At 34.1% G+C, this 72,089-nt stretch overlaps 5 protein-coding genes across 6 annotated transcripts; 4 read left to right on the forward strand and 1 right to left on the reverse strand.

The window, feature by feature from the left end:
* Window positions 1–2,478: 2,478 nt before the first annotated feature.
* Window positions 2,479–7,172, forward strand: LOC122274256 (aldehyde dehydrogenase family 3 member F1). Its single transcript, XM_043083277.1, has 10 exons — window positions 2,479–2,833; window positions 2,967–3,035; window positions 4,098–4,194; window positions 4,911–5,117; window positions 5,293–5,417; window positions 5,504–5,608; window positions 5,707–5,879; window positions 6,169–6,259; window positions 6,388–6,537; window positions 6,638–7,172. The coding sequence occupies exons 1-10, from the start codon at window positions 2,645–2,647 to the stop codon at window positions 6,872–6,874; spliced, it is 1,443 nt and encodes a 480-aa protein (XP_042939211.1). The 5' UTR covers window positions 2,479–2,644; the 3' UTR covers window positions 6,875–7,172.
* Window positions 7,173–13,955: 6,783 nt separating this feature from the next.
* On the forward strand, window positions 13,956–14,551 carry LOC122319039. The gene has a single exon (XM_043136904.1). It carries the CDS (start codon window positions 13,986–13,988, stop codon window positions 14,460–14,462), a length of 477 nt encoding a protein of 158 aa, XP_042992838.1. The 5' UTR covers window positions 13,956–13,985; the 3' UTR covers window positions 14,463–14,551.
* A 1,909-nt stretch (window positions 14,552–16,460) lies between these two features.
* LOC122318555 (glutaredoxin-C3) lies at window positions 16,461–29,400 on the forward strand. The gene is made up of 5 exons (XM_043136017.1): window positions 16,461–16,739; window positions 27,150–27,362; window positions 28,699–28,772; window positions 28,864–28,962; window positions 29,078–29,400. The coding sequence occupies exons 2-5, from the start codon at window positions 27,202–27,204 to the stop codon at window positions 29,131–29,133; spliced, it is 390 nt and encodes a 129-aa protein (XP_042991951.1). The 5' UTR covers window positions 16,461–16,739; window positions 27,150–27,201; the 3' UTR covers window positions 29,134–29,400.
* A 397-nt stretch (window positions 29,401–29,797) lies between these two features.
* On the reverse strand, window positions 29,798–34,536 carry LOC122318554 (probable methyltransferase PMT27). The gene is made up of 8 exons (XM_043136016.1): window positions 33,027–34,536; window positions 32,203–32,352; window positions 31,651–31,921; window positions 31,299–31,409; window positions 31,043–31,217; window positions 30,658–30,930; window positions 30,365–30,559; window positions 29,798–30,278 (listed from the first exon to the last, which is right to left on the reverse strand). Exons 1-8 carry the CDS (start codon window positions 34,242–34,244, stop codon window positions 30,062–30,064), a joined length of 2,610 nt encoding a protein of 869 aa, XP_042991950.1. The 5' UTR covers window positions 34,245–34,536; the 3' UTR covers window positions 29,798–30,061.
* A 28,818-nt stretch (window positions 34,537–63,354) lies between these two features.
* Window positions 63,355–65,877, forward strand: LOC122318359 (protein EXPRESSION OF TERPENOIDS 1-like). 2 transcript variants are annotated; one of them, XM_043135637.1, is made up of 3 exons: window positions 63,355–64,701; window positions 64,798–64,939; window positions 65,209–65,350. In XM_043135637.1, exons 1-2 carry the CDS (start codon window positions 64,065–64,067, stop codon window positions 64,893–64,895), a joined length of 735 nt encoding a protein of 244 aa, XP_042991571.1. In that variant the 5' UTR covers window positions 63,355–64,064; the 3' UTR covers window positions 64,896–64,939; window positions 65,209–65,350. The 2 variants fall into 2 exon arrangements, with proteins under 2 accessions (XP_042991571.1, XP_042991570.1); XM_043135636.1 differs by lacking the exon at window positions 64,798–64,939 and having other exon boundaries at window positions 63,357–64,701; window positions 65,209–65,877.
* Window positions 65,878–72,089: the final 6,212 nt, after the last annotated feature.

Genomic DNA, 72,089 nt, shown 5'->3' on the forward strand with positions numbered 1-72,089 from the left:
CTGTGTTGTTCTTGAATATTACAATATTAATAAAGGGTCTAAACCTATTATAACCTATCCAACAACATTACACAATTTGGTACACATTTACTTAATTTATAATTGTTCTTAATTCTATTCAAAAAGTTCATCCTGATCATTTTGGTTGTCCTCCCTTACACGTTGGAGTTCTTCCTCCATCTTTTTGAGTTCTTTCTCCCACTATTTGAGTTCTTCCCCTCTCTTTTGGAGGCGAGTTCTCTTTCCTAGACAACTTTTCCTGTACTTTATATTTCAGTTTCCTGCATTTATATAATTAAATGAAAATGAAATAACGGGAATATATAATATAGTACATGTTACAAGATTCATTATCAACAAAGGTTTAGTAGAACTTTATCATTGACAGCTTGCACAAAGGTTTATACTTTATATTGCTAAACCCTATAGGTATTATGTCTTGAGCTACAACATTTGTAAGACAAACTGGCAAGGGGAAAGGCTTCTCTCTAAGTGTTATTCTCCAATAAAGAGATGAAAGAGAGATAATTTGGCGTTACCTTTTCGAAAGCAAATTTTCTTTTCTTTTTGTCTATTTCTTAAATTCTTGCTATTAGATTTTTTTTCAACAGTATCAAGGGTTATCATTTCAAGAAAAAGAGTAATTCAGATGTAAAAGTATAAACAACTACAGATACAAATGAGACAGAAACAAGAGAAATCCAACAAAATATATATCTAGTACACGCATGATACCAAATATCCCTGCCATAAATGAAGAACAATGCAAACGACGTAGGCATGTGAACATGGTCACTAAAGACGCCAACTGAAAAGAAGATCCAATAGCATATATAGATAGCAGTGGACCATATTGGCTAAAGCTCGATCTACATGATCTTGCATGCATAATACTAGGAAATAAAGAAAATATATAGTTTAATTGAGGGGTACCCATTTCAAATCAGTTTAATTCCAAATTGATGATCTTAGAAGCTTATAGCATACCCATTCACAAATGTTTACGAATAAGCAGAGTGCATACAAAATTTAAAATAACAAATGAAAAATCTTAGCTAGAAGCCACACTTCAATCCACCATTACTAAGCTAGAAGCCATACTCTATTACTAATTGAAAGAAATTTGGAACCCAACACTAGAAATTCACCATTACTAATTTCAAGAGAGTTCCCAACAAACTAGAAGCCACACTTCAATCCTAAGAATCTAGGTTTTTTTAAAAAAAAAAAAAAATCAAATATCCCAATTTGAAACATTTAACAATGTCAACAAAAGTTCTAACATATATCATATTGTAAAGAAACAAAAATACCTAATACACATAAAAGAAAAACATTTAGAATGGAAGAAATGGATGGGGAGTAGCACACGTGATGGCGACGTTAATGGCGATGGAGAGCAATGCCCGTTCCTGAGATGACGACGACAACGGTGATGGGGCGAGGGCGATGGTTGCTCTGTAGATGGGGCGATGGGGATGGCCAAGAAAGGCATACCCTTTTCACTCACAGATCATGGGATGATGGCTGCTTAGTTGGTGAGACCTAACACGTTGCGTTTCATTTATTAATGAAACGGCGGCATTCCATTTGGCCTGCATTGTAGTCGACAGACACTACATATACAAACAATACATATACAAACACTTTTCAAATTCAAATTTTCAATTATTTTTATCTAATTATTATCTAATTATTACAACTTTCAAATAAAATACAAAATACAATTCAACTTTTTCAAATTTTAAAACAAAAATAATAAATAAAAATTATAATATAATAATATTTTAACTTTATAATATTTTTATTTATTTTTTTCTTTATATCCTAAAATATTTTAATTCAAATTATTTTATTATTATTTATAAAATATTTTATTCTTATTTATAAATCATTAATAGAATGGATGTGATTAATATTTCCCGTACGCAATGAAACGTGATCCATTCAAAAAAAGAAAAATTTTAAATATAAACTTATACACCAGATATCACATATTTTCTTAATTATTTTTTTATTAAATATTTGACATATTAATAATGAGTAAAAAAATTTAATTAATTTAAAAAAAATTTAAAAAATAAAATGTGTAAGATTTATGAATAGCATAGTTATGAAAGAAACTAAACTTTGTCATGATTTTAAAACGCAATGGCCGAAAATTATACCAGTTGCGTCAAGTACCTTTCCAGTTGAGTTGGCGGAAATAGAGTCCCATATTTTACGGTTAATGCAATGAATGGCGGTGCATCTTTCACCAACTTTCCTAAAGTTTTGCATATATATATATATATAGTCATACACTAATCTATATGTAAATATTAATTTATTTATATTTAAAATTTAAATTAATATTATTTTTAATAAAATTTATTTTTTATCAATTATATCTTATTAATACACAAATCAATACTATAGTCAGGGTTATATTTTTCCTTATATCTAACAACTGAAACCTACACCTTCACGCGAATTTAATGAATCAATTAATGCTGGAAATCTTGACGAGCCAACCTCGAGCAGCTGGACAAGTGTGTACAGAGTTGTCAGAGACCTGCACGCAGACTATAGAGAGTCTCAAGTCTCAAGTTGTTTTGAGGCCATTTTTAGAGGAGCGAGAAGAAAACTCTCTACAAACGTAGCCATGGGAGATGTAGAGAAAAGCTTGGCCGAATTAAGACAAACATTTAAAAGTGGAAGAACCCGAAGCGTTGCATGGAGGAAAAACCAGCTCAGAGCCCTCCTTGACCTTATCAGTGACAAAGAAGAGGTGATATTCGAAGCTCTCCATCAGGATCTTGGGAAGCATCCAGTTGAAGCTTACCGTGATGAGGTAAAGGAAGATCTGCTGCGATTATTGTAAACCTTAGCCAATCATACCGATGAAACTGTACTGGAGTTGCAAAAACTGGGTGGTCAAAGATTAAGTTTTTTTAAACTAAATATCACTACTTGCTCTGCTGCAGATTGGGGTGGTAAAAAAATCAGCCAGTTTTTCGTTGAACAATGTGGAGAAATGGATGGCCCCGAAGAAGGTAAATTGCATCAGTTTTTTCTTTTTAATTCCTGAGTGATACCCACCAAAACACAATTTTTCCTTTCCTTTTCTTTATTTTGGGGCTGGAGAAGTTTCCAGTATATGGATCTGCGACGAGGGCTGGACTCGATGGCGGATGCAATTTATTTTGAGGAAAATCAAGAAAGAACACTATCGATATAATAAAATAATAAAAATAAAAAATTGATTCATCATCTCTAGGCACCACATCTATATTTTTTTATTTTTTTCTCTTATCAAATGCTTAATATATAGATGATAAATAAAAGAATTCAATTACTGAATAAAATTAAGAAAAGAAAAAAAAATATGATGTATGAAGAGGATGAGCAGCAAACTTCGAAGATATTGAAAATACTAATAGATAATAAAGAAAAATATCAGTTTTAGAAAATAAATCTTTTCAGCTTTTTAAACTTTTGGGATCAAGCTTTTGAATAAAGAATTTAGAAATTATTAAGGATACGTGATAAATTTCTACGATTTTTTATTTTTTTAATAGATCGTGACTTTTTTTTGATAAGTTTGTTTGGGAGGCAGGAAACTTATTACAGAGCACTTACTAAGTAAAAGGTTGCAGCTAGGACGATGACATGTACAGAAACCATATGAAAGATATACAACCTCATATACAATCTGTAATTGAGGTTTCAAGTTTTTTTGGGCCCTCTGGTTGGATTTGAAGCCTGGCCAAGATTAATATATCATGAGTCGATGCATTTCTTGTAATTTTCAAGTTGAATTGAATTTATATTATTACGATTTCTCTCAGTTCGGTTGTTTCTCAAGTATTTAGACTAGCATAAATAGATTGCTGATATTATGGTTAATTCTCACGCAACACTAAGCTTTTAAGATTTAGAGGTACACTATCACTTTACTGGTTCCTAATTTAATACTGTTTAGAGGCTGATATTCTGTTTTGGAGTTCTCTAGAAGCAACTGAATAAGTTCTGTGATGATCAAACTTGTGTGGACTAAAAAACTGCTGATTTGGGGTTGTGTTCTGTTATAATTGCTGATTATGCATTTTGGGCAGGGACATATACCGCTGCTTTTCTTCCCAGCTAAAGGAGAAGTGCTGCCCGAACCGCTTGGAGTAGTTCTCTTACTTTCATCTTGGAACTTCCCTATTTGTGAGTTCAATCATTTCTTGATCAGCAAAGATATTGTGTTGTTGCATAGACCAACTAATAGGATTTGAGTATCACCTTTCTGCACACATGCTTAGTCCTAGTAGAAAACTTATTAGCTGTTCCCGGGTACCAATAATGAGGCACTCTCATCCTGTCACAAAATGCCATGTAATTGCAGTTAGTTACATTAGCACTAATTTGAATTGACATGACATCTTATGATAGAATGCGAGTATCACGTGTCCGTACTATAAGCACTAGCTAAAAATTACTTGTCTTAGTAGAATTTATATGGTACTCATAATGACTCATAAAAATTCTGATATTATCCTGTTTTGAGAGCTTAGTTTTCTGCTCATTTATATTGGCATAATATATGAATAGTTGATATGCTTGGCACCCCTGGTTTTTCCTCCTCGTCCTTGATACCTAAAGTGAAAAGACTTGTGCATACAGTTTATCTACATCTACTGTACAAACACACCAAAAAGTGAACAAGCAGTGAGCTGTGTATGGAGGTATTTGAGCTTGACCAAAATGTAATCTAATTGGATTCATTCCACATCAGGGATAAGTTGAATATACGCAGACAGCTGACATGGTGCCACATTGCAAGTCGGATTTGTTTACTAATTTGTAGATATAATAAATACAAAATGCATAGTTGGTAAGCACTGCAATTAGCCAAATATAAACCATCTTCTTCTCTGATGCAGCCCTGGCACTGGACCCACTGATAGGAGCCATATCTGCAGGAAATGCAGTGGTTCTAAAACTATCAGAGAATGCTCCGGCATGCTCTTCTTTTCTGGCTAAAACTCTCCCTCTTTACTTGGACAGCAGTGCCATTAAAGTATTTGAGGGTGGAGCAGATGTAGGTAACCAACTACTGCAGCGCAAATGGGACAAGATCTTCTTTACCGGTATCGCTTCTTTTCCATCACTTTGCATGTATAACAAAAGCTGAAGTGCCAGAGTTTCGAGCCAAAATTGATGTTCAACCAGAAATAACAATTGTATAAAGTTGATTCTTTTCACAACAGTGTAATTCATTATAATAGTAGTTCTTTCTTATGTGGTTGAGCAATATGCCTTTAGGAAGCTCACAAGTGGGGCGTCTTGTCATGACTGCTGCTGCAAAGCATTTGACACCTGTTACTCTAGAGCTGGGAGGAAAATGTCCTGCGATCCTTGATTCCCTCTCCAATCCTTCTGATATGAAGGTTGTTTGGCTTGATGTGTTTGAATACTTTTGTCACTGAATTTTAGAGTTTATTTAATTTGTTTTTGTTCATGTTTTGGCTTCTAGGCAGCAGTCAAACGAATTGTAGGAGCAAAGTGGGGGGCATGCAATGGGCAGGCATGTATAGCAGTAGATTACGTACTCGTAGAAGACAATTTCAAATCTACTCTGGTAATGATGATAATCTTTCCCTACTAATTCTCTCTTTATAGTATACTGAACACTACTGGCTTGAAAGTCATTTTACATCATATGCTCTTGTCTTTTAGATAGAATTATTAAAGAAGACAATCAAGAAGTTCTATGGAGAGAACCCAAAAAGCTCAAAGAGCAATGCCCGAATAATAAACAAACACCACTTTGAGAGATTGCGGAATCTGCTCGAGGACCCTCTTGTTGCAGATTCAATTGTCCATGGCGGTTCATCAGATGAGGAAAACCTGTAAGTTGTCTGTATCTTCCTGCATCCCGCTCCTCCCCATCCAGGGCCCTGTGCATATCACATTAATGTACTCTAACCTTCTTCGCAGTTGTTTGGATGATATGACTTTAGTATAATAAGGAAAAATAGTCTGCAATTAACTGCTAGTTAGGGAAGCTGGAAAGTTGTTTGATCTTCCTGAGCTCGGAAATTAAATTCCAGAGTCTCTTATTGTTTTGCTCTTCATGCACAACAACCAACATGATTAGAAATTGTGGAAGTTTGTCTATCTAATCGGTGACTTTTACAGGTTTATTGAGCCCACAATATTATTAAACCCTCCACTTGAGGCTGAAATCATGACTGAAGAAATCTTTGGCCCACTGCTCCCAATAATCACTGTGAGAACAAATAGACTCTTACTTTTTGTTTACTTTTGCTTCAGCAAAATAGAGGAAAAAAAAAAACCCCTCTTGTTTTAAAGTTCCTAAAACAGTTGTTCTCTAAAACATTGCTGCTCCTTACACAGATAGATAAAATTCAAGAAAGCATTGACATAATAAATTCAAGGTCAAAACCGCTTGCCATTTATGCCTTCACAAAAGATGAAACATTGAAGAGAGAGATCTTAGCAGAAACATCATCAGGAAGTGTGGTCTTCAACGATGCCTTGATACAAGTACTGCGTGATTTCTCTTACTGAGTCTACTTTCATATCAATCTATAATAAAGAATAAACAGAAAAACTAAGTCTATGCAATGTCTAACTATGCTTGCAGTTTTTATGTGATGATTTACCGTTTGGAGGTGTTGGTCAGAGTGGCTTTGGAAGGTACCATGGTAAGTACTCTTTTGTTACTTTCAGCCATGAAAAAGCGGTTCTGCAAAAAGGCTTCTTCCCAGAAATTGAGCCTAGGTATCCACCGTGGAACAGTTTTAAGCTGAAATTCATCAGATTGGCATACAATTTTGACTACCTCGGATTACTGCTACTCATCATGGGTCTGAAAAGATAGACATTTTAAGGTCAAACTACGGACATATACATATATATCACTAGTTGTTCTATTGTCAATAAAGTTTTCTAATGTACTTCATGGTGCATCTTTGTGCCTACAATTAGGGCCAATATAAGATTTCTATCGTACTTTATGCCCCGTTGTGTTACACCAAGAAAAGGGAAACTTCTGGTGAAAATGAAAGATTGTCTTTCTATGTTTGTGTTGGTGAACGTTTGATTGAGGTTGCAAGTGAGGCCTTTATATGTACTGCGAGAAAATTATGAATAATGTCTTTCCTTTGTTTGCGGTTTTTCGCCTTGGGTGTATTCACGTAAAATTATTGTCTTTCCTATGTTTTCTATTGTAAATAGAATTTTACCTTTTTATATGGGTCTTGCTACATGGTTACCTGGGCGTTACCGCTTGACGTGGCATGCTATCTAGCGTGCCATCTGGCATACAAAAATATTAAAAGAAGAAGCTGGAAGCTTTCCATTCTATCAGGGTCTATCTTTATGCAACTTCAAATAAAAAATAAATAAAAATTCTATTTACAGTCACAGTTAAATATTTTTTTGTGTACTTTATTGATGTGATTGATTGTGTATTAAAAAAATTGATGCAGCTAATCACATTAGTGGAGTGTATAGAGAATACGTAAAAGTGATTGTATGTAATAAAAATAAAAAAAAAAATCTATATGCTTCTGTCTTCTATTAATTTTTATAGATTAATTCATACCAATTTTTTGTAATTTGAAAAGATAGATAAGTGAAAAGACTATCCATATCAATGTAGCATAGATTGGGTTGTCTCCCACTTGGTCCATGTTGGTTGAACTTGAGCTAGATGGTAAGGCCCATCTCAATTCAAGCCTTACCCCCCAACGAACTCAGTGTTGCACAAAAGATCCAAACCCTTAAGTTGTGTCAGATAAAGAGAGTGTGCAGTGTAGGAAACCAGACTAAGGAAGATAGATGAGATGCACTGACTCTGTTATCCTTTATGACACTTAGCATTAAAGGATATATGTCTGCAAATGAATGATGGATGTGGATTGCCCCCATTCTCTAATGAGGGTTACCAGAAATGACTGTGCCAGTCACCCATTGCCAGGATGCACTCTAGAAGCCATGTCATATTAATGGTTTCATCTCAGAAGCCACGCATTATTGAAAGTCTTATCTCAAGACATCGTGTCACATTAAATACAAAGGTGAAAATAGCTACGGGTAGGACAACCAAACGCTGACACTAGGTTTAGAATGTCCCCTATGAAAACTCATATAAAAACTACATTTTAGGTACAAGGAATTCTCTCTTAACTCAGTTATTCAAGAAACCAATAATCTAAACACATGAGATTGACTTAAGCATAAGGGGTTCCTCATACCAACCTGAGCTCACCTTCGTCATCATATTTGTAGGTGAAGGTCATGATCTAAGTTGCAAGAACCTAAAGATGAAATTCCCAACCACTATAGGAGTAGGCGAGATCCGCGGTGAACAAGTCTTGGCACAGGAATGTTATGTACAAGACTAAAGCTGACAAAGTGTAAGATTTGCATGATAAACCCCTTGAGCAATGGTCATGCCCCATCGCCTCCTCCCGAATTCATCGCAAAAGAAGAAGAAATCAAAGATGAGCAAACTCTCCAACAAGTGGAGCCAAATGAATCACTTGAGTTGGCTCCCCTAGATCCAAGTTGCCCTGCGACCACAATCAGGATCAATAGTAGAATGACACCTAAAATGTGATGGGCTATGGTGCAACTCCTCACGGAACATTGGGATGTCTTCACTTGGAGCCATGAAGACATGCCAGGATTGACCTCAAAGTCATCCAACACCACTTTTGTGTGAATCCTGAAGTTAAGAAGGTCTAGCAGAAAAGATGGAGTTTTAGTGCCAAGGAGTGTACCTCCATTATGGAAGAAGTCGATCGCCTCCTAGCGGCGGGGTTCATACATGAAGTACACTATCCAGACTGGCTATCCAACTTTATGCTAGTGAAAAAGGTCAACGGTAAGTGAAAAATGTGTGTTGATTTCACAAATTTAAATAAAACCTGCCCCAAGGACAATTTCTCTCTTCCTCAGATTGACCTGATAATAGACTCCACCACAAGCCATCGCATGCTTAGTTTTATGAATGCCTACATAGGATACAACCAGATCCAAATGAACCCCGACGAGGACGAGAAAACATCATTCATCATGGATAGAGAATTGTACTCCTACATGCCATGTCCTTTGGTTTGAAAAATATGAGGGCCACGTACTAGCAGTTGGTAAATTGCATGTTTAAGAAACATATAGGACGAAACATAGAGGTTTATGTGGACGACCTACTTGTGAAGAGCAAGACTCCTGAACAGCACCTAGCTGACCTAAGTGAGGCCTTCGCGATACTAAGGTTCTGCTTGGCCACTGAGAATTCTCAGATGAAAATTTTGAATTTTAAGATTAAATGTTAAAATATTATATTTTATATTATTATTATTTTAGGATTTGAAAAAGTTAAGAAAAAATTGAATTGTTTATTATATTTTGTATGGAGATTTGAAAAAGTTGTAATGATGAGATGAGAATTTTGTGTTTGAGATGAAAAATTTTAATGGCCAAACAGTACCTAAGATGCTACCAAATTAAGCTTAATCCATCAAAGTGTGCATTCGGCGTGGAATCTAGGAAGTTCTTGGGTTTCATAATCTTGGAGTGGGGGATAGATGCCAACCCGAAAAGGTGAAGGTCATTCTCAACATGGCCCCAACCCTGAGCATCAACGACGTACAAAGACTAGTTAGTTGGGTGGTAGCTCTTAATCGATTTGTATCCAAGTCAACAGACAAGTGTCTAGCATTCTTCAAGGTGTTGGGGAAGGTGCAGACATGGAATGATGAGTGTGCCCGGGCATTCGAGAACCTCAACGAATACCTTACTCATCCTCTGCTACTCAGTTAAGCCCACCCAGGAGAAGTCTTGAGCTTATATTTATTGGTTTCCCCATACATCATATCCGCAGCTTTAGTACGAGACTCGAAAGGCTCTTAGAAGTCAGTGTACTGCACCAGTCGTACTTTTCGAGGTGCAAAAACAAGATACCTCCTCATGGACCAACTTGCCTTTGCCCTTATAATGACTACCCATTGACTCAAACCGTACTTCCAAGCACACCTAATATGGGTTCTGACTAAAGCCCCTTTGAAGAAGATCTTATAGTAACCATATGTCTTTTGCTGGTTAATGAACTGGGCAGTAAAGCTGAGTGAGTTCGATATCGAGTATGTCCCCAGAAGCTCCATGAAAAGGCAAGTACTACCAAACTTCATTGTAGAGTTCAATGGCTTCTCCAAAGAAATCCGAGATGCACTTCTCGTGAAGCCCTAGCAAATCTTTATCGATGTCTCGTCCTACTAAGCTAGAGGGAGAGTAGGGGTGCATATTATTACCGACACTGGTGAAGAGTATGATAATGTCGTCAGACTAGCATTCAAAACTACCAATAATGAAGCAGAATACATGGTGCTACTGGCTGGCTTGGTAGTTGTAGAGTGTTGGGTGCTTAGGAAATAGAAGTGAAGACCGACTCTCAAATAGTCATCAACCAGGTTAGAGGAGAGTTCACCACTAAAAGCGAGAAAATGAAAAAATACTTAACCCTTGTGGAGTAGAAGCACAGTTGTTTTCAATACTTTCAGATCTAGCAAATACCAAGGGCCAAGAACCAGAAGGCCGATAAGCTAGCACGGGCTACATTTGGCCAAGAAGACTCATCCCTACTAGAACAGATAGTAGTCAGGACAAGAGAGATACTTGCAATTGGGGTTGAGGTCTCAGAGGTAGGGTTGGGAGCTCCAAAATGGGTTGTGGGTATAATTAAATACCTCAATGCCAACAAGTTGCCCGATGATAGATAGGAAATGAAGAAAATCAAGCACATGGCAGCACACTTCATCCTTGTTGGCAGAGTTCTATACAGACAGGATTATTCTATGCCCCTCCTAAGGTACATTTCACTTGAGCAAGCGCAATACGTCTTAGCAGAGAAAAAAGGAGTATGCATTAACCACCCAGGAGGGAAAGTAGTAAGGGCGGGATACTACTGGCCACGTGCCCTTAGAGACGCAGATGAGTTTGTCCAAAAATGTTGGAAGTTCCAAGAGTTCTCCCTTGTACCTCATTGCCCACCCAAGGAACTAACATCAATCACCTTGTAATGGCCCTTTATGCAATGAGGGTGTTAACTTGTAACCCTACAACCAAGCTTTGTCTTAAACAAATGAGGCCAACTTCAATTGTACGTCCATGTGAGGGACCACAACATTCACGTCTATCAAGTCGCTCTTCAAATCCTTGACAAGAACGTTGTTGGTGGCTAGCTTGCGCTCCACCTCAGCCAATTTGGTTATTGCCTCGTCTACCTTGGTCTTCTTTGTGAATGCATCGACATGGGCCAAGGTGACCTCGACCTCCAAGTCCTTCACCTACTACGACTTAGAGTCGGGGGACTTGTTTTTCTTCTTCATAGACTCAAAGGACTCATATTGGTCGTTGAGCCAATTGTACGACTGAGTGTAGGAGTCACGTTGCTTCTTCAATTGTGAATTCTCCTCCTGAAACTCCCAAATAGCCTCCTCCAGTTTCCCCAGCTCTACCGTTTGGTTGTCTGGCTACTTCTACATAGTATCTAGTACCCGCCCTTGAAGCACAGCCTCTAGCCTGTGCTGCCTGGCTTTTTCTCGCGATTTGGCAAGATTAGACTTGAGCATGGCCTTCCATCGATGAATCTAGGCCATCCTCTTTCGTCTTCGTTGACAGTCAAATTCTACCTTGACAAGGGCCTCCTCCAATCTCTCCTTTTCCTCCCTCTCCCACGTGGCGTGTTGCAAGGCTAGGCTAGTCATGGAGCAAAGTGCTCAATTCTCTTCCTCCAAAGCTCCTCGGCCATCAACGATGAAAGTCGCCAATTGCTCAACTACCTATCACAAAACAAAAAGAAGTCAAGATCTGAGCAAGCCAAGAAGAACATAATAATAATAATAATAATAATAAATATACCCTGAAAAAGAGATCTCTAAGGGCCTCGACCATTTCCTGGATGGACTCCTCATTAGACATCCTTGACCTAAACTAATGGGGAGATGGAAGGGAATCCAAGACTGGACTCCCTCTTTCCTCAAGTAGAGGATAGGAGACAGAAGGGGGTTGCTTGCGATCCTAGCACACAGTGGATCGCATAGGGATGGTGCAATCATCAAAGAGGGTATGCGCCGAGGGGGCCAAGTATCTCCTTATGCTAGTTTCATCTAGCAAAGAATCAGAGAAGACATCGTCCAGGTGTGCCTTGACCTAGTCATGAACGGTCTCCAACCGACTTGCCTCCTCCGAGGTCGCCTTCAGCCTGACATCTCTATCCTCAAGGACTAGCCTCCATATAGCTCGCACAAGATACTCCCGTTGGACAATTTGCCCTGTTGGAAACTCCAACCGCGTTGGACAATTTGCCCAACTGGAAACTTCCAATCTTTGACTTGATTGTATCGTGGCTCCAAATAAGCCACTGCCCGCCCTGGATGCGAGTGGAAGCTACAAGTATTCCCCTTGTGTTTCGAAACGTTGTGAGTCAAGAGGAAATCTCATGCAGTGAGATCTTAGTGTTCAGGGTCAACCTCCTCTAGAGCCCTACACCAGACGATGCAACAACACACCAAGATCCTCCCCACGTTGGAGTGAAGCTATGCAGGGCCAACTAAAGGAAGGCCAATACCTCATGTACCGGCCGATAGAAAAGAGCCACAAATGGTTGGTAAACATTTTAGAATACAGTGCTACTTCAAGGCGAAACGCTCAAGATCCACGGCCCCCTCGTGGGCCCTAGGAACCTCCAAGACAGCGGAGTTTGGGAGTCCATAAGAAAATTCCTTTCATAAATCTCATTATATCTCTTTATATATTTTCATCAATTCCTTTAGTAAATCTTCAATTCTTCTATATATATCTATATATACACACATAAATATTTACATGATATACACTTACACAAGTATATATTTATTTTATTAATTATCAGTTTATATGTTTATATATATAGTTTTGAAACGGTACATTGGAACATAGCAATGCTAAAATATTTCATTCCAGTATTTAAACCAAAATAATTATTAAAACTGAATTTAAAATATTGGACAAATTAAACCCAATAGAGAATTATAGAATAACAACTCAAATACAACTTTCGATTAAAAATAATAATTTCCTTTACCTTAGGTCAAAATTATTGGCAACACAACATCTCAAAATAAAAGAAAATTTATTATGTTTTTAATGTTTAGTTGTAATATAGTTGTGGTAACTATATCATTTTCTTCATTGTAGTGATCTAATTAAACCCTTCAGTTATCTTACAATTCTTTTATAATTTATTTCACAATCATTTAATGTAATAATGTTAATTTATTAAAAATAAATTTCAATTTCACAAAATTACCATCCACTTAACTTAATGTAGAGTTTTTAAGAGAGTTACATTAATCATTTTCCTAATGTTACAAACTAATTTTAGGTTGTGTTTGGATGTTGAGTTGAGTTGAATTGAGATGAAATAAAAGTTGAAAGTTAAATAAAATATTGTTAGAATATTATTTTTGTAATATTATTATTATTTTAGAACTTAAAAAAATTGAATTATTTATTATATTTTGTATTAAAATTTAAGAAAATTTTAATAATTAAATGAAATGAGTTTGAGATCTAAACTAGTCCACATATCATACTTTCACATGTGATATTTTTATCGACATTTCAATTTTTTTTTTTATATTTTTAAAAGAAAAATGTATAGATTGACGATTTATGTGATCTATATAATAGGATGAATGTGTAGCATGACATATATTTTTATATATATTTTACGCTTATAAATATTTAAAAAAAAATCACTACATCATTAAAAAATTATTTCTTTAATTATTAAGTAAACAAAAAAATAGTTCTAAATCCCCAACCGAAAAAGGACGATTCTACAGTTACCATCCATTTATTACTGTAGCATATTTGAAAGTTTTATTTTATTTTTTTATAAAATATTCATGTGTGATACTTTAGCATTTTTGTTTGGAATTTTCATGGAATTGGCTGCGCACTGGACAGACGTACCGTGCACGTCACCAGCACCAAGTCATCGCTTGCAAAAGCCAGAGCATGTGCCGAGAATTCGAGCTCGTGTCGGCTTGCCAATGAGCCTTGGAACCTCTCTGACCCTTGGACGAGTCTCGGCCAACACGATCGCCGTCTTCAACCATAGGATTCAAGATCCACCGCGATTCTTCTGCCCCAACGTCCACCGCGACTACATGGCCGATAAAACAAAAATCGAGGCTCAACCAAAACTGGAGAGCATCGGGAAAGACAAGGAATTAGAAGAAAAATTGAAGACGAAGGAGGAGAAATGGACGTCGCCGCCACCGCCGGAGAAGCCACTGCCGGGAGATTGCTGTGGCAGTGGATGCGTGCGGTGCGTGTGGGACGTTTACTATGAGGAGCTTGAGGCATATGACAAGCTTTGCAAAAGCGATTCTGAGTCCAAATCCACGCCCTCCTGATGTTTGTTGTTTTGTTTTTCGCTTTGGTTCACATTCGTGATTTGTTTTGATTATGTTATCGGCTTCTGATCATGGTTGATTGGTGAAAAGGGTCTTTTTTTTTCTTTTATTGTCTTTGGATCTCATTCTTTTCATTTTTCAATTCCACGTGAGAAAATTGAGCACAAAGAAATTTCAACAATTTAACGAATTCCAATTCTATCAATCAACTCAATGAATAAGGCCAGGTTTGGGATAGAGAATTCTAATTTTAAACTTAAAATCTTTATTTTATTATTATAATTTTTTTAAATTTTTATATAAAATATAATAAATAATTTAACTTTTTTAAATCTTAATTCAATTTTTTCAAATTTCAAAACAACTATAATACTAAAAAATAATATTTTAAACTTTAATTTCAAAGTTAAAATTCTTATCTCTACCTCTAAACTTGTCCTAGACATTGAGAATGAAATAATTAGACAATGATTACGATACGGTTTGGAAGTAAGATGAGAATAAAATAATTAGATAGTGATTGCGATATGCAATTAGTTTGGAAGTAAGATAAAAAATTTGAATTTAAAATAAAAGTTTAAAATATTATTTTTTTAATATTATTATTATTTTAGAATTTAAAAAAATTAAATTGAGATTTAAAAAGGTTAAATTGTTTTTTATATTTTATATAAAAATTTAATAAGTTGTAATAATGATATAGATGAGATGAAAATTTTGTATATCATCTTACTTTTCAACCTTCCTCTTCACGTGAAAATTTAAGTAAAAGTACTGTATACAAGCGTTCTTAAATTAGCCAAGACATTTAGAATATAAAATCATTAATTTTATTTAGAATATGTGTATGTCAATTTTATTAGTTATTAATGTTAAGTGGTTGGCCTATAAATTTATTTAGAATATGAGTATGTCAATTATTATAATTAAGGACGTTAAAATCACAATAAAGTATAGCGTCGCATTTTCTAAGCGCTGGCATTAGCACATGTTGTGAAATCGTCTTTCATCTCATCATTATAATTTTTTTTAAATTTTCACACAAAATAATAAATAATTAAACTTTTTCAAATTTTAAAATAATAATAATATTAAAAAATAATATTCTAACAATATTTAATTCAAATTTTAACTTTCATCTAAAACTATCTTGTCTTATCCTATTATCCAAACAACATTGCAAATGGTTGGGTTCTAATATTTTAAGATTTTAAGATGGTTTAGATGGAATTTGAAAACTTTTTTGGGTGAGAAATTCTTTATACTAAACATTTACAAACTTTAAAACAAGTATAATATTTTTAACTTTATAATATATTTATTTAACTTTTTCACTATCTTTTCTCAAAACCGAATAAAATTTCAAATAAACGAATCTCATATAAATCTTTTATAAAAAAAAGTGAATCTCATTAATAAAGAATAGTCTTTTTACATATTTTATAGGTGAGGTTTTTTTTCTTTTACAATGGCTTATATAAAAAGCTTGTCTATTTTAAAATTTGCGTAAATCATTTCTCTAAAATATATTCACTCAAATCATTTCAATACTATTTATAAAAGAAAAATTCTAAACAGCAGCCTACACTTTTTCACATTATTGAAAAATGTAATTTTACTCTTTTACCCTCTTTTATTTTACACTTCAAAAATATTAGTGTATTGGGTGTGAGGCTGTTGTGTAGCATGTCTTTTTATAAAATTCTAAGATATTTCAAGTTAGTTATACTTGTAATTTCTATGACCTGCTAAATTTACATGAAATGCAATGTTCCAGTTCCACTCACCCAAGACAATGTCCTAAGCTAAATACATTATATAATTTAGACTATTTGTTTTCTTTTTCGGAATTGTTCGTAATTATTGAAGAAACAAAAAGGATAAAATATAATAGGAGGAAAAAAAAAAAAAAAAGGCCTTAGAAATTGGGCCATGGGCCCAAGGGGCTTGGGATAGTTTTACTCCATCCCCTCCTCCCCTTTAAACATCCCCGTCCCAAAATTACAAAAAATAAAATAAAAATGCTTTCATTGCCTTGAGCTTACCTTTTCCCTTTAGTAATCAATCTCTCTCCACCGGGGATGATTCGGCAGCCGATCATCTGCCGCTCCCACGTTTTGTCAGTTCCGGTCATATAGAATATCAATCGGTGGCATTCTCTTTACAAAAGGTCATATCAAATCAGCCCCATAGAGAGTACCAGAAATTTATCTCTCATCCCTTCCAGTCCGCTTCTTCTATTTCAAATTTTCAACCCCTTCCACAATCGAATTTGAGGTAAAATTTTAATCCTCTTCGATTATCGAGATTTCGTGGGGGAGATGGAAGTTGTTTTAAGTTTGATAGAAATTGCTGGGAATTAGACGTATAGTTATTGTGATTGGGTTAATTGTTGGAATTGACTATTTGTGGCGTTCGGTGAAGAAGAATTGAAAATTTGGGCTGTTTGAAAATATGGGCTGGCTTAGACTTTTATGTACATATGGTGTTTCTTGAGAATGATTTATAGATGATATATTTTGAGTTTGTAAATGCTTCAATCAGAATAATACTTGAGAATGGTGTTTCAAAAGAAATATTTCCGGTGTTTAGGCTTCATTTCCGATTAAGTCTAAATGTTTTGAGTTTTTATCCACCGTTCTTATTTGTTTGAGTATTCAAGTGAAGTTGTCAATGGATTTGTAGTTTTGTACAAGTGGGCTGCGTTTATAGATTCAGATATATAGTTCATAGACCTTGAGCTTCAACTGTGATAGATGCGATGGACAACATTATTTCACAGCTCACTAATTCTTTGTTTATTTACCATAAATGTTATAGATGATATCTTCTACAGCTTTACTACCATAACTGTCAGGGCATGGAATTGTAATATGCAGTCATAACATTGTTTATTGTATAGAAAATGGTTCTATAAATAATTGTTACATCACAGAAGTGCAATTGCTAAGAAGTGTTGTATTCTTTTGAAGTGAGCACAGATGTTTTAGAATTTTCTTTTCTTTTTTAATATCTTATGAAAGGCTTGAGACCAAGAAACCTTTTGGCTAAGGGTTAAAAGTAATTAAAGGAAAAAACCGATGAGTTGCCTGCCAAGATGCACACATGATGATGGTCTGGTGGTCATGATGTGGTTGATTTTTAGGTGGTGACGTGTTGCATGGCCATGTAGAAATCACATAGTTCTAAGAGTAAAGAATAAGGAAAGACTAGAGAATAACAAAAGATTGAAATAAAAAAGACTAGATGAAGGCAGCAAAGCTTTAAGTAAGCTCCTTCTGACTTGTGTATCCAGTGGTGATAGGGAGTAAGCTTTTTTTTTATAACTAAGAAGTATATTAATAAAAGAATAGGCAAAAGCCACGTTCATTACAAAGAATGTCCTACCTACGTAGGAGCAATAGAAATAAGAAAATCATGAAAATCTTGGCCATTAGAATTAACGGCAATGGCCCAAGTACAAAGAGTTCTAAAAAAGAAAGCCTTCAGCTCCTCCATTGATCTCTCTTTGTCCTCAAACATTCGTTTATTGCGCTCCTGCCACACACACCACATGATGCAAATGGGAATCATTTTCCATAAAGCCTTAATTTAGTTGTTGCCTCTTAGATCTGTCCAACTAGCTAGGGCTACCACTACTGTCTCTGGCATAACCCAACCCAAATCTAGTCTACAAAAAACCTCATTCCATAATCTAGCTACCTCACAATGTAGTAGAAGATGATCTACATATTCACCCCCCTTCCTACACATACAACCCCAATCTACAATGATCACCCTTCATTTTCTCAAATTATCCATTGTGAGGATCTTGCCCAAGGAAGCGGTCCACACAAAAAAAGCTGCCTTGAGATGTGCCCTATGTTTCCAAAGCCTTTTCCATGGAAACTGACAAGAAGGCTCTTGTGCTAGAGACTTATAGAACGAGCAAACCGAGAACATGCATTTACTTATAGGTATCCACCATAGTAAATCTACAAACTAGTTACTTGATTTGATTGAATACAAAAGTGTGAAAAATGCTTCAAAACTATCCATTTCCCAATCTTGTGCCGCCCTGCTAAAATTGATGTTCCACTGGATTTGTTCCCCCCCTATCACCATGACCTCCTCCACTAAGACATCTTTGGCACTTGCAACCCTGAAAAGTGTTGGAAATAGATCCTTAAGTGCATAATTACCACACCAGGTGTCGTACCAGAATTTGATCATGTTCCCCTTTCCTAAACAAAGCCTGGTGTAACGAGAGAAAAACCCCCATCCTTGTCTGATATGTTTCCATAACCCCACTCCATATGCCCCTCCCACTTTCTTAGTACACCATCCACCCCATAATCACTTTCCAAGTAATGCCCGATTAAAAGTTCTCAAATTTCTAATGCCCAATCCACCATTCAAAAGAGGCCTACAAACCTTCTCCCACCTGACTAAGGTATGGTTTGACCCTTCAAAATTTTCATCTCAAACTCAAAATTTTCATCTCATCATTATAACTTTCTCAAATTTTCATATAAAATCTAATAAATAATTCAACTTTTTTCTTAACTTTTTCAAATCCCAAAACAATAATAATATTAAAATAATATTTCATCTTAAAACTCAAAATTCTCATCTTACTACCAAACCATACCTAAATAAAACTTGAACTCCTCGCCTATTCCACCCCACAAGAAGTCCCTTTATAGTTTCTCGATACGAAGCGCCACACTTGCTGGAATAGGAAACAAGGACAAAAAATAGGTCGGTATGTTAGATAATGTACTCTTTATCAATGTAATCCTACCACCTTTTGACAAGTACATTCTCTTCCAACCTGTTAATCAATGCTTTACTTTCTCAACCACTATATCCCAAAGAGAAGTTGTGTGACGCCCCCAAATTCCATTTGGGATCGGACGGACATTTGAAGTGTCGAGACATGCAACACAAGGTTACCTGCCCCCGTTCATGACATATAAGATGCAATGTTCCTAACATGCATATAACATTATGCAATATTCGCAGCGGATAATTTTTTTTCTTTAGCAATACTATGCACCAAATTGAAAATATCCCAAATGTTTAAAACATACTTCATACATAAAGACCCATTGAGTAGATCGCAACACTAGTCCAAAATGGTTATGATCCAAAAAATACTAAAGATGCAACTCCATTGTACAAGTAGTAATTTACGTTAACTACTATATTAACATTGACGTCGCATCGTCGCTTAGTCAACTGTGTCTAGTTGATCAGCTCCTGATTCTCCTTCAGGTCCTGTAACAAGATCTACCATTCGGGGGGAATGGTAGTTGAGACTACCAAAGTGAGATTTGATTACAAATCTCAGTAAGTTAACAAAAAACTTCCACACAAGCTAATGATGCATGGATGACAGTAAAAGCATAAATGCATAATCAAATTCATAAATAATTAAAAAATAACTTAGCGTACAACATAGCATAATTGACATAACTTAAATTGAAACATGAACTGAACTTGACTTGACATGAATTTGATCTGAAACTTGATTTAGCATGAACTTGCTCTGAAACTTGAATTAACATGAAAAATACATGCTCCACAGTTGTTGTGGCCCCATGTATTCTACGTGTAAATACATACTCCACAGTTGTTGTGGCCCCATGTATTCTACACAAACTTGACTTAACATTAAAAATACATACTCCACAGTTGTTGTGGCCCCATGTATTCTACCATCATAATGTACTCAAGATGAAATGTGACTGGAATACGAAAGGACTGAAGTCCTGACGTAACATAACGTGACTTGAACATAACTTAGAATACATGACCAACTTGAGATAGAAACATTTCGTAACATGGCATAACATATAATAGACAACATATTTAACATGACATACTTGCAACAGTGAATATTACATGACTTGACTTACATGTAATAGATGACATACTTAGCATGACGTACTTGTAATGTACAGTAATACATAACAGAATATATTATGTAACAGATAAAAATTGATGACAGAATAAATTCTATATAATAGACAATTACATGATAACTTGACATGGCATGACACATATGATAACATACATACATACACTGTAGTTCTTTTACTTAGCATACATACACAGTAGACTGCTAGTAAGTTAAAAGCTAACTTACCTCGATCTCCGCGTTTCTTATAAAACCTCAAGCGCGATCACGAGGAACTGTAATTAGTGATTCTAAAAGTTAGTACTAAATCACTAATAATTTGAAATATGGAAAAATACTAACTTAAAGAGTAAAATTTCCATTTTACTTTCTACATGTAGGAAAATGACCGTTTTACCCATAACTTAAGAATTTTGCATACTAACTCCAAAAGTCACCAAAATTTACATGCCTCATGTAAATTTTATCCTCAACTCAAATATCAATTTAGAAAAATTTAAAACTAATCACAACTATTAAAACTCCATAGGGCCGAAATTCTCATATGCTATTTCTATTGATTTTTGTTTCCAACTTGTTTTGATCAACCTTTTGATCTATGACTTATAAATATGTGATCTTCAAACCAAACCATCACATGGTTTAAAAAGATGTCCTAAAACATATATAAGCTTCTAATTCAAGATCACATGGTTAAAAATTAACCAAAACATAAATTTAGCCAAGAACATCCACACTTTGGCTTATCTGAATATCTCTTTGCATAAAATTTCATATCTTTGAAACTAACATCAAATATCTTCAAAATAATAATATAACATGTATATAAGATGCTTAGGATCCTTCAATAAAATTATTAAAGTCATTAGAATAGGTTTAGACCACCAAAGAGTTAAACTTTCTCAAAATAGAAACTGTTTTTCTTCTTCCAGTTTCTAAGTTTCTAAATCTAAGCAAATATTTCATCAAAACCTTCAATCATGCAAAAATCCTCAACCAATAGTCATATATACATGTTAACAATACTCCATAAAAATTTCGGACCAATATCTATCCATTAGCTTGGTCAAAAACTCCAAACTATAACATATTCTCTAGTTTATCTCCCAGAATGACCTTTCTATAGTTTACACAATATTCGACTGACCAAATGATCTTCAAATGGGGCAAATAAGATATCCATGTAAACTAGACTCAAAAAGGAACAACTTATATGAAGGAGACTTTATGATAAAATACTTACAACAGCTTCGAAATGGGCATGCAAAAGAACTCCTAAAAGCTGTCCGAGAGAGAATGTTTGATATTCTTTTAAAGAAACGTGTAAATGAAGATAAGTTCGTGGGTGATGGCTGGAGATGCTTATGGAAGAGATAAGGGAGATGATAAGGCTGGAGTTGAGAGTTGAGTGTAGGACTCTCTTATCCGAAGTGAGAGTTAAGTGTAGGACTCTCTTACCGGAGTGAGAGTGGAGTGTAGGACTCTCTTACCTAATAATATCTACAAAAATCAACTCAAAATATTTTTACCCAATAATATCCACAAAATTAACTTAAAATATTTTCTAAATGTGGAGTAGATTTGGAAGAGTAAGGTGGTTAAAATCTTTCCATGTGTATTTTAAATCTATGTTCTTAAGATATTTTCCAAATGTGTATTTTGCTTAGGTGTCATGATCTCACACCTTGATTTCCTTCACAATTCCATCTAATGGTTTCTCTTTGTGTTAAGTATCTAATACTATTCATTATGTGTGGTTAAGATCTTGCCAAGTATCCAAATAAAATTTCGCTAACCTAATTTGGACATTTCACACTGTGATTTTGAAAACACTGCGTTTAGTACGTTTACTGAGATTACTATTCACTCCAAAAATAAACGTAATAAACTTAGTACTGAAAAATTCTAAATATTCAATTAAGCCTAGTGGTGTAGACTATAATGTATTCTGACACTTTTAACTATCTCAAATAATTAAAATCACATTTCTGGCACCATAGTGAGTGATAACACTAACTATGTTGACAGGCTAAAATTTATGCGATTAGTCGATTCGTGTAAACTTACAGAGTTTTCACGAGGTTCCTAAAGTCAATAGAAATTCCTTAATTGAATTTCTAGCGGGCTGTTACAAGTTGCTCTCAAGGGAGCCCCCCAACAGAAGCCCAAGATACGTCATAGGGAGTGAAGTAGTCTTACACCCCAGAGTATTAGCTAGCTGTCTTAAACACTAAAAACCTCCAATAGGCACCATCTCTGATTTGTCCAGGTTCATTTTAAACCCGGAAGCTGCCTCAAAGCAAAGTAAGAGTGCCTTCAATACACGAACTTGATTTTGATCCACCTCACAGAAGATAAGAGTGTCATCTGCAAACTACAAATGGGAAATGTTAATACTTCTCCTACGGTATCCAATCGAGTACCCAGTCACTCGCCCATTTGCAACCAGGGCTGAGATCATTCTGTTCAAAGCCTCCATCACAATGATAGAGTAACGGTGACAACGGATCTCCTTGTCTTAGACCTCATGTGCTAGTGAAAGATCTAGTTGGGCTTCCGTTTATTAGGACTGAAAATTTCACCGTAGATATACACCAACGGATCCATGATCATCATCTCTCCCCAAAACCAAACTTCCCCAGAACGTCAATAAGAAAGTCCCAGTTAACATGGTCATACGCCTTCTCCATGTCTAACTTGCATATAATCCCTGGATTGCCAGCTTTCAGTCTACTGTCCAGACATTCGTTAGCAATAAGCACTGCATCTAAAATCTATCTATCCTTTACAAAAGCATTTTGGGGCTTTGAGAATAAGGAAAATATTATGTAGATATAAGTTATTTCGGTACTCAATTTATGGTAAGACTCACAAGGTGTCCTTTGGACTTTGTTTATAGAAATGAGGTTATGAAGATGTCTGACAAAAGGCTTTTCAAATACAGGTCATCAAAGCACAGAATACAAATTATATTATAGTTGATGGAAAATGTAAGGTAAGCATATGACATGATTTAGTAGTGTATTATTGTAACATACGAACCTAGAATAAGAACCTTAGATTAATTCAGTTAGAAATTATTTATTTATGTTATTATTTTTTATTTATTCATTTTATTATTTACTTATTTATCTTCAGATGCTTATAATTATTTATTTGTTAAATAAGATAATAAACCAGATTAGTTAGAGTTTTAAAGTGGTTTCCTTTATCTTGTTTTTCTTGTTATTATCGGATGGGTTTCAAATTCTTTTTCAAAAAGATTCTGAGATCAGAACAACACTCAAATCAGATCTTATCTAAACTCCTCCTGAAGACCACGTAAATAGGAAACCCTTTCTCCATAAAACCCCACAATATACTCAGACTCTTCACACCCAAAAGATATGCAGAAAAACTCACACGCATAGGCTTCATTTTTTCCCAACAACTTTTGTAGACCACAAAGGATGCCGGACCACCTCCCCACGGAAACAGAAATTGCCGACCAGCCCTACCCCTTCAAACCCACTCCTTTCCGGCAAGCCCACTGCCGTTCACCATCCTCCCCTCCCCCCTTATTCTGTCAGCTTGACAGATTCTCCCTCCAGCTCTCTCACTCCTTCTCTTGGGTTGCACCACCTTTCCAAGAGGCCCAGTGGTGTCGCTGACCACTCCCAGCCACCCAGAGCCACTGTTGCCTCAGCTTCCTCTCAATAAGCATCTCACGGCCATCTGTTTCTATCTTTATTTTGGGTTTCAGACTTCCAGTGTTGCGAATGGGAGCCACTTCCGTAAGTTTAGTGCTTCATTTTAATTGTTTTGTTCCAGACTTCCCAAAAATCCCCTTCATTGCTTCCATAATTACTTGTAAGCCCTTTGACCCTTAGCTTATACCCTCCTGAACATGACCAGATTCTTTTATTACTATGGCCTTTGGGCTTTAAGCCTTTTAACCAAGAGTTTTCCTTTTAAGGGTGTTGGGCCTAGTTTTTTTATAATAAACCTATTAGACTTAGTTTTAATTGGGCTTGTTTAATTTGGCTAGGCTTGTTTTTCTGTTCTGTTTTCAGAAAATATTTATTATTTAAAGCAGATTGTTTTTTTATAAATTAGCATACTGTTTTACTTAAATAAATATATTAGTTAGACTTGTTTTCATGGAAAACATTTAAGTGCTTTTAAGCATACCTTTAAAGTATTCTATTATATTGTTTCAGCTTATTATCATAGTTCATATTCCAATTAACCTTTAACTAGTTTTTATAAAATTATTAAGTTATTTGTTTGCACAAAATATTAAGTATCATTATATGAGTTTTGGAATAATATTAGCTTATGTAATCTTTTTATTTGAATATTTATTAAATTATCTCTATATTAATATTTTAAGTAATTAGATTGCTACGACACATTTTCTAGAAAGTTTAGTAACGTCTAGTGCCTCATATAGGTCACGAGCTACGACGTGAGATTTCGGAAGCAGCGCTAAGAGATAAATAGTATGATCATATAAATGTATATGTAATGTAAATATTATAATTGGGTATGATAATATGATATGGTTTTGATGGTTATCTACGTTGCGCTAAGAGCCAAGTCAAGGTTAGATCAATTTCACGAACTTATATTACGATGATTTACATGAAAGTAAGCCTATGTATGCCATGCTATTAAGGACTGTTGATTGATGGATTGAATGTTACTATAATCACATGGAAGCCATGATATGATCATACAATAATTTAAGATAAGTATGCTATGAATTAAAATAACCAAATCATGCATGCTTCATTCATGTAGTATTTAGACCATGTATGCCATGTATTGCCATGTATTGTTCATGCAATAACTTAAGTCAAGCATGCCATGTAATAAATAGCCAGATCATGTATGTCATGTTCATGTAGTTCTCAGATCATGCATGCCATGAAATGTCATAAAATGATTAAATTATGTTAGGCCATGTCATGCTGTGCTATACCATGTACAAGAATATATCATGTTATGCCATGCCATGTACAAGAATATGCCTTGCTAGAAAAGTCTATGAAGTCCCAGAAAATTTATCATGCATTAAGAAAGATAAACATTTTATGGTAATACGGACCCAAGCGTGTTTACCACAAGTTATGCTAAGACGGTACCACGAACTCAAACGCGGTTACCACAAGTTAAGTGAAATACGGACTCAAGCGTGTTTAACTCCATGTCATGCAAGTTAATCTATGAATGTTATATGAAAGTCATGATAAGGCTTTAAAAATCAAATTTATGTTAGCTAGATAGTATTTTACGGTATGATGTATTATTTACTGAGTATTTGACTCATTTTTGTTGTTTGTCTTTTTGTTTTCTTCTACGTTGATTGCCACAAATGGTGATTATGATGATACAGAGCTAGATGGCCAGGAGTAGTTTTAGAATAAAGACTTAGAGATGAATAAGTGTCTTTTACACAAGGATTAAGTTTTCTTTTATGTCATTTCAATAACTAGTCTTGTTTAAGACTAGCTCATGTTTTGCTTTATTCAGCTTCAAGTTTCAAGACTATTTATATCCTTTCAATTAAGTTTTTTTAATAAATGAGGTATTTCAGATTAATGAATCTCTTTATCGGGCATTTTGTTATGTATGTTAGTAATGTCTCTATCCTATGGGAATGGGGTGTTACAATTATCCTGTCATATTCATGTAACTCATATGTATAGTCATGACTTTAATTCAAGTGACCGCATTAAAGTTTATATTAGCAATTATGTGTTCATTTTCTTGCATGCTATCTACTGTTTATTGATTACCTAGACCAGTCTTTTTTGCTTACCAAGCTGTGGACTTACCTTCCACCTGTAAAATTTTTAAAATTCTTTTAGAAGAGTGTTCTTGGGACCAATCTTAGAGAGTGTCTGGAATTTCTTACTTTTTCGTGGAGGATTAGAGGGTGAGTTAGAAAAGAGTGCAACATGGGGAAATCTTTAGATTAGCATCAGATTATCTATGTTATTACTTGTGTTCCCTTAAAATATTTTGAGAACTCTTTTTTTGGTTTGTTTAATTTAATTTAATTTTTGATAAGTAATCAAAGTGTATTAATGAAAGAATAGGCAAAGCCATATGAAGTACAAAGAATGCCCTAACTACGTAGGGAGTATAGATACAAGGATGTCATGGAAATCTTGGCCATTAAAAATAACAGCTGTGGCCTAAGTACAAAGAGTTCTAAAAAAGAAAGCTGTTAGTTCCTCCCTCGATCTCTCTTTGTCCTCGAAGGTCCGATCATTGCGCACCTGCCACACGCACCACATGATGCATATAGGAATCATCTTCCATACAACCTTGATCCGATGATTGCCTCGTAAATCTGTCCAACTAGCCAAAATTGCCACTACTGTCTTGGGCATAACCCATCCCAAGTCCAGTCTACTAAATACCTCGTCCCATAACCATCTAGCTATGTCACAATGCAGTAGAAGATGGTTCACCTATTCACCCCCATTCCTACACATACAACACCAATCTGCGATGATCACCCTTTGTTTCCTCAAATTGTCCGTTGTGAGGATCTTGCCCAGGGAAGCAGTCCACACAAATAAAGTTGCGTTGAGGGGCGCCTGATAGTTTAGAGCTCTAGTGTTAGTATATTTATTTAGACTTCTTTTTTATTTACCACTCTTTAATTTTGTTTGAAAACCTTGGCAATGTGAAAAGTATCACCTCCTAACCTAAGAGGTATGGTGCATGAAAATTCTAATGCACTGCATGGGTCAAGTTCGTGAGCTCTAAATATCTATAATGTATATTGTCAGATTTGAAATCTCAGAAAACAGCGCCAGCATTGAGTGAAGATCAACCTGGAAGATGGGCAGGGTTCAATTGAGCCTTGTAGTTGCAATGTTCAGTGTGGTGCTGTTAATTGGGCATGTAGCAAAGGAAGCCAAAGCCTCCAGTTCCGTTTCTGCCTTTGTACAGAACGCCATCTACTCCAACAAGATCACCATCTTCTCCAAATCCTACTGCCCGTACGTGATCAATAACTTTTGTCTTTTTTTTTTTTTTTTCCAATTACTATATGGTTGGAACTAGGTTGTAGATTTGTTGCTGTTCCGAATTCTAATACTCTAGATTTTCTATAATTAGCCAAGCTTTTGAAATCCTTGAAAAGTCTAGAGGCATTATTACCACCATTGGAATTATGAGATATGAACACAATCTATTTTTTAATGGTCGGCTTTATTTTAAAATTGGATTTGGGTGTGATTGTTATTTTCCATATAGTAAGATTTCGTGAAATTGATGAGATTCTTAGGCAGATTTCTTGAATTCCGAGACATTTGGGTTCCAATTTCAGGGAACAAAATGTATTATTTCATAAAACTTGAAGATTTTCTTGGTTGTGTCCATGCAGTATGCTTATGAGTACATGCATTCTTCCTAGAACAAAAGCATAAATAGTTGTGGAATTGGTATTTAGGTCTTTAGCAATGTGATATACTGTCAGATTTTCTCTTAAATTTATGTAAATATGTGAAAAATTAAAATTATGGATAAGCAGGTAATGGAATTAGGTTTGCATCATCTGGTGTTCATTGAGTGCTTTGAAGATGTATTTTGCTTGAACTGAGCAATTATTTTTTTCCCCTATTGAACTTGCAAAACAATGAGTACTGGTTGTTCCAAGCAACGCTATTTTAAGGAAACCATTACATATAGTTGAGGTTGCAACATTTGAATTCAAATATTAGTGTGCTTTTGCTTGCCATGTTGAGTATGGGGTGAGAAGGTGCCCTTGCTGCTAAGTTGGAGCTGGGGAAGTTAAAGCAGGATGTCTGGTGTGACGTCGTCCCTATGGACATATTACTTATCCTACTTGGAACACCATGGTAAGGGACAAACATATAAGATGCTCAAGTAGAAGCCAAGCTGTTGATGACATTAAAAAAAAAATCAAGTAATTGCTATTAGCTGTTCCACCTCGTTTGTTTTTGCAGATGAGTTGAGATAAAAGTTGAAAGTTGAATAAAGTATTGTTAGAATATATTTTTTTAATATTATTTTTGTTTTGGGATTTGAAAAAGTTGAAAATTTGTTTATTTTATTTTGTTTGAAAATTTGAGAAAGTTGTAATAATTAGATGAGATGAGAATGGTTGTAAAACAAACAAGGTATCAACTTGGGATGTTAAAATCAATATGCTGTCATTAGTTTCACACTTCGAATTGCAATTGCACATATAAAAGTTAATGACTCCCTTTTCAGTTTCCAGAATTGCAACCAAATCTGTTATATACTCTGTGTGTGTGTGTGTGGAAACAAATAACGTAGCATAAGGAGTACTTTGCTTTACATTGTTACTAGGTATTGCTTGCGTGCCAAGCACATTTTCAGTGAACTCCATGAGCAACCTTTTGTTGTTGAGCTCGATCTCCGAGGTATCTATTACCAGGATTCTTTTTTCTTACCTGCTATTTTTGGATGTGGAAAAGTGTTTTATAAAGGCCATCATCATGAATTGGTGTGCAGACGACGGCGGGCAAATTCAGAATGTTATTTTGGATATGGTTGGCCGAAGCACTGTCCCTCAAGTGTTTGTGAATGGGAAGCATATCGGTGGCTCTGATGGTTACCTCTTAGCTCTTTATTTTTGTTAAAAAATGAAAAATGTTTTTCCTTCTCTTGTAGCCTCAAAATGCTAATCCATTTTACCTCTTTGTTAAACTGTTGTTTTGTAATTCAGATCTCAAAGCTGCAGTCTTGAGTGGTCAATTGCAAAAAGTTCTCGGCACGAGCTGATGCGACACTGGGCTAAAATGGAAGCATATGGTATGTTGCTGGTTTTGAGATGGAAAGCTTCATCTTGGCAAAATGTGCTAAATATTACAGTGAGTGTATGTTAGGTATGTGATAAAAGCAAGTTTTGGACACTTGTTCATCTGTGCTAGAGTACATTGTAGTGCATGTTGAAATCTGGAGTTGTGAATATCATAAAGTCGTGTATTAGACTCTGAGACTTGCATCCCTCATTCATTCTGCAGATTGATTTGCTAGAGCTTTGCATAATTTGGTACCGTTCATTTCTGTGTCATATAGCAATTCCGCTTGTACATTAGATGACTCTTAAAGTGAAGTGTTATAGCCACAAAAAAAATCCCCCAAAAGTAAACTAACAAATTGATGCAGATTTATATGAAATGTAACGCATTAATGTATGTCAATTTGTGAATTTATCTTTATGAGATCTATTTATGGCTAAAGCATTACTCAATCTTAAAACATCGAATTGAGATGTGCAACTAGTATATCACATATCATAATGATTTAAAAATCTCGAGAAAGTGGTTATGTTTCTTAAAAGACTAGAACCTAGAGAAAGTGGTTACATTTCTTAAAAGGCTAGAACCTACCGAGGGAGGACTTAAAAAATAAACTGAAATATGGTTTTAATTGCCCTTGAACCGAGACAAGGAAATATGCTTTCATTTTCGTAGTGACCTAGAAAAATTGCTTTCCATGACATGATTAATGTCCAAAACTATCACATTTCAGGAATAGTAAATCTTTTACCATATTACAAAGAATCGACAACTTCGACAAATTCACTACCTTCCTTATTAGGCCAAAATGTATTACACTCCAAAGGGCTGACAGCCTTTTCAGAATGTCAAAAGGAGCGACATATAAGTAGAAGCAGCAATGCCAGCAAATACTGCTGTGTTGCTGATTAGGAAGGCTCTACATATGTATCCGGTCGCCAATTACCTTTCTGTGCACTGAGCATCCCTTCTTGGTTCTTGGAGAAGGTTAAATGAACCTCCCAGTGCAAAGATTTGAGCAAGTTCTCAACTTCCCCAATTGTACTCGACTCATCACGAACAATCAACTTGCCTCCAGGTCTGACTACTCTATCCACCTCTACCATTACAGGAGCAAGTTTGCACCTGATGAAATTGAAAGCACAAACACCACAACTTTGAGACACAATAATCATGAGATCATGTGCAATAAATAATTCAAAAGTTTCTACCTCTTTTTCAGCTTTGAGAAAAGATGATCCGCATGCAGTAGGTCATAAGTGCGTGGGTACGTACTGAAGGATTCACACCAGTCATGGTATATCCCAAAAAGGCCTCGTTCATAGATTATGGGAAGCGTATCTGGCGAGTCTATGTTCACCACGTTCAACACCCATACTCGAAGATCCTTCAGAGCAGCGGCAAACCTTCACGCAGAATATCCCATAACCTTAGACGTACGATGAGCCATGATACATCATGGACGCATTAAACATATGAAATTTAGATAAAACATCAATATTACCCTCCATAGACAGCTCTCATGTCCATGACATTTCTCACATTGGACCAAGTGATACCCAAACTAGTCACATATGACTTGCTCACCACTTGTTTCCAGTGTTCATGGTCTGCTGCAAAGTCTTGCGGAGCTGGTTTCCCATATATACCCATTTGGGAGCTATTTAACCAGTAAGGAGGTGTTTGCAATCGACGAGGCCAAGCCTCGGGCCATTGGGTTCCTCTCTCAGCCTCGTCAACAGGCACTCGATGCATGCATGGCTGCAGAGGCACATGCCTGGAAATGGTCCGTCAAATAAATAAGTCAAACCAAGTGATTATAACAACAACATATAATATAACATGTCAAACCAAGTCATTGTTAGCTGTTATAAACATTGGAATCGTACCAGGCAGCATTTGGATCATCATCATTTTTGCACATTGGTGGTCGTTTCTGCTTTCTTTGGTCATAGCAATTATTTGAGCTTGGTTTGCGATAGATTGCAGCACTAACTGAATTAAGTTTATCCTTGTTGATGGAGACAAGCTCCCAACACATGGAGGTCGTAAGGGAAGACATTTCTAGATAAATGAATAACATGTCAGCGTAAGGTAAAATCTTAACTGCCTATAGATAAAGAAATTTGATGATCAGTGTCCTACCTTTCCAGATTTCTACATCTTCCTCGAGCTTCTGGTACACGGGAGTAGCTGACCAGACAAAATAACCTCCTGGCCTTAGAACTCGGTTCAACTCCAAAAGAAGCATGCCACCTACACCAAAGTTTGATGTTCTTAACAAACCAAGGGAATTCTTGACTATTTAATCTGTCGAGAAAGTCACTCTGTTTATCATGTCTCTTTTATTCTAGACCAGCCATCCCTAGAATTCAATCAATAACTTTAGGGTATCTATATCCCAAACCACGAGCAACAAGGTAAAACATGCATGCAATTGATAGAAAGGTCAGACTTATGAAGCTTAATAGCAATGCAAGTACTCAGAAGTCAGAACCTTCTGCATGCCAAGGCACTCTGCAGCGTGCACAATGCACAAGATCAAAGACCCTGCTTGGGAACGGAAGCCGCTGGGAACCCATGACAGCAGATATTGCAGGTATTCCCCTTTCCAGGGCAAACTGAACTTGAGCCTCGTGTTCATCTTTGGGTGCAAAAGACATGGTAAGAACATCTCTTTCAAAAAGATAACCGCCAAAGCTAGCAACCCCGCAGCCAACATCCAAAATTACTCGAGTGTGCTTCCCCCATGCAATATTAGGTATCGACTGCAGCAGCCACACCAAATGAAGACCGAGACTGAGGCATGGACACATAACAAAGAAGGAAAAAGCGACAAATCAAGAAGTCGAGTGAAAACAAGCACAATTCAAGCGATCATCATATATGGTTTATAATAGGCCAAGCTAAAAACATGTAAATGAGACAGTTATATACATATATATCATGAATTATATATCCTAGCTAGTTTCGCATTATAATCTATATATATATATATACTTGATACTCAATAGACATGGTCCGTTGGATCACGATCAGCTTAGCCTACCTGTTGAAGAAAATCAATGTAGTGGAGCGCGCCATGTATGAATTGGGTCCCTCCACCAGGGAATGTCAAGAACTCACCCGTCACCTTCACCCAGTTTTGGTGTCCCTTCACCTCTGCGAGCTTCGCATGTGGCACATTGTGATACCATATCTGCCGGATCGCAATGTGAAACTGAGTCACTTATAACCAACCAAAATAAAGGATATGAGAGTAGAATTGAATGTAATTTTACAGAACTGACTCTTCCTCCCTTTTTTTTTTCTCTTAAATGTTTCGTCCCATAAAGAATTGTGAACAATTACTTTGCAAATGTACTTCGTACTTCAATTATAAAACTCTTTTTATTATAATATCTAACCTATCATATAAATGTGTAGAGTTTTTATTTTTTTTAAATTATGTTCGTAATCCTAGTACTTGACTTTTTCTTCTTCTTTTTGCATAGTTACATAACTCAACAATCAACTATCTTTCCTTGAAAAATTATTTGTAGTTATAAAATGTGTAAACGTCATACATTTTTTTTTTTTAAAATAATAAATCGGGATCCACGTGAAAAAATTAATTTTTTAATAATAAATTCTATATTTAAAAAAAAAACACACACACAACACTTACATGTTCCATAATTATATTTAACATTATTTTTTTATTTTATCTATTCCCATTTTGTATATTTCTTTCTCTATTATATTGATTGTACAAAGTCCATTATCGGGATCTTAGGCGCTGTTTAATTACTCGTATTTGACTTTTGGAATCTATAAATCTTACTTAAAAATGGGAAAAAAAAAAAAAATGGAACACCCTAAATTACCACGTACCTTGTCTCGGCTTTTGGGCCACATGATGGGCGTTTTGTACCCCTCTGGAGGTTGGACCAGACACATAGGTCCCTCCTCAGGGCAATGCCTTTCTCGGTGCTCGAAGTGTTTGGTCGTGCGTAATTTTTTCAATGCTTTCTGGTTGTCCAAACAAGGTATGTAATCAGTACCAGCCGTGACGTTACATAGATGCCACGTGTACCCGTAGATGCTCCAAATGGCGTTAGATTCGTCCTTGCGTCTTTCCTTTTCGTTCTCAGATTGAGCTGCTTGAGTCGACCACGACTTCTTTGACTCCTTCGACTCTTTTGGAATCCCCGTGTTCCCCCCACCTGGAAATGCCTCTCCAGCATTTAAATCTACGGACTTACTTTCTGTCTTCTCCTCTTTGTTTTGTTGAGATTCTTGATTCTCGAATACTTCGTGGGATTCTTTGGGTACCTCATTAGTCTCATCTTGAAATTCTTGCTGCGTTTGTTGTTTCTGTGGAACCTCGGGATTTTCTTCTTTGTTTTCAGTGTCTTCTTTCTGTTTTTCTTGTTTTTGACCTTCATCATTCTTAGATTCTTGGGAGCTTTCATGACTTTCATCTTCATCATTCTTAGATTCTTGATCTCCACTTGGTACTTGATTGATCTGAAACTCCGAAAGATTGCTTACAAAAGATTGTTGTTCATTACCCATTTTCTGGCTTTCGACGGCTTCTAATTGGTTTTGAGTAAAAGAGCTTTCTTCAGATATCTGCTTTTCATTTTCCTTTTGCTTTTCTTGCTCTTTAGAAGATTCTTTCCCCCGTAAATCTTGGGAATTTTCTTGTTTTTCATTTATACCATCGACAGCATAATTGACTACGTTCGGGTCCTTCGAATCACCTGGCAATGAATCCAACTTCTGATCCCCTGACTTACTCATGTCGTCCTTAGATTCCTCACGATGATCATCAGAATTAATGGCGTCATCAGGGAGATCACCTGGATTGTCTTGAAAAGCAGAAGGATCCTTTTTAACGTCGGACCTGGTGGCGGATTGATCTTCTGGAGTACTACTAGTGGTGGCAATGTGACTTGCATTTTGTGGGGAAGTTACAGAGTTGGAGGTTAGCATCCATATCGCCCAAACACACAGCCCTAGAAACACCACCATTGTTATTGTGGATCCGTATGAAGATGAAGATGATGAGGAAGACCGCTTGCTATTTCGCGACTTTCCCAACGCCATGCTCTTGATCTGTTAGCTAGAGAGAGAGAGAGAGAGAGAGGTTACGAGGGTTAGGATGATGAAAATGGAAAATGTTTTGGTGGGGGAGAGGATTTGGGTTATGTCTGTGGATCACGAGGAAGATGAACTTGGAATTACTTGGAGATGAGACAGAAGCATTCCAACTTGGAATGTCTCAAGATCCATAGGAGTAGGAGAAGGGAAATTTCTTAAACCGTTTTAAGGCCGCAGTCTAGCTATATATTGCAAGAAAGACGGGATTAATCGGCCTTAGATATGAAGAATGTTAGAATTAATAGCAGGGTCACGAGACGGATCATCGAGAAGCCCAATCACGGTATGATCAGAAACTTGTTCAGTTTCAAGATTTGGTTCAGTTTCAAGATTTGATTGGGTGGAGTTAACTCCAATCACATTTTTAGAATATATATAAAAAAATATATAAAAGTGACTATATAAAATTTTAATTCTATAAATAATTTCGATGTATAGAATACACTATTTACCGTGGCGGAACCATACAATATTTTTGTGGGAATCCCACTTTTCTAATATGTAACATTTATGTAAAATAAAAATAAGTTTGAATATTCAACGATATTTTGGTGACACATTAAGTATATAATGTTACAACCGAGGCTTAAAATAAATTTTTTCTTACTCAGTAAAATCTAAAAGATACAAGTTCTCAACTATTTTTTATACAAAATATCAACATTAAATTATTCTTTTAGTCTTTATTTCTTTTTGAGTTCCAAATTAAAAAACTTAATATCAAATAATCAAGAACTTTGGAGTCTATATTAATAAGTTTATTATTCTCATTAATTTAGTTTTACTTTGAACTTTTTATAGAATTTATCCGTCAAATTGAAAGAATTGTTAGGGGCAAATAAATTAATTTTGAAGAGACCACATCATAGTAAATACTTGATATATAGAAATTAAATAAGATTTTGGGTCATATAGGAAAAATTTGAGAGAGACATTGCTATGTATATATGAATTTTAAAGAAATTTAAAGAGTATGTAAGGGTTACAATTTTTTTAGGGTGGCCATAGCCCATAGTTTTAACTTAGATCCGCTGACCATTCATGACTTATGACAAAATTTAATTTATAAGGTTTAAATTTTAAAATTTATTTTTTAACTTAAATTATATCAAATAAACACTTTGTTAAATGTGTTATCTACATCAACTTTTCGTTACCAAATATAGATTAGTTTCGTCAACTACCATACATATTATGAACTATCATGTACGCTAAATTAAGACGCTGTTTGAATAGTAAAAATATTTTATCTCATCTTATATTATCTTATTTTATTGTATCTCATTTCATTATTATAAATTTTCTAAATTTTCATACAAAATATAATAAACAATTCAACATTTTCAAATTCTAAAACAATAATAATATTAAAAAATAATATTCTAATAGAATTTTATTCAACTTTTATCTCAACTTTTATCTCAACTCATCTTATTTTATCTCAACTCACTATCCAAATGGCACCAAAAATAAAATTTAAGAACTTGAAAAAATACTAATTAGTACAAAATACAAAGTGCTACAAACGAGATTTTCTAAAAAGATCGAAAAAAATGAAGCTGGAAATTTTTGTAGACAAAAACTAAAATATTAAAAAATACAAAACAAGATCAAATGGTACTTAAAAGAGGCTAAGTCCAATCCAAGATTTGCTTCTGCATGCAACGGCCCACTAATGCCTTTTGGACCTGATAGCCCACATATATAGTACTGTCAGCAAACTCAAACTTGGGCTTGGGCAGTTTCTGTTTACCCCTTGTATTGTCCCTAGAATAGTCTGGAGCTTTAAATATTTTGGGGTTTAAATTATTTTTTTGTTTGGAGATTGGATCGAGTAGCATAAAGTTGCTCCCAAATGGATGAACCCATCATCACCATAAGAGTTTGGTCTCTCTACTTTATTACATCATGCGCGCACGACATTTGAAATATTGTCTCTTTAGAACCTACATTTTGGGAGTTAGCTAGATTAGGTTGATCGATTCAAGGCCTTCTATTCCCTGAAAGGCCAATGTAGGCCGGGCGTAGTTTGTACTTCTTGCACTACTTTAGATTTCCGAATCTTATCTGTTGCTAGAGACTTCTAAATGTTGTCCATTACCTTAGTCCAAGTTGCTCAAACTCAGTAACTTTAACGAATATAAGGTCCCAAAATGCAGAAACTACATCATGAAATGTCCTATTAATTACGTACTATGTCGACATTCTCTAGGTATATAACATAACATAACATGTTATATAACATGCCGTGTATATAACTTATTGTTATATATGAGTACTACTTGTTGAGGCAATCCGGACATAAATCATGATTAAAAGAGGTATTTGATTCGTTGATCAGAATTCAGTGTCTTTGTAATATTTTTCGCTAACTTAAGCATCAAAGTCATTTCCTAAAGAATTCCTCCGACGAACTTTGTTACTTATTATATACACCTAATTGTTTGTTTTCCACCATTAAGAGCTCAACGGATTAGCACAAGAAAAATGTTAGTTTCAACAACCCACGTCGTACGTACATCCTATAAGAGGGTATAGAATTAAGTCGACCATCCATAGCCAATTATGATGAACAATTATGGATTTAGGAAGTAGTAACGAAAGGAAAAGGGCTTTTTCTTTATGGTGGCATAATTGCGAGCGAGCATCGAGTAAAATAATCAAAGGAGTGCTTGTAAAAGAGAGAAAAGTCATGTGATGTTGCCATTTTACTATGTTGGGCGGTGCATCGCTTTCACCTTGTTAAGAGACTTTAGTCTATTTGGGTGGTTATTTCTACTTTGCTTGTCCAATCAAGGCAGCTTCAAAATGATGGAAATTCCAATGGAACTTCTCCACCATGTTATGCACCATCACTACATTATTTTCTTTTTCTTTTTCTTTTTTAACACTTTATATATAATCATTTTTTTTTTTTTTCCATAAGGATGAACAATATAGGGATCAAATGATCAGAAATAGAATAGATACAATGTGGGGTAGGATCATGGACATAATATTGGGAAAGCATATAGTAATATTGTTCATGTATGCAGCCCATTTAGCTAAGTTGAATGAAATTGACATTTCTACGTATCTTGATGCATGCCTTCCATAATTGTGCGTTTTTTAGTCGGTCGTTAGATGATCATTTTGAATAGAATTTTACCATAAAAATATCTTGTAATCAGTCGCCTTTGATGGTCAAGTTGTCCAATATTCCCACTCTTTCCTTTCGTGGCTACAATCATATTTGCTTTAGATCTTTAGTAGTCACTAAAACGATAAGAGCATCAAAATGACTTTTGAACTGCAATAATATTCAGTAAAAGCAACCTAGCTAGCTAGAGTTATCTTTGATCACTGTTTTTCTCTCAATTTTCTGATCAATTATATTGGATAAGGGTATAAGAAGGGTACTCGATCGGATGGCTGGGGTAGGGGCCGGGTAACGGAAAAAGGTTATGGAACTTGATATAGCTAGTTGGGGTATGATTTTTGTGTATTTTCCTTCCTTCCATCCATAGATAGAAGCTAGTCAATTTGGGTAGTGGAATATTCTTAGTATATTTTATTACTATTTATTATTTTATAATTATTTTTTATTATTTTATACTATTATTTAATACATTATAATTATTTTTTTATTATATTTTTTTTTACTTATAAAATATTTAAGGTCATCTCAGTATCAAACGTAATTAAATGATGATGTTGTGCCATTAATCTTTGTACAGTACTTGCGCTTTCGGGGAACAACCTCAATTTGGGATTGTACTACTGCGTACTACTGCATTGATGGGTGGCAGCTTACTCATTCATGATCACTAATCTTTTGTTTTTTTTATTGAATTTTCAGTTCTAAGTTTTATTTTTTAACTTTTTTTTTTTTTTCTTTTCACTACAGCATATACCCCTTTGCGACCAGGTTTTTTTTGGGCTGTCCAAGTCTCGTCGCTAATAGGGCTGAGCAGAAATCCGAAAATCCGACTCCGACTCCGACTCCGCTCCGGCTCCGCTCCGACTCCGCTCCGACTCCGACTTGTCGGAGTCGGAGTCGGAGTTTTTTTCCCATGAAAAGTCGGAGTCGGAGTCTAGGCGGATCCGACTCCGACTCCGCTCCGATCCGACTCCGATCCTCCGACTCCGACTCTGACTTCTTATTCCGACTCCGACTCCGACTCCGCATCCGACTCCGCTCCGCTAGTGTACATATTTTATAAAAAATATATGTGTTTTTCTATATAGTAATCATATAAATATAAATATAGTAACATCATTAGTTAAATCCAATAATATACTAACAATTAGCACTAGTTATTAGTTATAAACTTATAGTAAATAAGTTAATAAATATTACTAATTTACTATATACTAATAGACTAATAGTATTAGACTATTAGTATATAGTAAATTACTAATATATATAATAGTATACTATTAGTTGTATATATTAAATTAATATCTTTAAGTTATTATCTATTAGTAATTTAGTACTAGTGTAGTGTTATCACATATTATTAGTTACTAGTTATTACATCTAGACTATCTAGTTATAAGTTATTAGACTATAGTAAATAAGTTAATAAATATTACTATATATTAATAGACTAATAGTATTAGTATTAGTGTATTACTAATATATAATATATATATATATAATAGTATACTATTAGTTAATATATATTAAATTAATATCTTCTAAGTTATTATCTATTAGTATTAGTGTAACTAGTGTTATAGACATATTATTAGTTACTAGTTATTACATCTAGACTATCTAGTTATTAGACTATAGTAAATAAATTAATAAATATTAATATTAGTTATATGTATATTAAATTAGTATCTTTAAGTTATTATCTATTAGTACTAGTCTAACTAGTGTTATTAGATATTATTAGTTACTAGTTATTATATCTAGACTATGATGACTATCTAGTTATTAGACTATAGTATATAAATTACTAAATATTACTAATTTACTATATATTAATAGACTAATAGTATTAGTATTAGTATTAGTGTATTACTAATATATAATATATATAATAGTATATATTTTTACTAACTTAAATATATTTTTACTTACTTAAATATATTTTTACTAACTTGTTAAATATAGTTTTACTAACTTATTAATTTATTTTTACTAACTTATTAATATGTTTTTATTATTAATGGTTTTCACTTCCCCCCCCCCCCAACAACAAGCGGCGTCGTTTGGGGTTAAAATAACCCCAAACGGCGCCGTTTCTGTGCAACCCTAATGGGTTTGCACTTCCCCCCACCCCCACAAACGGTGCCGTTTGGGGTTAAAATAACCCCAAACGGTGCCGTTTCTGTGCAACCCATTAGGGTTTTCACCCTCCCCCCCTCGATTCCCTTCCCCTCGCCTTCACCGAAGCCTTCTTCCCTTCTTCCCTCCCCTCCCCCTGCGCCGAATCGATTCTCTCTCTCACTCTTCAGAAATCGATTCTCCCCTCCCCTTCCCTTCTTCCCTTCTTCCCTCCCCCATACCCAGTTCCCAACTTCCCAAATCGGCAAACCAAGTCATCGCACGGTGCCAAGTCCGACGCCAGTGCCATCGCAGACCTGGGTCATCAGTCATCGCACGGTGCCATCGCAGCCAACCAAGTCCGACGCCATCAACGCCGTCGCCCAACTCCGACTCCGCTCCGACAAGTCGGAGGCGGAGTCGAAGCGGAGTCTAACACCTTCGGAGGCGGAGTCGGAGGCCGGATTCGGCCTCCGATAAAATCGGAGTCGGAGTCGGATGACTCCAATACCGACTCCGATTCGTCGGTGCTCAGCCCTAGTCGCTAAAAGCCATTTACACGCTTTATTTCCTGCAGGAAGTAAGTCACCACAAGATAATACTTATTGCGACAGATCTTTGTCGCCACGATTAATATTGACAAAATGTTTGTTTCCAACACCTTTACGTCTTTTAAGGCGATGCTTCTCTGAGGTAGGTAAAAAGTCCTTTGGGACTTAAATACCCTTTCCATTTTCTCTACCCGGCCACGTCGTGTACGTACGCTACCAAGCCGTTGCCGCCTCAATCAGCTGATGAGCTGCGTCTCTCTCTCTCTCTCTCTCTCTCTCTCTCTCTCTCTCTCTCTCTCTCTCTCTCTCTCTCTCTCTCTCTCTCTCTCTCTCTCTCTCTCTCTCTCTCTCTCTCTCTCTCCGTTAGTTTTATTTATCAGATTAAGTTTTTTTCTAGTATAGTTATTTTTATGTTTATTAGTGCCATTTAAAGATAGATTACATAAATTCTATTCAATCTACCAATTAAGAGATTGCAATTACCCATTTTCCTCTTTAAAGAAAAATCACGTGAACTAAAAATTCTTAAGAAGAAAAAAAGGCAGACGTACTGCTAAATATATATTAAAAAAAAGGTTTTTAGCAATTATTTTGAAGTTGTATGTATATATATAAATCTAAAACAATCCCAATTGTAAAACATGTATTGTATATATGCCAAAGTGGTTTCTTCATCGATAGGCTAATTAAGGCTTCGTTTGATTACATAGTTCAGATGAGATGTTTTGTTGAAAGTTAAATAAAATATTGTTATAATATAATTTTTTAATATTAATTTTATTTTGAGATTTTAAAAAATTAAATTGTTTATTATATTTTACATGGAAATTTAAAAAAATTATAATGATAAAATGAGATGAGATAGTTTAGATTTATATAAACAAACGGGACAATTATGCTAATTCGCATTCATTAAAAATTTTGACTCACCTGCAATAACCCATGCAATAACTACATGACTTGCCACAAATTAAAGCCAAATAATGATGAATGGTCCACTTTGATATATATCTATATAAATGGGCATTACCCCAGGCCAAATAATACTACTATTGCTGTGAAAACTTTTTCTTATAGGGACCATGCATGCCAGTTCGAAATAAAACTAAACCCCAGGCCGGACCGATGTGTACATGATTGATCATGTGAAGATGATTCATCATATATATGAGGGACGAGTTAGTTTACATAACAGTCTCCAAATCTGTTCATGTAAACTTATGCAATTATATATGTTTAAAAAAAAATTTAAAATTATAATAGTATTTTTTTAATGATATTTTTTTTCCTTTTACTCTGAGGACTGCAAATAGAATTTTTTATGAGGAATATGGGATATCAGTTTGAATTTCAATATTGGTTGCATGGTACTACGTACTCATGAATAAATATTGATGTTTATTATGGATAATAACTCCAGCAGTGTTCTTGCTTTTGAGAGATCATACTGATCTATCAAAAATTCAAATTAGAAAATAATGTTTATTATGGACAATACGACCAAACCAAAGGTAAATTATAACTCATGGCCGTACGTCCCTATAATAAAACATTTCTTTCACCTCAATTTTTATTATATGAATAATTTGCCGCACGTATGATCATTGAAATTGTAAGATGTTCCTGTTTTTTAATTTTTAAATATCATTTGAAATTATATATCTTGTGTTGTTCAAGGAACATGCAGTAATTTAATTTCTAAATCAGACTATATATATATATATATATATATTAAGAAATATATAATTCTCACATATTCAAATAACACATTATAAGTTACTGGCTTAAAGTATTTAATTTGAAGAGAAATCTGTCTGTCAGTTCATTAAAAAAAGAGAAATGATATTTATAATATTAAGATATGTAAATCTCACACATTCTTTTTAAAAAAAGTGGTTAGATCTCATGAATAAAATTATTATTTTTTAATAATACTGGACTCCACTTTTCACAAATGGAGTATACGTACGAACTTATATACCATAAAATTATATCTAACATTACTCTTACAGAAATTAACATAGTCCCGACTCCAAGCTCGCTCAATTCTTCTTTTTCTTCTCTCTTATTTTTTTAATTTCATCCTAGTTAAAGGGTTTTTCATTAATGCTAGCTAGGGTATCTTTTTGAAAAATTAGGTTCACTTAAAATCTTGCCAATGCCAGCTAGGGTTGATATAACTTTTTCAAAGGGTTGTATAATGTGCCAATAAACATACCCTAGCTAGTATATAGAAATTAGTGAACCCGGACGTACATGCGATCAATCTTCATTAAAGCAAGCAAGCATTAGCTAGCACCAAACTTTCACCACCACTGCATGAAACCCTCCTTATATATTGACCAGTCATCAGCTGGTCCTCACAAAAATAATTTGCCAAGAGAAAAGTGACTTCTTAATTAATTAATAATTCGATCGATCCATCATGGTATATGGTACGTACGAATAATATCCATGTGCAGATCACTATTATTAATGCATTATATATATATATATATATATATAGTGCAGTGCATGAGTTATGAGTGGATTAAGTAGGTTCAAAGACGACGAACAAGTCAATGCAGCACCAAATAAATAAACCTTTTTAGGCTGAATAATAACAACATCTATTGGTACTAATTACTGCCGGGATTATTGATCATCTATAAGAGCCGAATTAGCTAGATCAGCTACATGAACATGATCATGACAGCGACACTTACCAAAACCATAAAAATTAGTTGTTTGTACGTACATAGGCTTAGCTCATTGAGATGATCATGACCGTTATTACATATATACATAACGTAAGTGAATGAAAATTAAGCACTAATAATTAATGACAATAATATTAATATTGCGTTTTTTTCTGCATAATTGAATGTTTACAGTAACCTCGGCCTTGGCCTTGGGGTACTGCGCCTAGTAATCGGCCTAGAGCAAGCTAAATAAACCAAACGTCTCGAAGCATGCGCGCATTTATATTGATCTTGAGGTTATGGGATTGAGGGAACTTATAATAATTAGTTAATTTCCCTCGAATGATATCATGAGTATGTGCACTCACTCCAAAATTAATCAGAGTACTTTGTGCCAGACGTTTAGAAAATTAAAATGAATGTTATTTTCATCACTGAACCTAGTTTCAGAAACACATGAGGCGAAACTGTTACCCAGCTCATGTGTTGGGAAGCTAGCTAGCTACCTAGGATCGTTTGGTCCTCATACAAATGACATTAAAGAGAGTACAGAAATAGTGTATATGGTACTTAACTCGATCTCCCTGGCCATAACACTATTAATTCGTCGCCCCATCCGCCCATTAACAATATTGTTTTATACATCTAGGCGCCATATAGTAGTACTTGTCAATGGTCCTACACGAATTCATCCTTGAAGTCAAGGTCATTTGGACCTTATAAACAACTTATATCAATTAAAGAGTACACAAACCTTTAAATATATATCCCGAAAATTAAATATATATGCACTGCCCTATATACTTTTAGGGTACTATTTTATTTACATAACTCATGATATATGCAGTCCTATTCTAATATTAATTAGATCCATCTTTTAGGGTTATTTATAAAAAAAAAAAATTAGGGTCAAGGTCAAAATTCTCTTTTTCTTACACATGAGAAAAGAAAAAAGAAATATTAAAATGGTCATTCGTCGTTTTGGTTGTTAGCTGGGTCTTTCTATATATATTAATATATAATTATTTTCTTTCCCTTTTTCTTTTGGCTCCAGTAATTACTCATGGATCTTTATATTTATATATAATATAATAATAGGAAATAAAACTTTTATCCTTTTATTAATTTAGGCTATGGACCATTGATCATTCAAGTAGGCACAAAAATAGAGAGTAGTGGTCCGCTCTCGCGCATAAAATTTTAATTTCTTTCGGCTCCGGCCATATTATTCATCAAAAGCTTTTGAAGTATAATTTGCGTGGTATAAACGACGACCGCGAACTCAAACAGCAGCCAAGCCATGCATCAGACTCGCACGGATTCAGATCAGAACTAATAATATTGGAACGTACAGTGCTATATATATACAGTACTCACGACGCTCGCTGCAGGAAAAAGAGGGAAAAATAATGGTACAAATTCAGTTCAACAGTTTGAAAATGGTTTCTTCACATGCATGGATTCTTCAGTACCTTTGATCATCATCTTAATTATAGGCCTTTTTCATAATTACTAGCTACCGCGTACACTGTTTCAACCATGTGAGAAAATATTACTATCAGTACTGAATGACTTTAACTATTACTGAGGTGACGAGGTCTGATTTTAAATGGTCCTACCTACCTCAAAAAGTTTTCAAGAAAAGACAAGGAATATTGATGATTACTTCAATACTACAGTACATCGATCTATGCTCCCAGTTTTCACACTTCCCTGAGGACAAGGCAAGGCCAGGGTAATATCATCCAGCAGAAGAATCGGCCGGACACCGAAACATCATACTGCTCTGTTGTGGAACTAACCGAAGGAATAATGTAATATCTGAGTTCTGCTTAATTAGGTAGGAAGCAACCAAATCTTATTGCAACATATTTTGGAGCTAACAAGATCAAATGCCCGTTCCCACCAACCCTACATTTATGACCTTTAATTGAAAGTAACTTAATTTTCTTCGTCTTTAACGACAATGTTACACACATATCTCCCCCAACTCTTTCACCCTCGACTCCAAAATAACCTCTTCAGTAAATGACCTAGCTAGGAGGAGTGCATGTAGCTCCCAGGCCTGCAACCCTAGATAGCTGTCATGATCAGGCCGGTTTTGCCAAAAATAGAAGTTGATAACAACGACATGAAACGCTACTGAAGTAATTTGCAAAATAATTGTGTAATGTGTTTTCAATATTAATGCATGTCTGCCACCCATCCAAGAAGGGATATCGGAGTTAGTTAACGTTGGGATTTGCGGCTTCTCTGGATCGGGGTTGCCCTAATTCCTATATATATCTACTACATATACGTAGACCATGGCTCTGAGCACCTAAACAGACCCATTTGTTGGCAGTTCTATTTTGATATATGATGATCTATCGCTAAAAATAGAGAGTCAAACTAATAATGGGTAAACGCGTTTTGTGGCTTCTGATCTCTCTTTCTAATGAAAAGGTGTTGATCACTCTGTGATCATAAAAGTTCTTACAAAAGGTGGTAGTCAACTAAGGAAACAAACACAGGGCTCGAGAATGACAGCCACAGTTACAACAATTATTGGAATTTGGGACTCGCACAGCTAGCTCATTCACTTCTATCTCCATCTGGGAAAACCAAAAGAAAAACAAAAAAATAAAACAAAACACAAAGCAAAGAAATATTAGCCCTTTTATTACCACTGGAGCTCGGTTTTTTCCTCCGATTTGATTCTTCCTTTAAGCGCGCGCGTGGCAGGTGAGAACTTTCACCTCTGCAGAGGTACAGAGGCTTCGAAGTTCCAATCAGTTCTGTTCATTTTCTTCGTTCATCCACTTTTATTTTCACAAATAATTTGAGATGAGCTAAAAATAAATAAAAGATGAGTTGAAATTATATAGAAATTATATATAATGACACAATTATTTTAATGATTTCTTTTAATTAAATACTAGTGAAGTAGCTGCTGAGTTGGATAATCAGTTAAATGGTTAATAATTAATCATCGTGATGGAAAAGCATATAAAATTATGCCAGGAAAAGGTAAATTAAAATCATTCGAACAAGAAATTTGAACATTCAAATTACAATTTTGGTAGGAAGTTAATAAATCGATCTAGCGAGGAAGTTGCTATACCGTTCAAACTAGATTTTAATTCCCGATTGGATGTTAACATAACCGTTCGAATGCATTTTTTTGTCGAATTGAGACAATTATTCGATATTCCCACCTTATTATGTATTCCCTATTATTACCAATAGTGTAAATCTTGCCTACAAAAAACACATCAGCAATTATTACACAAAATTCACTGATATTTTCAGGAATATTGGTTTTTGTGACATTTGTACTTCTTGTCATTTTCACCAAATTACATGCATATTAAGAATGATATCCACTACTGTTATATCATCTACCAAGTCCTCAATTTTACATGGCCTGCAAGTACTTTAGACCAATCGATCAACGTAGAACAAGAAAATAAATAGAAAATAGTGATCTATGAAGTCATTTTTCTTCTTCTAAATAACGTTTTTTTTTTTCAGGGCACCATGCATGGTACCAGGAAATCAGGGGGATCAAAACCCCTAATGTAAGACCCTCATCTTCTCTAGGGATAGAAAAGTATTATATGAACTGCAATGTATGCGGTGGCGGCTTGTCGATCTCTATATATACTCTTGCCATGGCATGCTACATGCAATACCGTATAACATATATCGAATTTTAGAGTTCAAAGTTCAGGGTTTAGGTTTAGAGTTTTTAAAATAATCTAAATGATTGACAAGTATTGAATGGTACTGCAATTTTCTCTTTTAAAAAAAGCGTAGAATACTTTTGCGGAGATTTAATTTGAAAGGTGTGAGACTTATTTTAGCATCACATCCTATTAGCTAGGAGGTGCCCTCGTGCATGCGACATATTGTTAAACATAAGGATGTTAACTTATACTCTTGACAAGTGGATTTGTGGTTACCCAAGCCTATTTAATTAATTGCACCCATTTGCTTAGTCTTGCTAACACCACTCCCTATGAACGTCTCTTCTATAAGGCCCCCAAATATGATCATCTACATATTTTTGGATGTCTATGTTACGCTCAAACCTTGCAATCTCATAGGGATAAATTTAAAACATGAGCTACTCCGTGTATCTTTCTGGGTTATCCTCTTGGTCATAAAGCCTATTGCATGTTCAATTTAGAGACAAAGCAAATCTTCATTTCCTGCGATGTAACTTTTGTCAAACATGTATTTCCTTTCCATAATATTGTCCCTCAATTACCCATTCAGACTACTGTTCCACAACCCCTTTTAAAGATACTGGTTCCACCTTTTTTTTCCAATGATGCCTCCTCTTCACCTCCTCCCCCTGCAGATTCTCCTAATGTCTCATCTCCTACCCTACCCCAATCCTTTCAACCAGACCACAAAGCCATATCACTTGTCCCACCTATCTTTAAGACTACGTTTGTCCCACATTACACTCTAAGTCCACTACGCCTTCCTCCAAACCTTAGCATTCGTTAAGTACAGCCCACATCCTATTGTTAATTTTATTTCTTACCATAAATTCCCATTTAAGCATTTTGCTTTCCTTTCTTTTTTGATTGAACATTCTGATCACATTCGTTATTCTCTGGTTGTTCAGCACTTCTATTAGTTTGATACCATGGCTTCTGAAACTCAAGCTTTAGAATCCAACCACATGTGCAGCCTTCAACCCCTTCCTTCTAGTAAGAAACTCAGTGGTTGTAAATAGGTTTTTAAAATCAAGTTTCATGCAAATGGATCCATTGAAAGGAATAAAGCTTGTCTAGTGGTCAAGGATCAAGTTGAAGGCCTCAACTATCATGATACCTTTGTCCCAGTTGCCAAACTTGTGACTGTTCGTTGTGTTTTAGCAATTGTTGCTACTCGCCGTTGGCATATCCATCAGTTAGATGTTCACAATGCATTTATTTATAGCGATCTTGATGAGGAGGTTTACATGAACTTTCCACCAGGTTATGATCGTAAAGGGGAGACTCAAGTTTGTCATCTTCATATGTCTGTCTATGGGTTGAAAGAGGGTTCTTGCAATTGGTATTCTAAGCTTTCTTATGTTCTTATCTCTGCCGATTTCACCCAATCACAAGCTGATCACTCTTTCTTCTATCTATGCAATTTTTTCACTACTATTCTTGTATACGCTGATGACTTTTGTTGGTAGGCAATGCTCTTAGTACCTTCATTGATGTCAAAACTTTCTTAGCCACTCGCTCCAAGATCAAAATCCTTAGTAATCTTAAATATTTTCTTGGCTTAGAAGTGGCCCGATCCCCATCTGCCATTTTTCTGAATCAACGAAAATACACTTTGGACATCCTCTTGGACACTGGCACTTTGGGATCATGACCTGCTCTCTTTCATGTGGAGCAAAATTTGAAATTAACTCTTGAGGATGGTGAACTTCTCCTAGATCCAAGTATCTACCGCCGCCTTGTAGGTTGCCTTATATGCTTAACCATCATTCGGCCTAACATTGTTTATTCAATCAATGTTCTTAGTCAATTCATGGAACAACCTTGGCAACCTCATTATCAAGCTACTCTTCAAGTTCTTTGCTATCTTAAGGCTTCTCTAGGTCATGGTCTATTTTTCCTTCCACATGTAGTTTTCATATATCTGCCTACTCATATCTGATTGGGCCTGTTGTCCCACCACTCACTACTCCATCACGAGCTTCTTTTATCATGCTTGTTGAAAGTCCTATCTCTTAGCGTACAAAGAAACAATCTGTTATCTCTCACTCATCCGTTGAGGGCCTGAGGATGAATACTATGTTATGGCCAATATCACATGTGAGTTAGTCTGGTTAAAGTTCTTACCTAATGACTTGGTTGTTCCTCATCATCAACCTATGCTTCTCCAATATTATGATAATCAAATTGCTCTTCATATCACTCACAACCTTGTTTTCTACTAACGTACCAAACAGATTGAGATTGATTGTCACAACTTAGTTCATGAAAAGTTTCGTGGGGAGAAGTTTCGTGAACGTCTCAATATTACTCTCATGACTCATGTTCCAGCTACTAGTTAAGTACTACCTAACATTTTCACTAAAGCACAGCTTGGTTGTGACTTATTTCATCATTTTGTTGGCAAGTTGGGCATTATAGAGCTTCATTCACCACTTTGAATGGGAGTATTACAACAATTATATTCATATAAGTCACAGATCTCTTACCTTCTCTTCTTAGTCAATGTACAAATTTACTTTCCATGTATAGTGCAGATCATATGGTACAATTGTAGCCTCCACCTTTTATTTCAACACATGTACAATCCATTCACAAATCAATGAAAGAGATTTATTCTTCATTCAACACAAAATGTCAAAACAAATTGATTTATTATAGAACAACATAAACGAACATGAGATGAAGAAAATTAATTAACTCAAAAATCAACCAAATCAACAAACCAAATAAAATAAAAATTTCCAATACATAACGGCAAAAATAAAACCAAAGAAACCCCAAAAAAGAATCTCAAATTCTAGATATATGAAAAAAATAGTAGCATATGAAAAACAAATTCTAGAAGAGTGATGAACATTAATATCATGAAGACTGCGCGCGGGAGGAGTATTTCTATGGCGACGTGGTGTCATGCACTTAGGTGATGAGAAGTGTAGATAACGATTAATCGAGGAGTTGAGACGAAATCAAATGATTTAGGTTAAGGTTAGATCAGATTCATCAGGTGAAATGATCATCATGTACGTGTTAATATCCCAATTAGTTCCACTGTATATAAATATAAGATTCATGACTTTTCCATATAAATTATACGTGATCACAAAAACATTTTTTACATATATATATATATATATATTTCCTTTAAATAAAAATAAACATCATATTTTTTTACATATATATATATATATATATATATATATATAATAGCTCAGACGAATTAAAGAGTACTTATCAGAACTGGTGGAGCTTTGTTCATCAACATGATCTGGTCATCTGCTCCTCAGTCTTTTTTAGTCGAATCGTCCATCGATCGCTTTTAGGGTAATGGGTGGATTTTCTAGACGTTGTTACCTTTACAAGCTGGCCGATTGGGTCCGGTTATTATTAGAATTTTATTCGTAAGATGTGGGATTGAGGTATCCTATAAAAAGACATGTACGAGGGACGTCTCTAATTGATCTTCATTCAACATACCTAATTTTAAAACCTAATTAGTCAGGTCTTAACTATGAGAAAGAAAAAAGAAAGAAAGTTAGCTTAACTGGTTAATTATATATTTTCTTAGATGTAATCACAAAAAATTTCTATAAAAGTAAATATGCAAACTGACGTAATTTGATATGATACATTAGATTGTAAAACTACTTTTATTCACTACAAGAAAACTACTTATTTGTAATCACAAAAAAATTCTATAAAAGTAAATCTACAAACTGATATAGTTTGAAATGATACATTAGATTGTAAAACTACTTTTATTCACTATAAGAAAATTGTTTATTTGTGACCAGTTATTTCCAATGAAATGATTTATTTCATTGAAAAAATTAGTCGCAAATATCTATTTTTCTTGTAGTGATTATAAAGTACGTATATATTTAATATATAATTTATTTTTATAGAATCTCTTTGGGGTTATAGCAGTTCTCATAGAGTTAATGCTGGCATAGTCTCTCCTTATAGATAATATGGCTAGAAGGACACCTAATTTTAATTAGAATGTGATACCTAATTTGGGTCTTTGACTTTGGATGAGCAAAACAAAAGGTAATTCAACAAACCAGCTGTAACTATATATAAAAAGTTGACAATGACGCCTTAATCTTAGTCTAAGTACTACAAATTAAAAGTCTAAATGAAAAGTACACATCCATTTCACCGGATTATGTATAGCTAGTTAGGTTCTAATTCTGTCTGGATGCTTCATGGTTCACACTCATCATCATCATTACATTAATCTAGTTAGCTAACTTCTTATATATAAATAATAAGCCCAAAAAGGAAAACTCGAAATATTAAAGGAAATTAAGAAAGATCTGAAAAAGAACGGATAAGACTAATCAAAAGGGATCGTAATCGATAAAAACCTGAAAATATTAATTTTATTCATTTGAATCTTTCTCAAAGTCATATTGTAATTATGATATTTTTAATTTTTATATTTTTATGTCAAAGAACGTACGGCGATCGGTACTACAGTAGTTTACAAAATGAAGATATCATATTATTAATGTTTGCTGCATATATATTTTCAAAAATAGATTTGTTTTTTGAAAAGGCAATTAAAATAATGTAAGATAATGAAAATATTATCTTATATATATATATATATATATATATATATATATGGATAAAGTAGTAGATTCATTAATCAAAGTGAAAGTATAACAGCTTTCACACATGCTAAAAAAGAGTCGACAAGGGTATCCAAATTCTAATTTTTCATTTTCGGATTAGAGGTTTTTTTTTTTTTTTTTTCGAAATCATGTTAATATCCTCTCTTTAGCTAACCAAGATGACAATTCCTTGATCAACGATGATTCATATTTTTTTATTAAGAAATGATATTTACAGTCGTGGAATGTGTAATTATCGTACAAACTATTTTAAAAAAGTGAATAAATATAAAGTTTACATTAAAAAAGAAAGATTATTTCAATCCATGAGAGAGCTTATATATTTTTTCTAGAACTCGCTCTTGATTCTTTCATAGTCTTAAAACTTAAACAACATAGAGAAAATAGATTTTGCACTCCTAATTATCTGTCGCATGAGAAAATTCCAAATAATCACCACATGGTGTTAGCATGATGGTAAAATCCAATCTTCAATATTAATGTAAAGAAGTGAAATTTGCAGTCATATAATATACAAGTCTCGTGTATTTCTTTTGAAAAATATGGATAAATCTAGAACTCACATTAAAAATTTATTATTTTTAATTATGGACCCCACTTTTTTTTAAGTGAGTTGGCGAGATTTGTACACCCTATAACTATACCTCTTTAGAGCACTCGGTGTATATTTTTCTTATAATATATCCCAAAATTCACTTTTTTTTTTCTAATTTAACTAATGACTTTTACAATATATTATACATCAATTTATCTATTCTTTTCTCTATATCATTTAAATATTTTTTAACTATTTTATTAATTTCAAATATTCTTTCTAACTACCAATGAATTTACAATATCTCAATTCTTTTAATATTTGCAATAACTACTCATATAGGATATAATATAATTTTGTCCTATACACAAAAAATTTAACAAAATTAAAAAAAAAAATTATATGCAAAATATTTAAAAATAAAATCAAAAGATGAAGAAAATAAAAAAATTCGAGTATATTTTAAGAGAAAAATTATAAATATTAGAAGCATGGCAGATAATTTTATTCCGAGTTATGCATCTATCAAAATATTAAAGTCAATTTCATCTAACAAGTGTTAAGAGGAAGACAAAGTATGTGGAAAGAGAAACGAATAAAAAACAAATTATATGGATTAACAACACTTAACTTTTTTTTTTTTTTTTTTTTTTGTGATAGATACATAACAATATCATTGAATAGAAACAATTATAGACAATTATCAAACCATAAGGCTTGAGAAAGACAGTCTGAAATACTATCCCACCACATTTCTATATCCTCCACTCGCCAAGCATATCTAGCAAGTGAATGTGCTGCTATGTTAGCTTCTCTATACACATGAGTAAAAGAAACATTATGAAAATGACTAGAGAGATGCTGCACTTCTGAGAACAAGTTTCCAAGCAGAGAATTAAGCATAGCATTTTGTTGTAAAGCTTCTACTAAAAGCAAACAGTCACTCTCCACGACAAGATGTGAGATTCCCATTGTAGAACACAACTGTAACCCTCGGAATATAGTTAACAATTCCACAGCTTCCGAGTCAATCACATCTAATTCCAGTTTAGAAGCAGCCATGAGTATTTTACCAGCAGAATCGTGAAGAAGGACCCCAATACCAGCCTTGTGAATATCTGAAAACAGGGCACCATCAGTGTTGAGTTTAAGAACCCCAAAAGGGGGAGGCTGCCAACAGAAATGATGTTAGATTTGGGGCTGAGATTTAAGAGCAACCGATTTATAACTCTACAACAAACCTAAAGAATGAGAAATAACATGACTAGGACTCAAACAAACATGGTCAAACTCCCATTGGTTGCGCCTAAACCAGAAAGCCCAAGCAATGCAGAAAAAAATAGCCAGAGAATTAATATTTTGAGCCTCAGCAACAGACAAAGCCAAATCTATAAAACTAGTTGGTGAAAAAGTTGCCATAGAAGGAAAGAACTAGATCCATGAAGACCGAATCTGGGCACAACCAAATAAAGCATGCAATAAATCTTCATCAGAGTGAAGACAGAAATTACAAGTTGCAGTGGGGATTACATGTTTTTTTAGCAAATTAGTCTTTAAAGGTAAACTGTACTTACAAGCCCTCCAAGCAAAGATTTTAAGTTTATTAGGAACAGGAAGTCTTCACAAAGCTTTCCATAAATGCGTATAACGCCCCATTGAGGAGCATTTAGCTGTATTATCACTAGATTTGTTCATAATCAATTTATAGCAACTTTTAATAGAGAAAATACCACTTCGCTTTGGACCCCAAATTAGCTTATCAGCAGTACCCGGAGGAAAAATCATGACCTTCATAATATCAGCCACAACCATTGGATTGAAGAGAGATTTAAGCTTGGAAAAATTCCACCCCCTAGCATTTCCAAGAAATAGAGAAGCCACGACATCATAATTCAAATGTGTAGCAGAATCCAGCTCACCACTCAATGACCTATGTCCCGGGACCCAAGGATCCTGCCACATCTTCATAGTCTGCCCATCACCAATCCGCCAAAAGCAGCCCTCCCGTAACCACCGCTTCGCCTCCCAAATGCCCCGCCATGTATAAGAAGGACATGCCCCAAGCTAGAGTCCAAAAAATTTGATTGAGAAAAATATCGAGCTTTAAGAAGCTTGTACAGCACCAAGTTCTCATTTTGTATCAACCGCCACCCTTGCTTAGCGAGAAGAACAAGATTAAAACTTCTAAGATCCTTAAAGCCCAACCATCCTCTACTCTTTCCTGCACACATATGTTGCCAACTTATCCAATGAATTCGACACTCCTCCCGTTTTTGCCCCCACCAAAATTTGGCCATTAAAACCTCTAAATTTGAACAAAAACTAGCAAGCAATAGGCAACAACTCATGGAATAAGTTGGGATTAACAACACTTAACTAAATGAGTGAGATCATTGTACAAAAAAAAAAAAAAATTGAAGATTAAGTACATTATCCATTAGAGCTCCTTTTTAAACAAATAATTGGTTATTTTTTATATAAATGTAATTAAATACAATGTCATCCATTGGGAGTGCTCTTAAAATTCTAAGAACACTCTCAATGGATCATGTAAAACACACATAAATCTAAAATAACTCAACATTTGTTTAAAAATAAGCTTCAATGGATTTTCTATTTTATTTTCATTTTACAGTTTGTTACATTAATAATCCCGCTACATATGGCGTGTACTGTTCATACATAGGGCTGTAAATGAACCAGTCTATTCGATAACCCACTTGATACTCTTTCAGTTCAAATCAAATCGAACTCAACTCGTGAAAGCAGATACACACTCGATTTGTAAATAACGCATACTCTACTCAGCTAAGTCTCGTTAAGGCCCACTCGTTTATGCTCAAGTCGACTCGATTAAAACTCATTCATATATTGATAAATATATACATACACTTATGTATATATATGTATTAGCTAATAATATAAGCATACCACTTTTATAATTAAATATATAATATGTAATCTAATTACTTATGCCTATATAGTGAATATGTTTCGTATGTATATTTTATAATTTGTATGATAATTAGTCGGTAAAATTTAATAATTTCATATACTAATATATGGGAACCATATATGAAATAGATATATATTACCATATTAAGTGTATGTATTAATAATATATATAGGCATATATTATATTGTTATTTTGGATAAATATCAACTAGTTAGATATTAATTATTTATCAATTTTTAAAAATTTTATAATTTAATAGAGGTTCTACGTTGTATAAATTCAATATTAGATATTTTTATTTATTTATTTAAGTTATTAATTATTAAATCTTATTCAAAAAATAAAAAAATAAATAATTTGAGCTCAAACTCGAGCTTGACTAGACTCAAACTCATTTGTGGGACGAACTCGAACTCGAGTTCGAGTTGAAAGCTTAGTTTATCGAGTCGAGCTCAAATAAAGAATAAAAAAAAATCTCAAGCTTGAGTATTTTGAGTCGAGCTGAGCCTGACAAGTCAAAGACTGGATCGGCTCTACTCGATTACAACCCTATGAATCATACATGTAAAAACTTCTTTATTTCTTCCAATTTTACAGCTTCCCAGCCGGCCCCATCGATGGATATGTAAAAACTGTTGATCTTACATGTATGTTTAATCACTAATATAATCAAATTGAGACTTATAGATTATTGCTTTGGCTGATTATATATATATATATGATGGTTCTTGACCTTTTCAATTACACTTTTCCATATCACGATATGATCAGCACTTAAGAATTTTAAAATATATTAAATATTTATATAAATAATGAGATAAATGTTGGCAGCTTGCTACAAATTCAAAATGCTAGTACTGTTGAAAGTTTCATGCAACATCTTCAAAACAAATGAGATTTCTGAAGAAATTTATAATATGCTTGCATGGTAGATCAGATAATGCAAAATGAACCATTTTCTTGTTATCCTTTCAACCCTTAACTAGCTGAGGAACAGTACTACTACTCATGTCCCTAGCTAGCTAGCAGCTTATAAATTAATACAATTATTGAAATATTGTTCTTTACTGTGGGATCGAGGCCCTTAATTTTTAACTCTCTTACTCCTTTTATTTTGTTTTGTGTACGTTGAAGACAACTGTGTATTACTAAAGTACTTCTATATATATATAAATACTTTAACCATAAAGAAATTATATAAAAATAAATCTACATACTAACGTGATTTATTGCAGTACGTACATTAAATTGTTAAGTTACTTTTATAGTAAAATAGATCTAACAAATCACGTAAAATTATATCAATTTGTAAATTTATTTTTATGTAATTTCTTTTTGTCTGTAACAGTTCTTATATATATATATATATATATATATATATTGAGAAGGGTAGATATTTCAATTAATCAGTCCTAGCTCGAAGTGTTTTTATATTTCCTTGATCTCATATTGAAAGTTCAGTAGGACCGTCCTATATATATAGAGAGCTAGCTAGCTGCTACAAAATCTTATTCTAAGAATTAATTCATCTTGTTGATCGAGATAAGATAAATGAATAATGTATCTGACTTTCATGAGTTGCACTGATCTCTGCATGGCACGTATGCTGCTTTTTCCCGTGAATGAATGAGTACTCATGGAGCTGCAATTTGCGGTCCAAGCATAAAAGAATTGAAAAGCTAATTTAAATCCTGCTTCGAAGTGATTTAATCATTCATTTGATCAAGTGATCATAGAATCTAATAATTTGAAAAACAACATTTCTCTTCAGATATTCAAAAATAAAGATAATTTCAATTTTTTATCAGGGGCCCACAGCTAGCATAAATAATATTTAATGTTGCATATATGAATTGGTCTGAACTACATGAATATTATTAGCAATATTGAATGTTTTCTTTCAATTCCCTTAATTAATTAGCATAATAAAGATGTTACAATAACGACAAACACACAAAGAATATCTTTACTCGGCCAGTACCATCGCATTCCCCACCCTCCAGTACTATTTCATGATCACTAATTGGATTAGATTGGAGTAGTACTGCCAGTTAGGTTATAAATACCTCACTAGAATTCATAAAGGATCAAGTGCTCGATGCATGCAGCTTGGCTTATGTACGTACCTATCGAAGCACATGCAAGGCCGATTGCATGCATGGTCTCTGAAAAATATATAGAAATTAATGTCATTCAACCCGCCCATTGACATGATGATCAGCATGTTGACATTATTTACTAATCCGGCTAGCTAGAGGCCATATATTGCATGATGTGGAGATATATATATATATATATATAACTAGTGGAGGCCAAACGTGCTCTACACATTTGTTTAGTTGTGTTTTTTTATTATTTTATATAAAAATTTATTCAGAGCAAATTTGAACAAACAAACAGAAATACAAACATAATTTTTATTTTCATGATCATTGTAGTTCTTAGCCATATTGCACAGGGTCAATAGAGAGAACATTGAAATTTTTGTGTTGCTGCTGATTGAATATTTCTAAATCTGCAGCAAGTTGAATTATCAACTATTTTTTTGAAACTTGTACTACAACAGTCTCTATAAACTTCAGATGCTCCTATATGTTAAATATTTAATGGGATTAGAGAATGAATAAATGTATAAATAATTAATTTACAAAAAAAGTAAAATAAAAAAATATTTTATGTATAGTATAGAAACTGTAAGAATGAAAAAAATTATTTTATGAATTTGATGTGTTTTTTTGGTATTAATTACTATTTTGCATTTTAATTGATCTTTATTTTAAATTAGTTTAATGTTGGACTTTAATTATTTTATTTTATTAATATTGAGTTGTTGTGTTTTTATTTGGCTCTTATTTATTTTTTTATTGTGTATTTTTCTTTTTACGTGTATTTGTATGGAAAGATTATTTTATTCATTATGGTTTATGACTCTTTTGTTTTAAATTTAATATATTATTTGTTGGGTTCATTTATGATTTTAATTATTTTAAGTATTGTATGGAAAGATTATTTATATTTATTTATTATGGTTTACTTTATTAATATAGAATTGTAGTGTTTTTACTTAACTTTTAATTATTTTTGTTGTGCCTTTTTTACTTTCTTAGAACCTTATTTTCTGAGTGGATTTTATTTCAATGGGTTTTTATTATGATTTAAGCCGAATTCCCTTTAAACCTAAGCCAGCCCGTAGCACTTAAACCCGACCTAGTGGATCCCTCCAAACGGCATCATGTAGAAGACTTTAGGGCTCCTTTTTCTTCCTCTTTCTTCTTCTCTCCTGCGCCGTTTCCTTTCTCTTCTTCATTCCTGTTGCTTTCTTCCTCATTCTGTTATTAGTCGCTTCTCTTTCTTTTTCTTCTTCATTCCTTAGCGCGACACAACGGCGGAGGCGGCTTTGTGCTTTGATCCTAGGCATTGAACCAGATCTTTGTCCACCAAGTAACGGCATTCCGGTGCGATCCATTGGACGCGACTTCCAGTGCCACATATTCGTGGGTTCCGACGACAAAACTTCTGAAATCACGTCCACTACTTCCTGCAACCCCACGATTTGACGGCTCACCTTCCTCCTCCCGCCCCTCAACGATGGATCAACACCGGGCACTGGGTCGAGCCTCAGTAACAGAGCCATTAGCACCTCGTTCATCCTCAGCCTCGCATGATCAATGGCCAAATCCATCACCTCAGATCTCTCTCTGGTTTGCACGACAGTGATCGTGTGGTCGACGGCTACGATCACTTTGTACTGAATGTAAACAATGTTACATGGAATGTAAAGTAGTGTAAATTTTTATGTACACGGAAAAAAAAAAAAAAGAATTAGAACTCACTGTTCATTACTGTAGCAATGTGATAGACATTTATTATTATAGATAGATATATATGAGGCATATCCTAAAAACTAACAGCACACTCTAGCGCCTAGCCGATCGAGCAAGCGAGCGTAGGTTGTAAAATATATATATATATATATATATATAGACGATCGATGAAGTAGGGCAATTAAGCACATAATTAAACCATTAATGAAGGATAAGCTAGCTCTTAAGACAAGCAAATTAATGAAGGACTATTACTAAAAACCGGGGCTTATAATATTGGAGGATTACCAGCTAGCTAGAGGGCTCTTCGATCGGCATGATCGATCTGCAAAAGGGTACGTATCTCCATTGGCCGAGTACTTCCCCTTCATGCATGATCTTTTTCTCGTATATCTCCCCCTTCGTCTTGTAACAAACAGGTCGAAGACGTATGCATGCATGAGAGCTAGCTTGTAATATGCAAGCATCGATCTTTATATAAATATATATATATATATATACTAGGTGGGAGTAACGTGCAAAGCACGTTTGTCTAATTTTATGAAATGATTATTTGTAAAAAATAATATATATTTTATAAAAATTATTGATGTCACTTAATAATTTAAGGCATATTGGAGAAAATAAAAAAATTAGTTCAAAATATCATATAATCCAATACATGTTTATAACATCTATAATTTTAGTAAAGATGTATACGAAAAATTTAATAAAAGTCTAACACAAACGGTAGTTCAAAATATGTGTCGTTTGATGTTTGTATTATAATTCATCAATTTATGTCATCCTGTAGACAATTAATAGAGACAATATTGAAATTCTTATTTTGCTGTTGGTTGAGTCGATCAGGGACAACATAAAGTTAAAACATAATCTTTTTATAAAATTTGTGGTATAATATTTTCTATATATAGCATATATATAAATTATAAAATATATTTTGAAATTGTTGGCCGAATTTACTATTTCTTGATTAGCTCAAGGATCACGGCCTTTGTCACGTGCCTATCATAGCAAGCTCACGTATGAAATATGACTTAGCGGAAGCTACGTCCTACTACCATGGGAAAAAAAACACTTTGATTAAACACACTTGTATTATATATTATATGAGATTTTAAAATTTGGAATACTCAATAATCTGAGTTAATGAAACGTATAATATACGTATATTATACTTAGGGATTCACGTCTTATGCACCTAATACACGTGTATATGTTAATGAGAAAGAGAAAAATATAATAACTAATTTTTAATTACTTATTATTATATAAACTATTAAGTATTATAATTATTGAAATTAATAAATCATATAACAACATTGAATGCTATCTCTCTCAACATTTATGTCTTCATTTTATGTGCCAAACCGTTAAAACAAACGGTGTTAACTTTAACGGAAAAATAAGAAAAACCGTTAAAACAAGATTTTCCGTTTCATACACACTTTTTATATATAGAAGATATATATATATGCTCGCACACGGCGCATGACTCGTGAGTTTTACAAACAAATAAATTAGTATGACATTATATATTTTATATTAGGAAGACCAACATTTTAAGAGAAAATCTAATTATAAGGTTTACTTTTAGGAAAATGATAAATGTACTTAGAAAAACTTATAAAAAACATAATTTTTCACAATATGTCAATTATTGATATATTGAAAATCATAAAATTTGAAATTCAAAATTTGAATTTTAAAAGAAAACTAATACAATGAGTCTTGTATGTAAAATTATTAAGTAAAATTTTAAGTACACGTAACATTGCTCTTATTTTTTACTCATCTAACAAATTGTTGATGTGAAATCTTAATTTCTAGCTATATATATCAACTATACTAAAAATTGATTGATATTTTAATTTTTTTAAATAATTATGTGTATCAAAATTCACAATTTTAAATAATTCCTATATCTTTGTAATCGCATAAGATCATTATTTATTAGGAATTTAGGAGGAGTACCAAAAGTAATTGTTGGCTGCCCTTATACTCCGCCAAAAGACAGCTCACCCACATTTTTACTCTCTCTCTCTCTCAATATATATATATATATATATATTACATCATGTATACACGTTCCGTACGTAGGGCCATTAATCCCAGTTATAGGTCCTCTTTTCCACCGGAATTACAGGCCGGCGGAGTCCGCAGCCACATTTATCAGCAACTGTTCATGATGCAAGAAAACAGATCGATCACGAGGATGAAAACAGTACCTGACCTGTTTCCATATGTTTTATATATCTATTGAATTTATGGCAAGATAATGATACAAAATTACATCAATGCATGTTTATTATTGCCCCCACTCAGTTGACTTCTAAAGTTCGATAATTTTTCAATCTTTATATCTTTTTTTGAACAATAATTGAATTTAAAATTATTTAATTATACCACATCAGCAGTAGTGCAGATAATAATATCATTCCGACAATAAAATAAGGAGAGTGCTACAGTTACCGCTGGGACTCCCGCTAGGCCAAAATTTTTTTTTCTATTTTTGTTTTATTTTTCACATCATATTTTTAATGTTTTAAATATTTAAAAAAATATAAAAAATTCACAATAATATTAAACAATTTTTATTTAATCACTAAGAAAAAAAAAATAGAAGCGGTAGCTCGCAACGGAGAATCTAGCATTTTCCATAAAATAACGGTCTAGTACTCATATTTTGCATTCATTTCGAGTCGTTCTAGAATTGGCCATCAAACATTAAACAATCAATTCTTATATATATTTTAAAAATACAAATTTAAAAATTTTCGGATATATAATCCAATTATGGAAGTATGTAATTGTATGTATGTTGTACCACTCTACTGATGATCTATTCGAAACCTTAATTTTTATTAAATGATTAGGGGGGGAAATACAAGATAACATGATTAATACGTGCACGTAATATAATCTCAGAAATAATCAAATTATATAAGTTTGAAGGTGCTTCAAATTCAAAATTAATATATATTAATTGAAGGCCGGAAATTATTATATATTAGAAAAAAGTAAGATCGGTGGCGCTGTGTCCCCCTCTTCCTGCACAACGTGCAAAGCCGATATAATTATCTTCTAGAAACTCGATGTATAACTTCTGCCTCTTTTTCGATGCCCAATTCTCTACCCTCAAGCAACGTGCGTTAACAAAGACGTTGTAGGGATCGATCTTGGTTTTAATTTATCTATCGATAACTCTTATAAATACAAAGGGATTATATATATAAAATAAAATTTATAAATTAATATAATTTTATAAAATTCGTTAGATTTAATTTATAATAAAAATAACTTTACAATTTATCATACCACATCAAGCTACATACTCAGTTTGTTATCTTTATGAAAAATACTCTAGTTACGAAAAGATTACATAAAAATAATCTCACAAACTGACGTGACTTAATGTTGTTCATTAGATTATAAAGTTACTATTATTATAAAATAGATCTAACAAATCAGATGAAATCACTTTAGTTTGTAAGATTATTTTTGTGTAATTCTTTTACGAATGTAACAATACTCTTTGTTCTGCCTTGATATAATATATATAGCTGCCTTTATTTTTATATTTTTTATTTTTTTGCAGGATTATATATATATATATATATATACTCTTATCAGTTTCATCTTATTTCTAAAATAATAAATTAAAAACTAATATGTAATGAATGTAGCATAATTAACATAATTATATATAGGATAAGATAAATGGAGTAGTCCCTAGAATTTTTTTTGGATTTATTTGCGAAACTGCCCTCCATGCAGACAAACATGATCTTGAGTAGAACAATGGCTAATGATTTACTTTATAGATACAGTAATTTTATGCATCTGAAATATTTATATATTTTGTTATTAAAAAAAATCAAGAAAAAAAAATCATATTAAGTTCAAAATCTCATTACCAAATCAGGCAAGAAAAAAAGTTGTAAATGAATATTATATATCAGCTTGGATCCATCGTTTGAGAGAGAAATAGATATAGAAATCTTAAATTAATCGAGATTTTAATTAATACGTTGTATTAATAATAAATTACTACTAATTAACTTATATGTTCAAGCATATGCACCACATCATTTATACTCCATTAATCTAATCCGTACCACTAAAATATCTGTCATTATCCCTTCCATTATGAGTTATCTTATCATATCAATGCTGCATGAACTTTTATTTAGGTAATTTTTGTGGACTTGTTGGCTTATACGTGTTTAATTTGTATGAGTTCTACAATATTTTTATATCAAGAAATGAAATTTATAGTCGTCGTTTAATCACTTTAAAAAAAATGAACAAACACTTAATTTAGATGAAAAAAATTAATTTTTAATAATCGACTTCAATACTCTTTTTTAAAATGACTATACGATACTTATACACTTTACGATTGTATGTATCATTATTCTTTTGTATCAGTTCTGTTCTAAAAATTTCAAGTCTCATGCACTATCTTATTAAAAAAAATATAACACATCGTTAAAAAGTATCTTTTCATGTGAGATTTAAATTTATTTACTTTTTTGATCAAATCATTTTCATATGTACATACACATCATTATATATATATATATATATATGTATATATGTATATAGAATATTACAATGATACATACTTTGAAAATGGATAATTGGTGGTAATAAACGAAAAAGAAGAAAAGCAGGAAATAATAATAATAACAATAATAATAATGAAACAATAACCCAAAACAAAATAGGTTCATTAAAGGGAGTGGAGTCACGAAAAAGCAGCGGGTTTTCCGGTGCAAAAGGACGAATAAGGAAAAGCTGGAGCGGCGATACGTGGCCTTTTAGTGGACGTTGGATGGAGTGTGCGAATTTATCAGTGGCTGATTCTGCGGGTTTTAATATAAGATTAGATCATAAAATGCTGAAGGCCAGAGAGAGGGAGAGAGATTTTAGAGCGTTGTTTTGTTCTATGGACACAAGACGCTCTGCCCAGAGCTGAAAAGCTCATCTCCTGCAAATAAATCAGAGAGAGAGAGAGAGAGAGAGAGAGAGAGAGAGAGCGAGCAAAGAGATGGGTTGGGAGGCTTTAAATTGAGGCAGCAGAGCGGTGCAGAAAGAGCATATATGGCGGCGTTGCAGAGAAGGGGAGAGAGAGTGAGTAGCCGTTGATTCCGCGGCGTTCTTTAAATGCTTCCTAAATTCACTCTGAAGCTGGAAGGAAAGAAAAGGAATTGTTCAAGGCAGGCAGCCATTAACACTGCCAAACACTGACTGAATTCTGTCTCTCTCTAACCAACTAGGGCTGCAAATTAATCCCTCCCCCCAACAACAAGCAAACACCACCTCCACCACCACTACACAAACTCACATAAACATACTCTTTGAGAAAGAAAGAAAGATTAGGTCCAGATTAAGAGAAATACATGTACGCTCATATACGACACACGCAGAACGAGAATTCTCAAAGAAAGCCTAGAAGTTACTGGGTAACAGTACGACACCCACCCCCATCGTTCAAGGCAGGCACAGAACCATTTCGTAGTTGGGTTCTGATTTTGCGGTGGGAGTGGAGCTTCTGATATGGATTGTCTGTCACAATTGAAGTGCGGGTCGGATTTAGAGGAGGAGCAATGGCTGGTTTTTTCTCATTAGGTGGAGGAAGGGGTTCCACGAGCAGCAGCCAAGAAGATCGTCATCGGCAACGCAGTAACAACCCTCCAACGGAAATTCCCCCGGAGAGCTTGTTTTGGTACAAGAACGATGACCCAGGGTATAAGGGTTTCGAACTATGGCAACAGCAGGAACAGGTGCTTCTTCAACAGCAGCAACAACAACAGCAACGGCACCACCAACAGCTCCAGCAAGATCTCTATGCTTCAGCGGCTGGGTTAGGCGTGGGGCCCAGCCGGAGCTCGATCAACGTCTCCGATGAGTCGCCATCGAGATCGGCGTTCATGATGATGAGGTCCGCAGGGGGAGGAGGAGCAGGGGTGAGCTGCCAGGACTGCGGGAACCAAGCCAAAAAGGACTGCGTTCACATGCGGTGCAGGACTTGTTGTAAAAGCCGAGGGTTCGAGTGCCAAACCCATGTCAAAAGTACTTGGGTCCCAGCTTCCAAGCGCCGCGAGCGCCAGCAACAGCTCGCTGCTATGCAGCAGCAGCAACAACATCAACAACTTCAGCTCCGCGGAGTGAATCCCAAAAGACAGAGAGAGAATCCGAGCACTTCCTCTCTCGCCTGCACTCGTTTGCCCACCAGCGCGTCAGGTAATTAAGCTTCGTTTAATTTTCTTCTCTTTTTTCCTGAATTAATATAATATATCTCGCAGACACTCAAACTTCCATTGATTGACTCTTCGCAAGAATTGCTAGACGCATCCAAAGAAATTCTGAAAAGAGAGAATGGATGGAAGAGAGAGAGAGAGAGAGAGAGAGAGAGTTTTGGAAGTATGCCCAAATAATACAGCTAGATATCGATTGCGTGTAATGGAAATCGACCTCCATAGTAAACTACTAAACTCCATCAACTTTTCCTTCTTTTCCACTTCTTTACCCAAAACACTATTATTCAGTAATCCTGACGAATGGATTGACACAGAAGAAATTCTCTTTCCTCTTTGTGTGTGTCTGTGCCTCTGTCTACATGTGGATATCTGTGTATGAGCGTGTGCGCTTGCTTTTCAAACATTTATATATATTGTATCCCATTTATCCTTTCCAATTCGTAATGTCTAAACTTATAACATCCCCATTGCTTTTGGGATCATGTTGTAGGGTTAGAAGTCGGCCATTTTCCGGCAGAAGTGAATTCTCCCGCCGTTTTCCGTTGCATACGAGTGAGCTCCATTGACGAAGCAGACGATCAGTACGCGTATCAGGCGGCTGTGAACATTGGAGGCCATGTTTTCAAGGGGACCCTCTATGACCAAGGCCCCGAAACTAATTACTCAATTGCTGGGGAGAGCTCCTCCGGGGGAGGCGGTGGAGTTCAACCTCTTAACCTCATTGCTGGTGTCACCAATACCAGCGCCACCACTGCTAGTGGTGGTGGCGGCGGCGGTGCAGACATGGGTTCTTCTGCCATGACACTTCTCGATCCTTCTTCTCTATACTCAGGAGCTCCGCTTAGCACTTTCATGGCTGGTACGCAATTTTTCCCACCACCTAGATCTTGAAAAACAGTCCCACATTCTTCCATCTCTCTCTCTCTCTTTCTGACCAACTTAGTTAATCTTCACTTTCTCAGCAATATTTGATAATGTTGTAGTAAATTTGATAACCATTCAAGTAGGAGCTAGGAACGAAAAAGAAAAAGGACGAGAGGAAACGCGGAAAGCTGTTTGTTTTAATATTGCGAATCTCAAAGTTCTCATGAATGCAAGCTAAGTTATTGATATTGTAATTGATCATTTCCTTGAAATGAGATTTGGTTTCTGTATGAGACGGACGGTGTGCAATCCAGCGTAGTGCAGTCTGCCCCCCCCCCCCCCCCCCCCCCCCCCCGCCGGCGCGGGTATCTGTTAATGTTTCTTTTCTGTATTTCTTTTTCATTTATTCTCTTCAGCTAGCTTGAGTTATATTTCATTACCCTTTCCCGGTTGGTTTCGAACTTTGAAGCTGCTTTTTTTTCCTGTTTACCCGTATGTTTGCCGGTTTGAAATGGGGACGAAATATACAAAGAAAACAGCTTTTATCTATTTCGGTATCGGCGGTCCACCCATGCATGAGCATTCTCCTTCAAAAGGTGAAGGATACACACAAACACACACACACACATATATATGTATGTATGTATTGGTTGCTTAAATATATAAACATGCACGATGTGGATTGGATGTTGAGATGAGTAATATTCCTTATCATCTTCTCTGGTTTAATGCACATAGCTAGAGACTAACATACATAAATATGCTGTCTGCTGAGCATACCGTACATAACAATGAGTCTGTTCCTCCTGGAATGAAGCCTTGGCATTTAAAAGATGGAGAGATTTTCCCCCGCGTTTGGAAACCATCTGACATTCAAAATGATATTTCATTTTCAAGATCATTAATGTCCTCAACAAGATCAATAGAGTTTCTAACTTCCCAGCACGTTTATGTAGTGAAAACGATTATTATTATTTAGACCTGTTTCTGTGGTATGTTTTAATCAGCCATGTTAACACATCATGAGACCTATATTCTCTGCATTGCATTGCACTACTTAATTATCATCTTTCACGCACCGTATATCTGACATTTCAAAACACCATGACCATCGTAGATATATATAAAGTCTATACTGTTGGGATTGAATTTAAGAGGTCTCCAGGAAAATATATAAACTAAAAGTTAACTAAGAATACGTTTGGGTACCAAGAATACCTCAGGTATTTTCTCATAAGAAAAATACTTTAGTCACAAATGAATTATACAAAAGTAAACCCACAAACTTATGTGAGTTGATATGGTGCGTCAGATTGTAAACCCACAAACTTATTTTTATTACAAAGCAAATCTAACGGATTCCAGGAAGTCATATCAGTTTGTGGGTTTATTTTTGTATAATCTGTTTGTATTTATATCAGTTCTCTTCTCATAATACTCTACTACTATTCATAAGTTTATTATTTCTTTTCACTACTATTTAATGCTCTATTATTACTTTTTCATTACTTCTTCATTGCTACTCACAACTTTTCTCAACACTTCTCACTACCTAAATATATAGGAATAATAGGATTGAGAACCAGAATCATTAATTCAAATCACATTTAGATTCTTGGATGGATAACATGAGTTGTTAGTTTTTTTTTACGCTTTTCAATGTTAATTTCTCAATATTTTATACTTCCTTTGAATGCTATGACGACTATTTAATGCTCTATTATTACTTTTTCATTACTTCTTCATTGCTACTCACAACTTTTATCAACACTTCTCACTACCTAAATATATAGGAATAATAGGATTGAGAACCAGAATCATTAATTCAAATCACATTTAGATTCTTGGATGGATAACATGAGTTGTTAGTTTGTTTTTACGCTTTTCAATGTTAATTTCTCAATATTTTATACTTCCTTTGAATGCTATGACAACTAATTAGGCCTAAAATCTTCGCTCTGAATTAATTAAACTTTAATTAAGAAAAATGGCACTCTTCAAATTTTTGTGTTGCATTTTCCAACTGAAATGAATTATTACTATTGTACTTGCATTGTACATTGTGAAACCACAACTTGTTTCAAAAGTTATACTGATGGGAAGATGTAGATTTTATTATTTATTTTATATTTTAACACTCTCCTTCATGTGTGGGTCAGACTACCCCTCAATAGGTGGCCCAACACGTGGAATATTTAATTAAATGGGTTAGAGTATAGAGTCAGGGTTCAAACTCGGGACCTTTGCTCTGATATCTTGTGAAATCACTACTTGTTCCAAAAGCTTAAAGTGATGAGAAGAGATACATTTTATTATTTATTTTATATCTTAACATACATCCAGAATAACCCTAAGAAGACATGATCCCAAGCAAATACTTACAGTGTTGTCATGTTAATTGGGCTCAAGAATTGAATAACCTTAATGATCAAGTGCTTAAAAAATTATATTCTCAAGTCAGTGTGTAGAGCACACCTAATAAAGTACTTACCTGACATAATTTGATTTGGAAGATAAATTTTAAAATTTTAATCTTACAAATCAAATCTTACCATTAAAGTAATCATATGGATGGTGTGCTCTATAAACCTCCTTGATAATAGAATACCTCCAGGTGCAATAGATATTTATATATGTATATGTATCATGTGTCTGATTTCTTATTAATATCTGATATACATGCATTCATATAACCAGTTTAAAGTGAAATAAGATACTCAAAAACTGTTTCAGTGCTAAAATTTCATCTGCACACAGATATATGGATTCTTTTAAAACATAATTTGAGCCTGCTTGTAAGAAACCTTTTTACTTTTTCTTAGAATTTTTTGGGACATATGACTCTACATGCTAGAGATCTTTAATGATAGCCAATATTAACCTTTTTCTAGCAATTGAGAGGATTAAGGTGAATATAAGAATATGATGAGAATGAGATGTTTTTTCCTTTTTACTTGTGGGAGTTGATACCTCTAGCGAAGCATATAGCTAGCTCAAACAAAGCTGAATGGTTAAAAATATTCAGTGTGCCTGTAAGAACTTATATTCCAAAGGATCGAGTAATGTTTGAGTGTTGAAGATATATGCAGAATTACATTGTCCTCATCCCCTCACAGTACAAACACGAGAATGTCAAAGATTCTTTACTTTAATTTATGTTAGTAGATTCTGCAAGTTTAGTAAAATGTTTATCCCATATTGTTACCATATACACAAATGGGTTTATTACTTTATTATACTAAGAATATCGATCTCTGCTTGTACAAGAACAATTCAAATGATCTTTTCTCTCAAGAATCTGGATTACCCATAGATATAAAACATATATATATATATATATATATATATATCTAACCATTACCATAATTAGTTATTCCCTTTGGTGCTAGATATATAATTCCTTGCATGTCTGCCCTTAGTTTATGACCATATATGCAGCATCATCGATCTGACTTTCTTGCTTGTGAATAGTTCAGGCAGTACTTTATTTTTTTTTTTAAGACGTATTTGACTATAGTTGATCATTTATTAGGTTTGAAGCAAATTTTACTTAAGCATGACAATAGGAATTCATCGATCAGGGCAGTCTCGAAAGCGATACCCGAGATTATGAATTTTCCAGAATTAGTTAAATAGATAGCATAATTCTCTAAATTACACTTATCTAGGATTGAAGGGCCTCAATTTCAACTAACTGCGGAATATTGTCCTCGTTGGAATTCAATAATCATAAATTAGTGTGATATATTTATATATATATATATATAAATTTCCTTTTCAGAACATGAACTTGCATTATATACTTTGAAAACAGTTATATATAGAGCAAATATATAGAACTGAGCTAGGTGGTTTATCTGAGTTTTTTCTACCCGGAAAGGGACATTATCCACCTGGCCTATGTTTGACACGATGTACAGTACTCTAGCAATGTGCTTATAATCTAGTAGTCAGCCCCTTAATGCCCTATGAGGAAATCTCTTTGCAGAAGAGATAAACTGGATCAAATCCTTGCATGCATGCAGTATTACTTGCATATTCTGGGAAGACTCGATTTTAATGAATGTGTGGACCTGGTACATAGTTTGTGCGATCCTTATTGTCAATAATCTTGCCATACATGCATAATTCAGCAAATCCAGTGTGATCTGATCTATGACACTTCCTTTTTTTTTTTGGTTTTTCGTTGTCTTTAGCTACTTCGCCATCATGCGCTTCTCTTAGTTTATTCTATAGTCTATATAGTTAATTCCTGACATAAAGCAGGGAACAATTAGGTTTGATCATTTGGTTAACTCTATGTTTGGAGAATATGCAATCTGATTGCACCAAAAGGCAGGCTTGCTTTATCGGACACACACACACACACACACACACACATTTATATATATATATATGTATATGTATCATAATTCCCAGTACATGCATATATATAAATATATGCTACGCTTATAATAAATTAGAAGAAAGCTAGCTGTAGTGCTTCAGATCGATATTCTGCCATGTGATGCATGCAGCGAGCTGCTTTATTCTCTTCTATTTTTCTGCTACACGCTTGCATTGCAGCAAATGATGCCCTAGCAAAAATATAGACGATTCTGATGATAACATTACATCCTGCATCTTCCGATATATACAAGAGCACTTTACAGAGATATGACGATGTGAATGAAGACTCCACGTCTTTTCCTGCTCGCTCACAAAGCTTGCACTTTTTTTAAGATTCTCGTGTATTTCTGAGCAGTACAGAGAGGATGAATATTCCTTACTTGCTTATATATAACCACTTGTACAGTAACTATATATATATAAACTGATATATATATATATATATCTATCTATCAAACACCAGTAAAATGTCATGAAATTCTCCTTATATTTATGGTTTACTGGGATCGGAGGAACCAGCTCATAATTAACCTTACGTTAAAAGTTGCTTCAAGAAAAGAAAAAGGAAAGAATAATATATAATGTTTTTGTTATTTCCATAACGTGATGCACAGTAATGCTTGTACCATTAAAATCCAAGAATATATATATATATATGTATTAAGTCCTCCTAAACCGTAATTAAAATGATTATTTGTTACTTCTCAACCCCTCCTGCAGCTAAGTATATCCAAGAATCTTTTTTTTTTTTTTAATTGTATATCCAAGAATCTAATACGTGCATGGTCTAATTAGCAATATTCCATGCGAATTGGTACTTAATTGGTTTTCATTTTCGAATCAACATTAATTATGTCTCTAGTACTGCTTAAATATGATCAGTATAATTGATAGCAGAAATATACATTACATATATATATATATATATTGAACGACTGTCGGAGCTGCTATTTAAAGCTTATATATAGAGAACAAAGTTTGTTCTAATGAACATATGACTAGGCTTCGTTTGGTTATATAATTCAGATGATATGAGATATTTTATTGAAAGTTAAATAAAATATTGTTATAATATAATTTTTTAATATTAATTTTGTTTTAAAATTTAAAAAAATTGAATTGCTTATTATATTTTGTATATGAATTTAAAAAAATTGTAATGATTAGATGAGATATAGTATTTGATAACCAAACTAGGCTAAGTCTGCCATATGGCTGTCATTCTTTAAGTAACAATCCTCAAGATCTCAGAAAATTGAAGGAGACGTAATAATGAACTATTCCCTTCTATACACTACTTTTCATTGATCGATCTAGCTTGTTTGGTGGGTGAAATGAGATAAAAAGTTTTTGAATTATATTAAGATAGTTTGTGAATAATAGTAAAATAATTTGAGTTGAGTATTTTTTAAGTTTTAGGAAAAGAGGAAAAAAATTGAATAAAAAATATTATAAAATTAAAATATTGTTAAAATATAATTTTATAATCTTATTTTTGTCTTAGGATTTGAAAATTTTGAATTATTTTTTATTTTTTGTTTAAAAGTTTGAAAAAGTTATAATAATTAATTTGAAAAATTTTGTATTTTAATTACGTTTAAAAATGAGATGGAATGAGATAAGATGAGAATTTTGGAATAAGACGTCTTTATAAACAAGTCCTAAGAATAAAATGAAATGAGAAATTTGTAAATAGTTGTGAAATATTATGTAAATAGTAATAAAATTATTGGAGTTAAGATATTTTATGGGGTTTTGGAAAAAAAGAAAGAAAAAATTGAATAAAAATATTATAAAATTTGAAACACTGTTAGAATATCATTTTTTAATATAATTTCTATGTTTGGATTTTAAAAAGTTGAATTATTTTTTGTATTTAGTTTAGAAGTTTGAAAATTTTATAATGATTAGATAATTATTAAATGAAAAAATTGAGAATTAAAAAATATTTGTATTTGTGATGTTTGAATATTGAAACGAGACGGGACCATTTTGTAATCCAAATGGGTCTAATTCTTCTTTGTGAACAAAATAATTAAAATCATCAGATCTAGTGTTCCTAGTCCTTTGGGACTCGAAGGATTCCAATATTGATCATTTTCTTGTTTAAAAAGAGAA

The sequence above is a fragment of the Carya illinoinensis genome, chromosome 8 (genome assembly GCF_018687715.1).
Source record: "Carya illinoinensis cultivar Pawnee chromosome 8, C.illinoinensisPawnee_v1, whole genome shotgun sequence".
Classification (NCBI taxonomy): domain Eukaryota; kingdom Viridiplantae; phylum Streptophyta; class Magnoliopsida; order Fagales; family Juglandaceae; genus Carya; species Carya illinoinensis.

Bases quoted from the DNA above. Each gene is read 5' to 3' on its own strand.
- LOC122319039 (XM_043136904.1), top strand. From the start codon at position 13,986: ATGGAATTGGCTGCGCACTGGACAGACGTACCGTGCACGTCACCAGCA.
- LOC122318359 (XM_043135636.1), top strand. From the start codon at position 64,065: ATGGCTGGTTTTTTCTCATTAGGTGGAGGAAGGGGTTCCACGAGCAGC. The intron at 64,702-65,208 runs GTAATTAAGCTT...ATCATGTTGTAG, and splicing joins TTTGCCCACCAGCGCGTCAG to GGTTAGAAGTCGGCCATTTT.
- LOC122318555 (XM_043136017.1), top strand. From the start codon at position 27,202: ATGGGCAGGGTTCAATTGAGCCTTGTAGTTGCAATGTTCAGTGTGGTG. The intron at 27,363-28,698 runs GTACGTGATCAA...CATTGTTACTAG, and splicing joins TTCTCCAAATCCTACTGCCC to GTATTGCTTGCGTGCCAAGC. The intron at 28,773-28,863 runs GTATCTATTACC...ATTGGTGTGCAG, and splicing joins TGTTGAGCTCGATCTCCGAG to ACGACGGCGGGCAAATTCAG.
- LOC122274256 (XM_043083277.1), top strand. From the start codon at position 2,645: ATGGGAGATGTAGAGAAAAGCTTGGCCGAATTAAGACAAACATTTAAA. The intron at 5,609-5,706 runs GTAATGATGATA...CTTGTCTTTTAG, and splicing joins ACAATTTCAAATCTACTCTG to ATAGAATTATTAAAGAAGAC. The intron at 6,538-6,637 runs GTACTGCGTGAT...CTATGCTTGCAG, and splicing joins TCAACGATGCCTTGATACAA to TTTTTATGTGATGATTTACC.
- LOC122318554 (XM_043136016.1), bottom strand. From the start codon at position 34,244: ATGGCGTTGGGAAAGTCGCGAAATAGCAAGCGGTCTTCCTCATCATCT. The intron at 30,560-30,657 runs GTAATATTGATG...TTCTGCGTGAAG, and splicing joins ATGAGAGCTGTCTATGGAGG to GTTTGCCGCTGCTCTGAAGG. The intron at 30,279-30,364 runs GTAGAAACTTTT...CAATTTCATCAG, and splicing joins TTCTCAAAGCTGAAAAAGAG to GTGCAAACTTGCTCCTGTAA.